At 44.9% G+C, this 71883-nt stretch overlaps 1 protein-coding gene across 2 annotated transcripts; it reads left to right on the plus strand.

Annotated features, from left to right (window-relative positions):
- The first annotated feature begins 18961 nt into the window (after positions 1-18961).
- PDYN (prodynorphin) lies at positions 18962-40078 on the plus strand. Of its 2 annotated transcripts, XM_015474113.3 has the most exons (4): positions 18962-22796; positions 25966-26091; positions 36387-36534; positions 37838-40078. In XM_015474113.3, exons 3-4 carry the CDS (start codon positions 36406-36408, stop codon positions 38483-38485), a joined length of 777 nt encoding a protein of 258 aa, XP_015329599.1. In that variant the 5' UTR covers positions 18962-22796; positions 25966-26091; positions 36387-36405; the 3' UTR covers positions 38486-40078. The 2 variants fall into 2 exon arrangements, with proteins under 2 accessions (XP_015329599.1, NP_776564.2); NM_174139.3 differs by lacking the exon at positions 18962-22796 and having other exon boundaries at positions 25937-26091; positions 37838-40073.
- The last annotated feature ends 31805 nt before the right edge of the window (positions 40079-71883 follow it).

Here is a 71883-nt window from a genome sequence, read left to right on the forward strand (position 1 = left end):
AACACCAGTAACTGCTGTCCCTTGATTTTCTTGTGAGAAGAATAAGCCTCTCTTTTGCATAAGCCACCATTATTTGGATTTTCTGTTACTTAGATCCAAATGGATTCCTAAATAGTTTACCTATTTTTATTATAACAGCCTCTCAACTTGCTTCCTCCAGACTTAGCCCTCTAATTCATCCTCTACACAGCAGCCAAGGTATATTGTGAATGATACAAATTCAGTAACTCCTGTGCTGAAAATTTTTCCAAGTTTTCCCATCACCTACAATTGTCCCTGGGCACTGTGTGGCTAGTAAAGATTAGATTTTCAGAAAACATCTCAGCACCTTGATCAGTTTTTTTCCTAATGAATATTGATATATTAATCCTTCAACTCCTGTGACACTGGTGTTATTACAATAGAGTTCCTTGGTGTTTTAGATGAAAATATAATTTAACTTTACCTGAATTTAAAGAAAAAAGAAACTGAAATGAAATGGAAGTAATTGCTGATTTTCAAGTAATTTTTCTTCACCTGAGGGTTATAATTTCTTAATGATTATGAGAATTATTTGGGAGATATAAGAGCAATTAAATATGAGGTGGGATCCTGGATTGGATTCTGAACTGAAAATTTTCCCACATTAGTGGAAAAATTGGTGATATTTTAATAAAGTCTGTAGTTCCATTAGTAATGTTGTATCAGTGTTGACTTCCTGGTTTTGATCATTGTACTGTGGTCATGTACACTAATGAAGAGCATATCACATTCTCTGTATGATTGTTTTCAACTTTTCTGTAATTCTAAAATTGTTTCAAAATAAAAGACTTTAAAAATCAGTTTAAAGCTAAGAAAAAAATTATAAAATACAAGAGATTAGTTTTTAGTTACTATTTTCCTAGACAGTATGGAATTACTCCCTGTTATGAAACATGATAGCTTTAGCACCCTTAAAATTCTTTTCATTTTCTTTTCTCAAACTTGCAAATTTTTGTTATTTTTATATTGTTAAGATTTAGAATGTTGATATCTTGGCAATCATAATTATTACTAGAGCTGTTTAATTTTAATTACATATTTAAATAATTCTGTGCTCACCACTAGTCCTTTTGTTTCCTGAATTTTTTATTTTGATTTATCTCTTTGTTGGCCGGATTTAATAAATGAGTCTTTTTTCAACAACGTCTTATTCTCCTGCATTTCTTGGATTCACACTTGAAACTGTCTGTGTGTTGCCATTTCATTCACACAAGTTAAAACAGCTGGGTATAAAAGTATAGGGTTATAGTTCAGAACTTCGTGATATTGCTCTACAGTTTTCTGTCTTTGAAACTTTAGCAAATGTTTTGGATACAATGGTTTTCACTTTTTTGATATACTGTTTTTATAACATGTAATGTAATATATGTAATTTTTATATAACCATAACTAAAATCAGGCTGGATGCCAGGCTGGATGAATCAAAGCTGGAATCAAGATTGCTAGAAACATCAACAACCTCAGATATGCAGATGATACCACTCTAATGGCAGAAAGTGAAGAGGAACTAGAGCATCTTGATGATGGTGAAAGAGGAGAATGAAAATGCTGGCCTCAAACTCAACATTTAAAAAACTAAGGTCATGACATCTTGTCCCATCACTTCATGGTAAATAGAAGGGGAGAAGGGGAAGCAGTGACAGATTTTATTTTTTGGGGCTCCAAAGTCACTGCAGATGGTGACTGCAGCCATGAAATTAAAAGACGTTTGCTCCTTGGAAGAAAAGCTATGTCCAACATAGACATCATATTAAAAAGCAGAGACATTACTCTGCCAACAAAGGTCCATCCAGTCAAAGCTATGTTTTTTCCAGTAGTCATGTATGGATGTGAGAGTTGGACTATAAGAAAGCTGAGAGCTGAAGAATTGATGCTTTTGAACTGCAGTGTTGGAGAAGACTCTTGAGAGTCTCTTGGACTAAAAGGAAATCAAACCAGTCAGTCCGAAAGGAAATCAGTCCTGAATATTCATTGGAAGAACTGATGCTGAAGCTGAAACTCCAATACTTTGGCCACCTGATGCGAAGAACTAACTCATTGGTAAAGATCCTGATGCTGAGAAAGATTGAAGGCAGGAGGAGAAGGGGATGACAGAGGATGAGATGGTTGGAAGGGATCACTGACTCAATGGACATGAGTTTGAGTAATCTCCAGGAGCTGGTGATGGGAAGCCTGGCGTGCTGCAGTCCATGGGGTCGCAAAGAGACATGACTGAGTGACTGAACTGAACTGAACTGTTTCTTAGAAAGAAAGCTACGACACACCTAGATAGCACATTAAAAAACAGAGACATCACTTAGCCAACCAGGGTATGTATAGTCAAAGCTTGGTTTTTCCAGTAGTCACGTACAACTGTGAGAGTTGGGCCATAAAGAAGGCTGAAGGCTGAAAAATTGATGCTTTTGAATTGTGGTGCTGGAGAAGACTCTTGAGAATCCCCTGGACTGCAAGTTCAAGTCAGTCAATCCTAAAAGAAATCAACCTTGAAAATTCATTGGAAGGACTGATGCTGAAGCTGAAGTTCCAATACTTTGCCCACCTGATGTGAAGAGCTGACCCATTGGAAAAGACCCTGATGCGGGGACAGATTGTAGCATCACTGACTCAATTCATGTGAATTTGAGTAAACTCTGGGAGATGATGGAGGACAGAGGAGCCTGGTGTGCTGCAGTCCATGGGGTCACAGAAAGTCAGACGTGACTGAGCAACTAAACAACAATAACAAAAAATCAGAATACAGAACCGTTCCATCATCCCCTCAAGTTTCCACAAACCTTCCCTCAACCAGTAACCCCTGAAAACTGTGGATCTATTCTTTGTTTCTATAATTTTGTCAGATAGATGTCATATAAATGAGAGTGTACAGTATGTACCCTTTTGATCCTGACTTTTTTCAGTCAGAATAATTCTTCTGAAATGCATCTGTATTGTGATGTGTATCAGCAGGTCATTCTTCTTTATTGTTTAGTAGTAGTATATTTTGTTGATGATCCACTGTTGCTTATCAGCTGTTGAGGAACAGAATGGCTGTACCATTTTTTCCCACCGTCAGTGTATGAGAGTTCCAGTTCTGAATCCTAATCAGTAGTTGGTATTTTTGGATTTTTCCTTCCTTCATAGTAGTTATTCTAATAGGTATTTAATGGTATCTCAATATAATTTTAATTTGCATTTCCATAAGGGCTAATGATGTTGAGCATCATTTCATATGCTTTATTTACTATTCATAGATCTTTTCTGGTAAAGTAGCTGTGCAATTATTTGGCTTACTTTTTTGTCTTATTGTTGAATTTTGAGGGTTCTTTGTACATTTTGAATACAAGTCCTTTATAAAATATATGTTTTTCCAAATATTTTCTCACCATATGTATCTTGCTTCTTCATTCTCTTGGCAGAGCAAACATTTAAAATTGCATGAAGTCCAACTTATCAGTAATTTTTAATAGATCACGATTTGGGAATCATATGCTTTACTTAACTAAAGATCATGAAAATTCCTCGTATGGTTTCTTTTAAATGTTTTATATGTGTTGCATTCTTCTGTGGTTATTTTGAGTTAATTTTTGTGTAAGATGTGAGGTACAAGTTGAGGTTTATTATTTTTTTTCTTTGCAGGTGAATGTCTGATTGTTCCAATTCTCTTTGTTGAAAAGACTATCTTTTCTCCATTGAATTGCTTTTATGACTTCCTTGAAAAGTGGTTGACCATGTTTATTTGGCTCCCTCTTCTGTACCCCCTGTTCTGTTCTATTGATATTGTCTTGGCTTTTGTTGGTACAATGGCTTTGTTACTATAGCTTTATAATAAATGTTAAAACTGGGTAGTGTGAGCCCTCCAACATTTTCTCTGTCAAGACTGTTTGGGCTATTCTAGTTCTTTTGCATACTTATATAAATTTTAGAATCATCTTGTGTCCATCTGCAGAAAAATTCCTGCTGCAATTAATTTAGGGATAATTGATATCTTAACCATGTTGTTTTTAAATCAGTAAACATGATATATCTTTTCATTTATTCAAGTCTGCAGTGTTTTGGAATTTACATCCTATACATATTTTGCTAGGTTTATACCTAAATAGTTTACCTTTTGAGGACTTGTATATGGTGCTATTTTTAAAACTTCAGTTTCTGATTGTTTATTGACAGTATCCAGAAGTAGGATTAATAATAATCTACATATTGACCTTACACATTGTGACTCTGCAAAGCTCACCCATTAGTTCTAGAGACTTTTCTTTTTGTAGATGCTTCGGAATTGCCTATATAGACAATTCTATTGTCTGTGAACAGTGATAGTTTTATTCCTTCCTTTCCAATTTACATGCCTTTTATTTCTTTCACTTGCCTTTTGGCAGTGGCTAGGACTTAACAGTACAATGTTGAATAGGAATAGTGAAAATGAACCTTCTTGTTTTGTTCCCAGTCTTAGGGAAAGCATTTAGTCTTTCACCATTAAATATGATGTTAGCTGTAGTGTTTTGTAGATGCCTTTTATTGGGTTAAGAAAGCTCCCTTCTAATCTTAATTTGCTGAGAGCCTTAAAAAAAGTCAAATGGGTGTTGGGTGTGTCTTAATGGTTTTTTCTGCATTAGTTAGTATGATCATGTGGTTTTCTTCTTTACTATGTTAATATAGTAGATTATGTTGATTTTTGAATGTTGAAGGAGCATCGCACTTCCAAATTAAATCCCACCTGATGAAAATCAGTTATGTGGTTGTGTGCCTCTGTGTGTACATATATATTATATGTAGATGCATATATGTGATTTGCTAATATTTTTTGAAACCATATGAGCCTGGAGTCATATTGTTCAGGATGTTTTTAACTATGTATTTGATTTCTTAGACATAAGGATATTAAGGTCATCTATCTCTTCTTGGGTGAGTTTTGATATTTTAGGGCTTTTAAGAAATTGGCCTATTTCAACTAAGTTGTAGAATGTAAGTTATAGAGTTGTTACAGTATTTTCTTATTATTCATTTATGCCTGTGGGGTCTATAGTGATATTCTCTGCTTCACTTTGAATTTTGTTAATTTATGTCTCTTCCCTTTTATTCCTTGTTAGTCTGGCTAGAGATTTGTCAATTTTATTGACATTTTTATAGATGCGGCTTTTGGTTTGATCAATTTTCTCTGTTATTCTTACTTTCAATTTCATTGATTTCTGGCCTTCTTTATTATCTCCATCTGTATTTTTGATTATTCTTTATTTTTATATCTGTCTTTACTATTTCCTTCCCTCTTGTTGCTTTGTGTTTATTTTTTGCTCCTTCCCCCCTAGCTCTTAGATTGTTGGTTTGACACCTTTCTTCTTTTCACATATATGCATTTAATCGTTCATATATGTATTGAATTTAGTTCAATTTCCCCCAAACACTGCTTTAGCTGTATCCCACAAATTTTGAGATATTTTCATTTTCCTTCATTTCAAAATTTTCTCATTTTCATTGAGACTTCCTCTTTGACCCATGGATATTTACAATTTGAAGCTGTGTTTGTTTGTTTGTTTGTGTTTTTGGCCATGCCACATGTCTTGTGATTGAACCTGGACCCTCAGCAGTGAGAAAGCAGAGTCCTAACCATTGGACCACCAGGGAATTCCTTATTTACAAATTAAAATAAAAATTTTTTCTAAGTATTTGGAGGATTTTCCAGATAACTTTTTGTTACTAATTTTTAATTTAGGTCCATTATGCTCAGAGATATTGTTTGGATGATTTCAGTTCCTTAAGTTTGTTAAGGTTTATTTCATGATGCAAAATATGGTCTATTTTGGTGAATGTTTCTTGAATATTTGCAATGAATGTATATCCTACTGTTCTCGGATGGAGTGTACTGCAAATGTCAACTCAATCCAGTTCCTTGGTGGTGGTGTTCATCTCTTTTCTATCCGTGTTGATTCTTTTACTTGTTCTAGACATCACCTAGAGAATAGTGTTCACGTCTCCAAATATAATATGGATTTGTTCATTTCTCCCTCCAGGTCTAGCCATTTTTACCTTGTGTAGTTTGAAGCTATGTTGTTAGATGCATACACATTTAGAATTTTTTCTTTTGGTGAATAGCCCCTTTTATCATTATTTAGTTCCTCTCTAAAATTATCTCTGGTAATTTTCTTTTCTCTAAGGTGTACTTTGTCTGATACTAATAGAACCACTTCAGCTTTCTTTTTATTAGTATTGGTATGCTGTATCATTTTTCATCCTTTTGATTTTAACCTTCCTATGTTATTAATTTAAAATGGGATTCTTGTAGACAGCTTATACTTGAGTCTTTTTAATCCAAGTCTTATAACTTCTGTCTTTTTAACTGATATGTGTAGATTATTTTTATTTAATGTAATTATTGATAAGCTTGAATTTAGTTCTCTTATTTAAAATTTTTTCTATTTTTTACTTCTGTTTTTCTTTGCTCAGTTTTCCTTTTCCTGACTTCTTTTGAAGGGCTTCCCTGATAGCTCAGTTGGTAAAGAATCCGCCTGCAGTTCAGGAGACCCTGGTTTGATTCCTAGGTCAGGAAGATCCTCTGGAGAAGGGATAGGCTACCCACTCCAGTATTCTTGGGCTTCCCTTGTGACTCAGCTGGTAAAGAATCCATCTACAATGAGGGAGACCTGGGTTTGATTCCTGAGTTGGGAAGACCTCCTGGAGAAGGAAAAGGCTACCCACTTCAGTATTTTGGCCTAGAGAATTCCATGGACTGTATAGTCCACAAGGCCTCAAAGAGTTGGGCAGGACTAAGTGACTTTCACTTCACTTTCACTTTGAAGGCTTAAATACTTTTTAGTGTTCCATTTTCCTTTTAACTTTACTATATCTCTTTGTATAGAGATTTTAGTGATTGTTCTAAAGATTACAATATTTATACATAATTTTTACAACATAATTGTAAACAATAACCCTGTGTACGAGACAGCAAAAGAGACACTGATGTATAGAACAGTCTTATGGACTCTGTGGGAGAGGGAGAGGGTGGGAAGATTTGGGAGAATGGCATTGAAACATGTATAATATCATGTATGAAACGAGTCGCCAGTCCAGGTTCGATGCACGATACTGGATGCTTGGGGCTGGTGCACCAGGACGACCCAGAGGGATGGTATGGAGAGGGAGGAGGGAGGAGGGTTCAGGATGGGGAACACATGTATACCTGTGGGGGATTCATTTCGATATTTGGCAAAACTAATACAATATTGTAAAGTTTAAAAGTAAAATAAAATTAAAAAAATAAAACAGAATTGTATTGATTTTTATTTATTTGTTCATTTATTTGCTGTGCTGGGTCTTCATTATTGTTCGTGGGATTTTCTCAAGTGTGGCAAGTGGGGGCTGCTCTCTAGTTGGGGTACCCAAGATTCTCACTGCAGTGGCTTCTCTTGTTGCAGAGCACAGGCTCTAGGGCACTCGGGCTTCAGTAGTTTCAGCACGTGGGCTCAGTAATTTCGGCTTCTGGGCGCTAGAGCACAGGCTCAATAGCTGTGGCATATGGGCTTAGTTGCTCTGAGGCATGTGGTATCTTCCTGGACCAGGGATCAAACCCGTGTCTCCTCCATTGGCAGGCAGGTTCTCTACCACTGAGCCACCAGGGAAGCCCTTGTACATACTTTTAACAGTTTGCTAGAATCAAGATGATGTAGGAGTGGGGAAATAAAGGAGCTAAGAATAACACTGAAGTTTCTGGATCAGGAAGATGGGTATAAGGTGATGTTATTCATTACCAAGGTGAATTTAAATGGAGGATATCTAGGAGAAGAGAGTTTTGGAACACATAACTTGGGATATTTGTGAAACATTCAAGTGGTGATGTCAGATGGCAATTTATCACATGGGTCGTAAGTTAACAGAGGTGTTTTGGGCTTAAGGATAGATTTGGATGTTTTCAGTTGTAGTTGGCATCTGTTGGTTTTGCCACCCAATGTTTTGTTTACTTCTGGTAACCTATCCCTGACTCTTGACCACAGGAGAGGCACTAAACCCACTTTTAAGTGGGTTTAACCCACTCTACAAGTGGATCTTAGGTAAACTCAGCTAATTACTATCTCATTCCTCCTGGCCACAGGGATTGGTTCAGGGTTAGATTTCTAATCGAATTTAGCCAATGATATTAAGATCCAATACTCCTGTCCCCTTATCTTGGAAAGACACGCTTTCTTTCTAACTGGAGTTAATCCAATAAGAAGTAAGATCTGAAGATGCTTGTGGAAGGAAAATGTTTGCTTCCCTGAAGGAAGAGCCACCTGAAAACACACCAGCAAGGGAGGTAGCAGAACTGAGGGATGGTGGGAATGAGTAGGTCCAGGGGAAATTGAGCCTCTGGTCAATCTGTGCTCAGCCTCTGGACTTTGCAATCATGTGAGCTAATTATGTTCCATATTTCCTAGATTATGTTCAATCAAATGAGAGTTCTAATTGATATATAAGCATCTAATGGGTATGGAAGCGATAGTGGTAAATGAGAGCATGTCAAGAGACAGAAGAAAAGAAGGAGCCCATTTAAGGAAAAGGAGCCCATGAAGGAGCATGAGAGGAGTGCTCAGAGAGACAGAGGAGAGTTCTTTGTCTTGGGAGCTCCAGAAAGTGAGTCAAGAGATAGTAATTAGCGGTGTAAAATACTTAAAAGGTATCAGTAAAGGTAAGGACTGAAAAGGGCCCTTTGGAACTATCAACAAGGAGGCTGTTGACAAAACATTTGGAATTACCAAGCTAGAAGGATCCTCTGAAATCATTACATTATACCCTCTTCTGAGGATGAGGAAATTGAGGCAATGCGATACTTAGATTTTTTTTTTTTTTTTTGGTAGCAGATACAAGATTACAAGTAGAAAGTAGGGCTTTAAAGGTCCTTAAAGATCACATGATCCAATTACTTATCCAATACTAAATCTCTTGTATAACATCTCTCTGAAGCCTGTACTGAAATACAACTACTGAGAAAGAACTCATTACTTCTCAAGTCTAATGAGAACCCTTGATTTCTGAGTTCTTATATCATGATCTCTTTACACCACAGAGTAGGTAGACACATGAAAGGAGAGTATATGCATCCCAAGTTGATCCTTGGAAAAGCTGGTTGTGTTTGAGGAATTCAACAGGTTAAGCCAGATTTTTTAGTTTTTAGGAGGTTTTAGGAGGTTAGAATATTCCAGTTTCAGATGAGCCTAGTCTTTGAGCCACGGTAGCCCAGAACTATGTGAGTGAATGATAACTTCCAGGTTATTCCAGCTGCCAGTCTTTTAGATTTCCCCCTTTGAGGATACAGATTTCATGCAGCAGGAACAAGCCATACCTGTTATGTCCTATCTGAATTCTTGACCTAAGAATCTTTGAGCATAATAAAATGGTTGTTTTGTTATGCCACAACGTGTTAACATGTTATTTTCTTTAGACAGGAATAGATAACTGGAAGGGTAAGTATTATTTTCCCATTTTACAGATGAGGCTAACTGAGTTTCATAAAGATTAAACAACCCAGGTTGTATAGGTAACCAACGGCAGGGCCAATATCTGAACCCAGGTGTGGCTAATTGCATAGTTTGCTTTCTTCCAGTTATCCTAGAAACCTCCTGCTGAGTTAGACCCCTTAACAAAATCTCCCCAGCCTACCATCACTGTTCTTCAATCTGGAGACCATCCTTGACCAACCTAGAGTTCAACGACTAAGATGTGGTTAGAAAAACAGCCTTTATTAAACAGCTGATTCATATTCTTTTCAAATAATTGAAAGATATTCACTGTGCAATCAGTTCTTTCCTGATTTTATTTTCTCCTCCACACCCCCAGGCAGGAGCCAGATACTTCTGCCAAGCCTGGCAAATCTGCTCCTCCTTTCCCCGCAACACCCAGTGTACAAATACCCATTGGCCCCCATTAAATCCCAATCAGGCTTGGAGAGAGCTGATTCAGCCCCCTCTCCTGCCTCCCGGGAAGAGTTAGGGATGAGCAAATCACTTATTGGAGTAATTCTGGGAGCTGAAGCAGAGCCGTGGCTGGAAGCCACCCACTAACTAGAAACCCAGGACATCAATCAACCAAACTGATTTTTCCGCTGCTGCAGCCATTTAAACAGTTATCTTTGCTTGGGGCTTTGTCCAAAGTTACTCAACCAGTGGGTTCCTGGGTGATAAGTCACCGCAGCCTCATTCCACTGTCTCTGTATCCTGGGGCTGCCTCTTTACTCACTTCTCAAGAGGGGTTGAAGTTCATTTGTTGCACTCTAAAAAGAATAGATCCTGCACGGCTGGCGCACAAGTTCTGGTTATAGCAGGAAGATGAAAAAGGAGCCCGAAGTCTGTGGGGATGTCAATACAGTACTTCTCATTTGACGCCCTGCTGAGGCAGGGGGAGGACGTTTCAAATTCATTTTATAACGCCCCCTGCTGGTATGCTTCCCCAACTGCTACAGATATCTGATCGAGTTTGGGAGAGGACAGCTGGGCAGAGTCGGGGGTTGGTGAGAGCAGCTTACAAGCCAGGTGCGGGGAGAGGGGAGCCCTTCGCCTGTACCAACCTGCTTTCCTCGTTTTACATATGGGGAAACTGATGCCAGGAAGAAAAACGGTTTTTACTCAAGGTTGTGATTTACTCAAAGTCTATATTAAGGCCAGGACTAGTCTCTCTGTCAGAGAAGGCAATGGCACCCCACTCCAGTACTTTTGCCTGGAAAATCCCATAGACGGAGGAGCCTGGTAGGCAGCAGTCCAGGGGGTCGCTAGAGTCGACACGACTGAGCAACTTCACTTTCACTTTTCACTTTCATGCATTGGAGAAGGAAATGGCAACCTACTCCAGTGTTCTTGCCTGGAGAATCCCAGGGACGGGGAAGCCTGGTGGGCTGCTGTCTATGGGGTCGCACAGAGTTGGGCACGACTGAAGCGACTTAGCGGCAGCAGAAGTCTCTCTGTGGGTAGAATTTTTTTCTAGAATCCAGTAGTAATTGTCTCTGATTGGCAGCCTTGTGTGAAATCTGGGGACCCTGGTTTCAAATCCAAGCTCTACCACTGAATAGTTGTCATGAGAAGGTAGTTCTCTGAGCCTCAGATTTCTCATCTGCAAAATAAGGGTTAAAAGACAAACCATGAAATAGGATTTCGTAAGAATTTCTTCATACATTCATTCAAGAACTGTTGAGTATCTGCCACGTGCCAAGCACCGTGCTGGGCACTTGGAATATAACAGTGCGTAGGACATTGTTGTACCTGTTCTCTTTAAGCATGGTAATCTATTGATAAAATCAGATGACATACGTGGATGCACAGCAGAAATTCAACAATTGTTGGGAAATAAAGAATTTCCCCTTTGATTCTCCCCACTTTTCAAGTATCAGAAGGCTTGGGGCCTTGCCCCAGCTGTGTCAGTCTAGGAATGCTGATGACTTGAAGAGATTAAGTTATTTAAAGGTCAGGACCACATAAATCTTCGTATTCTCCAGTATGCCTGGCCCCAGGATGTGCTCCAGTCAATATTTGTTTGGCTTCATGGATGCCCGAAGTTCCGGCTCCCTCTGCTTTCTGGCTGCCTGCAGATTGCTGTCCGTGGTGCTGAAAAGCAATTCCTGCTTCTCAGTATGAGGCAGCGCAGGTGCTGAGGCAGAAAATGGAGCCCAGGGGAAGTGAGTAGAGAGGGGAAGAATGAGCCAACTTTTCACTGGCTAATAGTGACATCTTCATTTTATCATATCTTGGAATTCAAAGCTGATGCCTCTTTTTCCATCTGTCTTCATTTGGCATTTCTTGCTAACTGGAAACCCTGCAGAGATAGGTGTTCTTAATAACTACACAGGGTAATAATCTCTACAATGGGAGAGGTATTGGAAGCCCATAGCCTTATAAGCCCTATTTGCAAGTGTTGTTGGAAATTGGTAGCTCCTTCTTCTAGCTTATTATTAGGCTAGGAAAAAGTATCAGTCACAGATGCCTCTCCTAGCTGATTTCACCTATGTCTACCACCCAAGACTGTGGGCAGCTCTGAGTCAGAACTGACTATAGGGAAACCAGAGAGTTAGGGCCTGAGATTCATGGCCTGGAGTTGGGTGCATATTCAAAGAATTCATTTTGACCAGTATTTAATGTAATAATATGTTTGTTCATTCATTCACTCTATAAATATTTATTGAGTGCCTACCATGGTCTGGAAGAAGCACAAGCTGGAATCAAGATTGCCAGGAGAAATATCAATAGCCTCAGATATGCAGATGACACCACCCTTATGGCAGAAAAGTGAAGAGAAACTAAAAAGCCTCTTGATGAGAGTGAAAGAGGAGAGTGAAAAAGTTGGCTTAAAGCTCAACATTCAGAAAATGAAGATCATGGCATCTGGCCCCATCACTCCATGGGAAATAGATGGGGAAACAGTGGAAACAGTGTCAGACTTTATTTTTCTGGGCTCCAAAATCACTACAGATGGTGACTGCAGCCATGAAATTAAAAGACGCTTACTCCTTGGAAGGAAAGTTATGACCAACCTAGATAGCATATTGAAAAGCAGAGACATTACTTTGCCAACAAAGGTTCGTCTAGTCAAGGCTATGGGTTTTCCAGTGGTCATGTATGGATGTGAGAGTTGGACTGTGAAGAAGGCTGAGCGCTGAAGAATTGATGCTTTTGAACTGTGGTGTTGGAGAAGACTCTTGAGAGTCCCTTGGACTGCAAGGAGATCCTACCAGTCCATTCTGAAGGAGATCAGCCCTGGGATTTCTTTTTTTTTTTTTTTTTCAGCCCTGGGATTTCTTTGGAAGGAATGATGCTAAAGCTGAAACTCCAGTACTTTGGCCACCTCATGCAAAGAGTTGACTCATTGGAAAAGACTCTGATGCTGGGAGGGATTGGGGGCAGGAAGAGAAGGGGATGACAGAGGATTAGATGGCTGGATGGCATCACCGATTCGATGGACGTGAGTTTGAGTGAACTCCGGGAGATGGTGATGGACAGGGAGGCCTGGCGTGCTGCAATTCATGGGGTCTCAAAGAGTCGGACACGACTGAGCGACTTGAACTGAACTGAACCATGATCTGGCACTGTTAGAGGAGCTCCACATACAGTCAGATACAAGAAAGACAAGGTCTCTGACTCCATAGAACTTACATTCCAGTAGGGGAGACATAAAATAAGCAAATATACAAATGAGTGTGTAGCATAATTCCAGGGAAGAAAATAGATAATAGTAGGAAATTCTCTCTTAGATAAGATTATCACAGGAGACCTCTTTGAGGAGTGACATTTGAGCATAAATGTAAACTAATTGAAATAATAAGACATATAAATATTGAGGAAAGGAAGTGCTCCAGGCAGAAGGCACAAGAGGACCAAAAAAAAAAGAGGGAATAAGATAGCATTTCCAAGGAACAAAGTGGCCAGTGCAGATGGAGCAGATTTATCAAAGAGGACATTAAAAAAGACTGGATAAATACACAAGACCAGCTCTGTATCTTGAGGAGAACAAAAAAAGATGCTCAGAATGGAAGAAACACTTATAAATTGACATTTACTGCTGCACCTGCTGTGGATAAACCACAACAGTCTGGATGCCACCAGGGACACAAGGATAATTAGAGCTCCTGTCTATAGATCTCATTATGTTTAAAGATGTAATTAATGAAGGCTAGTGGGAGTTAGTGATGTACTATTTATTCAGCCAACATCTTCTGAGTACCTACTATGTACCCAAAGATCATAGTCTAGGAGCTGAGGAGAAGAGAGAATGAGTCACTTGATGAAACCAGAACGTTTAAAGGCAAGTAGGAAGCTCCAAATGGCAGAAACTCAGGCAAAGCCACTTCCCTCTGATTTCTCTTTCTCTCCAATAGGACCTCTTGAGAGACAGAAACAACACTGGACTAGAGTAGGCTGCACCTTATAAACAAGTGCTTTGGAAGCATGCCCACCACTGAGGCTCAGTAACCAGAGTAAAGCAGTATGGACTACTTTCTGCCAGATAGCATAGGTAAAGAAATGTGCATTCTAGGCATCTTTGCTGAGAATTTCATGCAGTCTTCAAATCAGCTCTATAAGGTGATTGGAACTTCCTTATCATCCCCATAAGGAGACTCCTAAGACCCAATAGAATCCTGTCAAACAAGAAGAGTTCCCCCCACACTGGTCCTGCAAGGAACTTTATACCTTTGGCCTTGTTGCTGCAGGATCATCAACATCTTTGAGATTTGGGCAGAATGTTTATTTATCTGACAAATGAGAAACTAAAGCTTGGAAAGTTTAACCAACTTACCCAGGGTCACAGAATGCTTAAGAGATAAAATAGGACTCAATACAAAATCTGTCTGACCCCAAGCCATTTGCAGTAATTTTTTCTTGGATCTCAAATGTGGAGTTCATGTTTGGCTTTTTTTTTTTTTTAATGGCCAACCCCCCACAGAGCTATCTTTGATCATGGTAGCACCTGACACCTCTGCTTCTTCCATGTGCAGTCTTGTTCTTAATCTCTCTTAATCCTCCCAACAATGTTGGAAGTAATAAGAAAAAGAATATTCTCAATATTCTTATTAAGTAATAAGAATATTAGCTAGCACTTATTGAACACTGAGTATTTGCATTAATTTATACTTGCAACAACCCTGTAAGGTAAGTATCATTGTTATTCCTATTTCAAAGGTAAGAAAATTAAAGTCCAGAGAGATTAAATAGTTTTCCAGAGATCACACAGCTAGTCAGGAGCAGAGCCAGGCAGTCTGATTCTGGAGCTCTTACCTTTAATCACTGTACTCTGTTGACAAAGCAGCTGTTACTTAGAGAGGTAAGTTACATAGTCCAGAAATGATCAGACTTGAGCCCAAGATCAAACTCCAGAATATTTCCACTGCTCCACACTGCTTTTCTCACTGGTAAGCAGAAGAAAGGAGAGAAGCTGTTTAGAGACACCTCCATAGAGGCATAGAGTGATTTAAAGCTGCCAAGGAGCCCCCAGGGGATTTAATTTAAATGATGATCTGCACTGCACAGTTGTGTGATATTCCCTCCCACTTACTTTTCTCAAATGTGGAAACTACGTTGCTCCATGCACCCTCCCTAGCACATAAATGCTTCACTAAGGAAGCTGAACTTTTCTGTACTGATCTGTGGTGTTCAGAAAGCTTCTTCCTTAAATGCCGTTATTCCAGGGACTTGTAAGGATGACTCAGAGAGGGAGAGGCTATAATAGAAAATTAATTATTTTATCTGAGATGGATCCTAGACCGAAGATCCAGAATTAGACTGATAAAGGCCCTTCTACAAGGGCTCTGGGGACCCTTGAGCTGTTGCCAACCAGTTATTTAAAGGGAAGTCAGGAACTGGGCTTCCCAGCTGCCCTTCCTGTGACTTTCAATATTCCTGGATGTGCCATAGCACTGGGGGTGTGAGGTGTGCATCGGAGGGCTTATTTGCATGTATGCTTATATGTATGCTGTGGTTACTCTGTATGTTCATGTGGGGGTGGGGAGGTGTGTGTGTGTGTGTGAGTGTGTGTGTGTGTGTGTGTGTGTGTGTGTGTGTGTGTGAAAGAGAGAGAGAAAGAAAGCGGGAGTCTGGGGGATGTGATTATGTTAGTTTATGTGTCACTCTGTCGTTCCTATCCAAATGTGTGTATATTTGGTGTGACTGTGTGTGTAGGGGCCTGAGGATCTCTGGGTGTGATTTCTGAGTACCTTTAATGGGGGGAGGAATCTAGATGTTTGGTTAGAAAATGATAAATGTCAGTTAGTTAGGATGATGGAAGCTGTTCCACGGCAGGTGTTTTGATCCTGCTGTGATGTAGGAGAAGAAAGAGAAATGCAGGTTAAATCACTATCAAACCTTTAAATTTTTTCATCTTGAAATGGGGAAGATTATCTACTAGTAATAATAATGATGATCAGATCAGATCAGATCGGTCGCTCAGTCGTGTCCGACTCTTTGAGACCCCATGAATCACAGCACGCCAGGCCTCCCTGTCCATCACCAGCTCCCGGAATTCACCCAGACTCATGTCCATCGAGTCAGTGATGCCATCCAGCCATCTCATCCTCTGTCGTCCCCTTCTCCTCCTGCCCCCAATCCCTCCCAGCATCAGAGTCTTTTCCAATGAGTCAACTCTTTGCATGAGGTGGCCAAAGTACTGGAGTTTCAGCTTTAGCGTCATTCCTTCCAAAGAAATCCCAGGGCTGATCTCCTTCAGAATGGACTGGTTGGATCTCCTTGCAGTCCAAGGGACTCTCAAGAGTCTTCTCCAACACCACAGTTCAAAAGCATCAATTCTTCAGTGCTCATCCTGCTTCACAGTCCAACTCTCACATCCATACGTGACACAGGAAAACCCATAGCCTTGACTAGATGAACCTTTGTTGGCAAAGTAATGTCTCTGCTTTTCAATATGCTATCTAGGTTGGTCATAACTTTCCTTCCAAGGAGTAAGCGTCTTTTAATTTCATGGCTGCAGTCACCATCTGTAGTGATTTTGGAGCCCAGAAAAATAAAGTCTGACACTGTTTCCACTGTTTCCCCATCTATTTCCCATGAAGTGATGGGACCGGATGCCATGATCTTAAGCCAACTTTTTCACTCTCCACTTTCACTTTCATCAAGAGGCTTTTGAGTTCCTCTTCACTTTCTGCCATAAGGGTGGTGTCATCTGCATACCTGAGGTTATTGATATTTCTCCCGGCAATCTTGATTCCAGTTTGTGTTTCTTCCAGTCCAGCATTTCTCATGATGTACTCTGCATATAAGTTAAATAAACAGGGTGACAATATACAGCCTTGATGAACTCCTTTTCCTATTTGGAACCAGTCTGTTGTTCCATGTCCAGTTCTAACTGTTGCTTCCTGACCTGCATACAGGTTTCTCAAGAGGCAGATCAGGTGGTCTGGTATTCCCATCTCTTTCAGAATTTTCTACAGTTTATTGTGATCCACACAGTCAAAGGCTTTGGCATAGTCAATAAAGCAGAAATAGATGTTTTTCTGGAACTCTCTTGCTTTTTCCGTGATCCAGCGGATGTTGGCAATTTGATCTCTGGTCCCTCTGCCTTTTCTAAAACCAGCTTGAACATCTGGAAGTTCACGGTTCACATATTGCTGAAGCCTGGCTTGGAGAATTTTGAGCATTACTTTACTAGCGTGTGAGATGATAGCAGTTAAAAAATGAACAGTATTGTAGAACTAGTCATACTAGGTCCGTTTAGAGAGTGCTTAACTCTATGCCCTCTTATATGTTTTAGCTGTGTTCTCAACACATCTCTGTACTGCCCTCACACCCACTTCATAGAAGAGGGAGCTGGGCTCAAGTAACTTGCCCAGGGCCATGCTGTTGGAGGAGCAGAGCCAGGAAGAGAACTCTGGTCTGTCTGACTCCAGAGACTGAACTTTTCCCATCTGCACCAACCGCCACCACCCCCCAGCTCCAGCCAAGCCTCAGACCTGGCAGAGTGAGCCCCAGAATGTGAAGTGGAGGTAGGGTGAGCTGGCAGGCAGAACAGAGTGATACAGTGGGAGCAACTGAGTTCTAGGCTCAGCTGGCTGTGCAACTTTAAGACAGTAGCTCCTCCTCCCTCGACCTCAGAATTCCCATCACTAAAATGACAGTTCAGATTCATTGGTCTGATAGGTTCCTCTACTGTGTGGGCCACAAGGCAGGGCTTGGGGGCGGCCCCCACCCCACCTGGGGAGTGCTGACCTGGATGAAGGCTCGAGGCAGGGGATGTGGGGCAGGGAAAGTGGGGGCGGGAGGCAGAAGAAGAAAGAAGACGTGTGTCTGCCTGGCCTATGACACTCTCTTCTTTCTTTCCCATATGCAGTGTGTGTGCCTGCTTGGCCTCAGCTCCCAATCCCCCTCCTTCTGCTTCTTTATTATGTACCTTCCTGGACTGCAGAGCTGAAAACTGTTCCCCTCAGATGCCTGTGAAGCTACTATATTCTGCCAATAGCTAGACTTGTGTGAAGCCAACATGACGGAATGAAATGGAGGCCGTCTTCCCACTGCTTTGGTCGCTTCCTCCAGCCAGAGCAGACATGGAGTGGGGGGTCTGCAGCAGCATCTCAGAGCCCAGTGTCCACCCCAGGGGTGCTGAGAGGCTGTAGTGGTGGCTCCCTGGTCCCAGCTTCGGGACCCCTGGATTATAAGGTCGTTGTGGTTCTTCAGCTCATGCCATGCCGGGATAGCATCCTGTTGGCTTGCTTTCTGTCGTGTGGCTGGAGGCCTTGCAGTGCTCTGGGAGACCCAGTCTACTCTTCCAGCAGTCCCGCTCTACCTATCCCCCACCCCCAGTCCCTGTCAACACCTTTTAAAATTCCCCAATTCCCTATGTTGAATTTGTTTGTGCTTATAAAAGCCTGGACGTTTCCTTCTTTACGGAACCTGACCAATCACCATGGTGCACCCCTACACAGTCTCCAAAACCCGGCTCCTGGTCTCCAGCTCTAGCATGATTGACCTCCGCTGCCGGGTTGATGTGGGTACCTCTCCTCTTGGCCAGAGGGACCCAGCTCCTCCACAGTCACCCCTATCTTAGACTTCCCCACATGACAGTGAAATTTCCTGTTTACTTTCTGTCATCCCCACTGGACTGTGACTCCCAGAGGTGGGGACTGGGTCTTCTCAGCCATGCATCTGAGTGTTTAGCAGAGAACCTGGCCTCTGGCAGGCACCCTGGGAGCATTTTATGGAATGAATGCAGAGAAGGTAGCAACTTGTCAGTTCAAAAGGATTTAGGAGAAACTGTGATTCATAGATTGAGGGGGAAAAAAGCAATTTAACCTTCCCCTTTGGCAAAAAGAAATTCACTTCTTATTAAGAGCTGTTATTAAAAGCAGTGTACCTGGTGGAGCTCATGGCTGATGAGGGGCAGCTCTCAGATCAAGGGTCGCATTTCAGGTCTAATATCTAGGATCCCTTCATGGACCTGTCCTCCTGCTGGTGCCCAGGCTGCTCTGGAGGAATTTTGGAACTGACGGCCAGATTGATGAGGGAAAACAGCTCTGGCTTTTGAGGCAGAAAGAAAGTCCTGGCTCTGCCACTCACTAGTACTGTGACCTTGGGCAAGTGACTGCACTGCCCGAGTTCAGTCCCCATCTGCAGAGTGGTGCTGATGACATCTACATGATAGGGTTGTTGTGAGGGGCAAACGTGGTTTAGAAGAAGCACCTATGACTGAGACATCATCTGATATATGGTGGCTGGGAGAAGATTTCAGTGACTTGAGATTTCGGGCTTTTCCCTTTCTCATTTGGGCAAAAACGGTTCCCACCACTGACCTCTTGTTGGACTGAGGCTGAGGTCAAGGGGTCCCCGCATGTGGTTATGAGTATGAGGCCTACAGTTCTGGATTCAGAACACAGGAAAAGGGTGGTCTGTTCGTCCTAAGCGCTGACTGGACTCTGGCTCAGGACCTGTTCCCAGGTGGTTTGGAGTGACAGAGGAGCATCATGGGAAATAGCACAGCAGAGAGGGTCACGCTTTGGAGAGGTGTCAACTTCAGGGTGAGTCCTGGCTCCACACCTGACCCGCTGTGCTCCCTGAAGTAGTACCTGTGCTACTTCACCTCTCTGGACCTCATTTTCTTTATATGCAAAGTGGGACTTACAGTGCTTCCCTCATAGGGCTGCTGGGAACTTATTAAAGATAATTTATACCTGATCCTGGCATCTTGCCTGGCACAGTGAATAATGGCATCTATGCACCTGCTGCTTATGGGCATCAGTGAAGAAGGAGTTCACAGCATGGGCTTTGGAGTCAGATTAACTTGAGCTTGGTTCTCATCCATCTGAGAGCTGTGTGCCCTTAGCTGAGTCACTGCCTCTCTGAGTGCCGCTTCCTTTGACGGAAGAAGATAGTAATGGCACCCACCCTGGGGGTTTGCTATGAGGATAAGATGATGTCACACGTGGAGACGACTCACTGGGGTGTGGGGCATCAGCAGATGCATGACAACTATTAGCTGGAATGATAAACTTCCACACCCAGCTGAGGCGAAGCAGGAGAGAACGGGAGGTTTGGCCCATTGGGAAAGGGACATTCTCTCCAGTTCCAGTTCATCTCGGCTGCTGGCATCTGTCTGCACTCTTGGCTGAGGGAAGACAACACAGCTTTCCCTCTGCCTTCTCATTGCTACTGCAGAGCTTTCCTCCCCAGAAAAGCAGGCACCTGCTTCCCCAGCCCTTTCCTGCTCCCTCCATTCTAAGTGTTTTTAAGTGTACAACTTATAAATACATTCCTAATGCTGGGTAGCCATCATCACTATCCATTTCCAGAACTTTTTTCATCCAAACAAAAAGTCTGTGATGTTTAAGCACTATTTACACCTCCTCCCAGCCCTTAGTCGGAGAAGGCAATGGCACCCCACTCCAGTACTCTTGCCTGGAAAATCCCATGGACAGAGGAACCTGGTAGGCTGCAGTCCATGGGGTCGCTAAGAGTCAGACATGACTGAGCGACTTCAATTTGACTTTTCACTTTCATGCACTGGAGAAGGAAATGGCAACCCACTCCACTATTCTTGCTTGGAGAATCCCAGGGACGGCGGAGCCTGGTGGGCTGCCGTCTATGGGGTCACACAGAGTCGGACACGACTGAAGTGACTTAGCAAGCAACCAGCCCTTAGTAACTTCTATTCTATTTTCTGTCATTATGAGTTTGCCTATTCTAAATACCTCTAAATATAGACATAGAATTATACAGTATTTGTCTTTTTTGTTACAGGCTTATTTTACTTATCATAATGTTTCAGTGTTCATCCATGTTGCGGCAGGTATCAGAACTTCAGTCCTTTTTATGGCTGAATAATAGTCTATGACACTTAGAGACTACTCCATTCATCTGTTGATTGACGCTGGTTTGGCTCTTGTGAACAATGCTGGTGTGAACTGGTGTACCAGTATTTGTTTGTGTCCCTGTTTTCAGTTCTTTCTGGCATACACCTAGGTGCAGAATTGTGAGGCCATATGGTGATTCTATATTTAATATTTTGAGGAACCACCAACACTTTTTCCACAGCAGCTGTACTGTTTTACACCCCACCACCACAATATGCCTGCCTTCATAGTCTCCACTCCACCAGCATGTACACAGGTAACAAGCAGACAAACTGACATCTCTCATCAGCCAGAGACAAACACCACGAAGAGAAATAGAGCTGGGCAAAGGATCAGGGTTGATGGGGCAAAGGGTGGGCAAGGGGCCTGTTTGAGGAAGTGAAGTTTAAGCCAAAACCTACATGAAGTGATGGAGTGAACAGGAAGCCAAGAAGTGTTCCAGATGGAAGGCACCACACAAAGTCTCCGAAGCAGAAACGTGTTCGGTGTGTCTGAGGAGCAGCCAGGAGCCGAGGTGGCTGCTGAGCAGTGAGTGGGCATGAAGCGGGAGGTCGGCAGAGAGAAGGCCCTGCAGGGGAGGTGTGTGGAGTGTATTCCAAGTGAGATGAAAACTACTGGAGTATTTTAAACAAAAGTATAGTATAATCCCAGGGATGGGGGAGCCTGGTGGGCTTCTGTCTATGGGGTCGTACAGAGTCGGACACAACTGAAGCGACTTAGCAGCAGCAGCAGCATAGTATAATCTGAGTTACATTTGTGAAAGTATCTCTCAGGTTGCTGAAGACCCAAGTAATAGGTAGGGGCTAAAGCTGGAAGGAGGGGCCAGTGGGGCTGGGGCTGTCATCCATGACAGAAGTGATGGGGACCAGACCAGAGCGACGGAGCCACAAACAGTGAAGACATCCAGTGACTTGGATGTGGGGCCAGAGAAAGAGGGCAGTCAAGGATGGCTTCTCAACTCTCCCTGCTTCCAGGCCTCTGCCCACAATGCCCTTCCCTCCCTTTGCTGGACAATTCCTACTCCCACACCAGCTCACCTGGCTCTCACCTCCCAGACTCGGCTCCCCCACCCCCACCCCCCACCAGGCTGGGTTGGGAGCCCCTCTTCTGTCTTCCCACAGTGATCCTGGTCTTCCAGACGGGTACTCATCACACCTCTAAGAATGGCCTCTTCCTACAACCGGCCCCCAGTCGATCACGAGCATAGAGAGGGCAGAATTGCATGCTGTGCATTGCACTTCTAGGGCCAAACGCACTGTTACATTTCAGTATGAGAGTAAGAGAGAGAGAGACTGAGCATTGCTCCACCTCAAGCACAGGCCTGGACTTTGTCTGTCCCGTGGCAGCCATGCAGACATGGCTCCCACAGCCAGCAGCTGGTGTGGGTCCTCTGAGAGCCGTGCCAGGCACACTGTGAAGACTGGAAGCCAAGCAGAGGGCGGGGACTCAATTCCCTGGAATCCTCCCGAATAACTCATGGTCAGCGGCTCCCACCTTCCAGGGCAACAGGTGGATAAAGGAAAGACACAGATCTTCGTGAGTGAGACGGAACCAGGGTGGGGAAAGGCTGGGAAGTAGTTCAGCTTGGGTCAGGGCACAGGCCTGAAGTTCACGGCTTGGCTTGAGGCCATGCAGGCGGTGCTCTGCTATGTTCTATCTGCACGACTTTGAACCTTCACACAGCCTCTGTCCCCTAAAGCAGGGTAGGGATAACATTCTAATTGCAGGGCTGTTGGGAAAAATCAAGGGTGTTAATAACTGTGAACAGTTGACAACAAGGCCTGGCATGTAGGGTGGCCTTAAGATGCTGCCTTTATGTTTTCACTTTTCTGTCTCCTGCCAAGTTCTTTCTTATTCCTCCCTAACAGAATGGTTTGAGGGCTGGTGGTTACAAATGCCTCTTTCTCTTCTGCCTTTGATTTTGGTTCCTGTCAAGATCTGAATCAGAGACGTGTGCCCTGAAGACACGGCAGAGATCGGGGTACTCCTGACCCTGCACAAGGTGGGTGCTGTCCCCGGTCTCCAGAAGACTTGGGGGCTCAAGGAGGCCAGGTATCCACCAGTCATCACCAGAGTAAGCGGGGGCGTCGGGATTTGAGCCCAAGTTAGCTTGTTCCAGTTCTATGGTTTCCCATCCCACGTGCTGCTGCCGTGGGGTCTGTGATGTGATGGAGCATCTCTGAGCCCAGAGCGGGGGAGTTTTGTGACAAGCTCTTCTAGGATAGGGGAGAAGGCTGTTCCTGGCCTTGTCCTGTATGTGCGTAAAAGAAGGAAAAGAAAAGCAAGTGAATGAACTATTTGCTCTCAAGGCTGACAATAGACCCTGGGGGTGAAGGATAGGAAACATTAATGACTTAAAGCAGGACTATTCATAGCATCTCCATGCCTGCTGTTCTTACTTCTCTTTATGATGAACAAAAATCAAGAGAAGCCCTATGCCTCTATTCTTCCAGTGCCTGCTGGCTTTCAGGAATGGGTATCCCATGTCTTAGGGCCTTTGTCTATTCAAGGTTATTACCAAGAGCTTCTAGAGGTAGAGCCAAGGGGGAGGAGGTGATGGTGAGCAGGAAGAGGACAGAGCCACTGGGGTGAGGACTTGGCCTTGGGGGTAAAGAAGCTACTGCAGGTCCCAGATACTCAGGTGGCAGTGAGCAGCCTCTTAGCCAACCCCTCTGGGTTGCCAGGTGGGGAAGCAGCCTGAGGTGCAGCCACTCACTCACTCAACTGGAGTACCCCGGGTCTTTGCATCTGCTGTCAGCTCCAACACGCTGTTTGGGAAAAGGGACAAATACAGAAAGGAGGACAAGATCAGATCCCAAAGAGTCCTCTCTGGAAGGGAGGAGGGAAACCTCCTCTCAAGGCTGGAGGGGGATGTGAGGGAGCTGAGCTTGGGGGCCGAGGGACTGGGTTCAATTCCTCCCCTTTCCTTGTGTGTCCGGGGCCTCCCTGAACTTCAGCTGCCCAAGGGGTTCAAGGATGCACTGTGGTATCCACACCCCCTGTTTGCTTGTTGTGAGGATACAATGAACAGTGCAGAAGTGTCTGAAACATTGCCGGTGCCCAGAGAACAGCCCTTTGCATCTTCCAGCTTGTAATGAACCAGGTGCCGAGAGAAGATGATGCCCTGGAGAACCGTGGGGGTGTCAGAGCAGGAATGATGTTATTGATCATCAGGACCCATGGTCACGGAACTCTCGTCATGCGCGCTGTGGCACATCTCTTGTTTCAGCCTCACAATATCTAGATGCTGCTATCCCCATTTTATAGATGAGCAAACTGAAGCTGAGCCTGGAAACTTGTCTAGGGCCTCTCCCCTCGTAAGCGAGAGCTGGGAGTCCAATCCACAACCTAAATAGTATTAGGTGCAGCCTCTGCTACACTGTGCAGACGGAGGGACAGTCCCAGGGAAGGCAGCTCCTGCCCCCAGCCCTCCAGGGTAGGCAGAGTCAAGGCTTCACGTCCAAGGAAGGGGTCAGATGAACCTGAGTTTGGATCCTTGCTTGGTGACTTACTTGCTGTATGTCTCTGAGCAAGTTTCTCAGCCCTCAAGCTTCCTTTCCCTCACCTGCAAAATGGACATAATATTCACTACCTGGCCAGGTCATGGAGATTAAACCGAGCAACACTGGCTAACTGCCCAATACAGCATAGGTTCCTGTGAAATGGGCAGCCCCCTCCTGACCTCTGAAACAACTGTGCTGCCCACCATAAACTGCTGATCTGCTGCTGACTGAGGGGAGAAGCGCGTTCTCTTCCAAACTCGGAGATCCCCTATATGCTAGAAGGTATCTGGAGCCACAAAAGGCACAGTCTTCAAACTGCTCCCTGCACAGGCTGAGGGTGCCCACGAGGTGGGTTTGCTCCCCGCCCATAGTGCATGCAAAGGCACACTGTAGCCCAGATTTTGAGGAGGATTTCATGATATTCATTCTGTGTTGCCGCCAGAGAAAAATAAACCGTGGCTCCTGGCTGCTGGGGAAGGGCTGTGCTTCTGCCAGGGCTGGTTGTGCCTGGCACCAGCTCAGGCATGTACTGTCGACTGTCAGTTGCAGGCAAATGTACACAAAAAAACATTCCAGCACACACATGCGCCAGCCGTGCACAGAGCCGCCACAGCACGCAGCCCAGGGCCGCTCACGCCCCTGCTGGCTTCCTCTGCCTCTTCCCTTTCTTCTCACAGGACTCATAGCCTCTGTCTCTGCATCTGTTTGTCGTGTGGCTCTTGAGTTTGTCTTCTGCCCTGGCTTCTTTAGCTCGCTTCCTCTGACTGTCTCTCTGTTTCGACCTGTCTCTCCGGGTTTCCTCTCTCCGATAGTCGACCCTCTCCTTGTGTCTCTGTGTTTGACTCTTTCTTCCCTGCTTTGTCTGTATCGCTCCCTGTCTTCTGACACAGTCTCTCTCTGTTACTGATTCTCTCTGAATCTTTGTTTTGCTCTCTGTTTCTTTGACTCTCTCTCTCCCTCTGCCTCCTTCTGTCTCTATGTCTGTCTGAATCTCTCTGTCTCTTATCTGTTTGTCTGTCTGACTCTGTGTCCATCTGTCTCTGTATCCCTCTGACTGTTTCTGTCTCTTGTCTCTTTCTGTCTTTATATCTGTTTTTCTGTTCCTCCCTCTCAGTCTCCCTCTGTCTCTCTATCTCTGTCTGACTCTCTGTGTGTCCATCTGTCTATTTATCTCTCTGTCTCTCTCTGACTCTGTCTCTTGTCTCTTTCTGTCTCCATATCCATTTGTCTGTTTCTCTTTCTCGGTCTCCATATCTCTCTCTCTCTCTCTCTGAGTCTCTCTCTGTCTCTCTAACTCTTCCTGGCTCTGTCCTTCCCCACCTCTCTCTCTTTTTTTCTGTGACACTCTCCTGGAAATGCATCAAAGACTGAAGTGGCCGGATTTCAAGTGACAAACAGCACTACACACAGGATCCTCCCCCCTCCCAACGCGGCTGCCTTCCTCCCCCACATCCCCTGTCACGAAGAGAAGCCTATTGTGTGGGGCCCAGGGAGTTCGAGTTGAAGGGCCCGGGGGTCTGCGCCTCTGACTGCTCTGAGCTACTTCCCCATTGGCTCTGAGCAGCCTGTGCTGAGCAAGGGCTGAGCGACAGGGGGAGGCTCTAGTCCATAAAAAGGGGGCCGAGGCACCAGAACTGCCATTCTGAGGGGCTTTGGCTGTGCTCACAGCTGCCTCTTTGACACCTCCTTCTGAGCTGGAGTCAGGACAGTCCCTGAGTCTTGGACCAGTCACCCGCTGCCACCACCCTCCGACCTGCTGGGCCTGAAGCTGCTCAGGGACAAAGAGGAATACAGGTAATATCCAGAGGGTGCTGCAACCCTCTCTTGGTTTTATTTATTTTTTCCTGATTCTCTGAACCTGGAGAAGGTGGGAGCTTGGGCTGGGGAATTTCAGGTTTGGGTCTGACTGTCTGGCAGAGTTAGTAAGAGTTATGCGGTTAGTTTACAAAAGCCAGATCAGTGCGAGACAGACTGCTCTTCAGAATTTCCTTCTCTGTACAGCCCTGTCTTGAACAGGTGGGTTGCTCCCTCCCAAGAGGACCACCCCTAGGTTTTGTCTGCGGGGTGCTTCTTCCTCTGGCAGGCTGCCTCCCCACAGCGGTGTCCATGTGAGAGCAGGATGCCCTGGATGAAAGAAATGAAAGGTTTAGCTCATCAGGGTAATTTTAAAGGTCAGTGATTCTCACTGGACTTACAGAACAAGAGCTTGGGGACATTAATGAGATGTCAGAGCTCTGGCATTTACCATGTATCATGTACATCAATGTATAACCAAGTTCAGCCTTTTCATTCTTTTTGGATCGTGTTTAATTGCTGACAGGGTGCTGGCTTGAGGGCTTCCTATGATGTGATTTTACACAGAAGTGAAGTTTGGGGTTGTTTTGTTGGGAGGGAACAGGCAGAGAGAATGACAGCATGCCAGGAGACATGGGCATAGCAGGATATTTCTTGTCGGTCTTACTTTGAGAGGACTTGTTGCTTTCTTGTAAATTATAGGCAGGGAGTCAAGGCTAGGTGGGGAGGAAACTCAGACGGGAAAGACATTTGCTCTGGTAAAAAGATATCTGCATTCAAAGAAAGTATTATTGAATCTCAAAGTTTGACTTGCAAAAAAGGCTGGTGAGCTTTGGGGGTTGGTGGGGGGGAACTTGCTGATGACTCCCAGATTGAATAGTAAGTTCTGTGACCTCAGACTTTTTCCTGGTTATCTTTTATATAGAATCTCTCCAAGCTTTACAAACATTCCTTAATTAAACCTCCAAGCTTCCCAAGAGAAACAACCTCTTCAGGTTATTGGATCTGATTTCAGTTCCCTTCCCACAGACCAAAAGTCTTCATTACCATTTTTTTCCCCAAGGGTTGGGAAAATATACAAGTCTTGTCTTTCTAATTTGACAGGCTTTCCAGTGAAGATCTGTTGCCAAACGTTACAGCATGTCAATCCTCTTCTCTGCATTTTCTCCCCCTGCACCCCTGAGCCACCACTGCACCTTCCATCTCTTTCCCTCACCTTCTCCCCCCCAGTGCCCCCCCACCTTGTCTTTTGTTCTATTTTTACAGGTCATTTATCTCCAGGCTTTGAGATCTGCGTGGGGGAGCTGTTGCAGCAGCCCTAGCCGGGGGAGCTGTGCTGCCTGGGGGAGGTTGCTGAAGGGATCTCAAGCCCACTGCTTTGCCCCAGAGGAGCTAGAGGTGTGATGGGTGGCAGGTGAATCCCGTGTTTCCACTACAGCTGGGAGGGGATAACCACAGAGACTTCTTAGCAGAATCTAGCACGTTTTTTAGTAGAGTGGGCAAAGGGACCAGCTCTGAGGCTTGTCCCCTTAAGCATATGGAGAGGAATTAGGGTCTTGAAGAGCCAGGAGATTTTCATTTGACATCTAAATGAGCATCTCACAACACCCAAGACAGTGTTGGGTTCAAGTCCCAGATCCACCACTCATTTGCTGTGTGACTGGGCCTACAGTAGTGCTTCCTACTGAGCAATTGCTCCTCTGGGCAATAAGGACAGTAATTTTACCTCCTGAGGTTATTGTGAGATTCTCATGGGATAGATACAGTAAGATGCCTGGCATTTAGTAGGTGCTCAGCAAATGCTCCTGTGACTCCTCAAGTTTTCACTGTTCAAAGTGTCAGAAATGGAGCCATCCCCGCCCCCCAGCCTATCATCCCACTGCATCACGCTGTGTGCTACAGCCAGGAAATGTGATGTAGTGTCTAATACTTCTGTTTGTGGGGCTGGCACTCCCCTCCCTGCCCCCTCCCTTCTCTCCACACCAACAGAAGACTTTTACGTCTTCAGCTCCTGCCTCAGGCTTGAAGTGTCTTCTTGATTGATCCTCTCTCCCACTCCGCCCACTGCCCACTTCTCGGGCCATTCTTGCACAATTATTGTATTTATTAGATGTCTTCCATCTTCTAAGCGGGATCAATAGTTGGTGATTTGATTCCATCGCATGTCTGAGAAAGTGCAGTCAGCTAGCTGATATCTTTCACCGTTTTCCCTCATCCCAGCCCATAAATGTTGGCTAATCTCACTGGATCTGACAAAGGGCTAAAACGATTTCACTGCGACAGAGTTGGCCTTTGTGACAGACAGTAAACATCGGAGACACTCAGGTAAGCCCAGGATCAGGCCCTGGAGATGGAGAAGTGTCCCTGGCTACTACGAAGTTAGATGTCATTAATCCCTCCAGCCTGGGTCCAGATGGAAGCTCCTGGGGGCAGGGCAATGGCCCAGGGCCATGAAGCACATCTCTTGGCTCAGTAGGCCTCTTCCTGGATCTTTCCAGCCATCCCCCTGGCCGGAGTGGTTACGGCAGGTCACAGGCTTGCTCACCAGGGCCAACGTGTTCATCAGCATTGGGTCCCTTGGCCTATTACTGGACAGTTTGATTTAACCTGACAAGAGCTTACAGAGCAATCATTGTGTGATTGGACCTCTGGTCCACTGGCCACTGGAAATGCAGGGCAGAACAGAGGATTGAGGGAGAAGGGAATTAGTGTTTGTGATTCACATAGGAGGTCAACCTCCTGATCAAGGTCCACTTGCTCTCTGCTTTCTCTCCATCCCACCTCTTGTCCCCTCTCCTCCGCCTTCCTCTTCTTTGTACCTTCTTCCTCTCATTCCCGTTCACCCTCTCCCCATCTGCGTCTCCTCTGTATTTTCTTCTCCCTCATGGCCTGTCATCTTACTCTCTGCTTTTCTAGGCACTTCATCTCTTTCTCTCCATATGCAACCCTCAGCCACTCTCCTTACTTCTCATCCTCTCTTCCCTCTGTCTGTCTTTTCACCTCCATCTCTCTGTCCACCCTCCACTGCTTTTCTCTCCATCTCTTAATTGCATCTGATAACAAAGGGTCGGAATTCCATAGGAATCCTGCTCTCAAAAGGCATTCTTTCAAAACTATACTTAATGATCCAGTCATGACCATGGTTTGCAGGGTGGTCCCTCTGTCCAACCTCTAGGTTGATGGTCCATTCTTTGTTAATGACTCTAAGGGCCTAACAGAAGTGCCGTTTTCCAGTCTGGGGTGGGGGGATTCTGCTAGCCAGCCCACTGGAGACCCACAAAGGTGAACTTTATGTATTTTTGAGTGGGGTCAAAGTCCTGGAACAGTCTGGTCTTCAGGACCGTGATCATGCCTAGAGTTCAGGTGGTTTGTGGAGCAGAGTCTCAGGCTGGCGCTAAGCAGCCTGCGCCCTGTGCCCTGGCCTCTTGGCCCAGTCATTTTGTTTCTCCAAGCCTCTGTTTTCCCACCGAGTAGATGGGCTAATAGTGCCCAGGCTACCAGAGCCTGCTAAAGGATGTTGATGAGATACAGGCCTTTGCTGGGCCCTCAGAAGGCCATGAGGAGGACTGAGTTCTGTCTCAGCTACACACCTGCTTAGGCGTTGGGGTGGGGGGTGGGGGGCTCTGTCACATGGTCCTCCCTCTTCCACCAGGAGCCTGAGCCTATAATACTAGCACCACCCTGGAGGGTCCATGGGAGACTGGGGTCTGGCCCAAACTGGCAGCGCAGCGCTTGCTGGAGTCGTGGCCTGGGTGTGGGAGGCTCCAATTCTGTCTCCATTTCCCTCCTGACTCATGTTGTGACCTTAAACAAGTGACTTCATTTCTACCTTTTCCCATTTCCTCTTCTATCAAATAGGGATAATCATATGCGATAAAGTGCTCAGAGAGATAATTGTGATGTTAAATCAAGCCATTATTATTCCTTGCTGGCTTTTTAAATGAAAATGCTCGCTGCTCCTCAGAGCCCTCTAACTATAAGGTAGAAATATTGAGAGGGGAGAAGAGGGCAAGCAGTCCCTTACCTTTGAAGGAACTCTGGGCCCTTGGTGAAGAAAGATCTATGGTGCGCTGGCCTTTACTGGGTCCGTCCAGGGGTCCGAATGGAGCCACGATGGCAGGCGACACACAGCCCATTGACAGATGAGAAGACAGGGGCTGGGAGGAGGGGGTGATTAGTCTCTGATTTCCCCAAGAAAATCAGCTTCAAAACTGTTAGAATAATTAGAATTATAAAAGGGCTATAAAATAATGAAAGCAGGGATCAGCAAGCTTTTTCTGTAAAGGACTAGACGGGAACACTTTTGGGCAGTCTTGTACCTGCTTCAGTGCTCAGCTGTGCTTTTGTCACAAGACAGTAAACAAACAGGATGGTGTATGAATCAGGGTTCTCCAGAAACAGAGAATGCAATGGCAATCCACTCCAGTACTCTTGCCTGGAAAATCCCATGGCCGGAGGAGCCTGGTGGGCTGCAGTCCATGGGGTTGCTAAGAGTCGGACACGACTGAGCGACTTCACTTTCACTTTTCACTTTCATGCACTGGAGAAGGAAATGGCAACCCACTCCAGTGTTCTTGCCTGGAGAATCCCAGGGACAGAGGAGCCTGGTGGGCTGCCATCTATGGGGTCACACAGAGTCGGACACGACTGAAGCGACTTAGCAGCAGCAGCAACAGCAGCAGAGAAACAGAAATGGTGGGATGTGTACATACAGAGAAAGATTTATTAGAGGGAGTGGATCATGTGATTATGGAGGCTGACGAGTCCAAAATGTCCTTTTCCCTTAGGAGAGAGTCACCCTTCTCCCCAGCCAGCCCCTGCTTTCCTGGCTGGGCTGTCACAATGTGCCTCGAGGTGGTGGCTGAGGAAATGCTTCCTAAACTAGCAAGTGCAGAGGTTTTCCTTTGGGAGGCCCTTCGGAGGCTCCTTCAGCATAGATATCTCTGCAAGCCCCATACCTCGGCCCCGTCCCCGGGGTCTGTGCGCTGACTCACTGCCCCTCGAGCTCATTCAGCAGACTCACTTCCACATCTCACACAGAGTTGAACAGCAAAGTTCCTTTTCTCCTGACTCCTCCCAAGTCGGGGATGAGCCGGCAGGGCTATCTCTGATGTATGACTTCCAAGCTAATCCTCACAGCAAAGGCGAAAAGGCTCCCGGGGGACTCAACTGACGTTACTCAATAATTTGTTTATCCTACACAAGGAAGGAAGCAGGGCTGTTTAGGAAAACCTCAGGGCTGATATGTTGCTGTTAGACACCAGAGAGATCCATTCGAAGGTCTAACTCTCCCCCTTACAAGCCAAGGAAACCTGGGCGAGGAACTCCTCTCCCAGCCTCAGTCTTGCCCCACATGCAGTGGGTACGCCAGCCTGAGTGTTGTGGGGGTGAGAATAACACGTGTAAAGTGGTAACACACAGCCTGGCACTGAGTAGGCTCTGTTATTGGATTGATGAACACAGAGCTCTCAACCCATCAGTACATAGTAAGGTCTCTGAAGTGAAGTGAAGTCACTCAGTTGTGTCCGACTCTTTGCGACCCCATGGACTGTAGCCTACCAGGCTCCACTATCCATGGGGTTTTCCAGGCAAGGATACTGGCGTGGGTTGCCATTTCCTTCTCCAGGAGATCTTCCTGACCGAGGGATTGAACCCAGGTCTCCCACATGGTAGGCATTGTAGGCAGACGCTTTACCGTCTGAGCCACCTGAAAAGATCAGTAAGGTCTCTACTCATGGCATTTAATTCGTTCAACACCTTTTTTTTGTTTGTTTCTCCGATGTTCTAGGTCCTATGTTATTACCCCTTTTTGCCTTTTTCGTTTCCATCTCCTGTAGCCCAAGTGAAGTTGGAATGGATCCTTCATACTCCCCATTTCCTCCTCTGCCCCCATCCGCTCTTTCTGCGTCTTCCCCTCGACAGCCTTGCCTCTCTCTCCTCTGCTTCTCTGTGTCTCTGCTTTAGCTACTTCCCCCTCTCTCTCCCTGTTCTCTGTCTTTGACTGGTTTTCACTTCCTCCCTGTCCCCTCCTTCCCTTACTTCACTCCCTTGGTCTGATTCCCCTTCTTCCTCTCTCCCCTTTCCACTCTGCCTCTTCTCTACCCTGGGCCTGCCCCCACCTCTCCCCATGGTTTCATTAACACCTGCTGAATTTCTTTAGCAGGTATTGGTTTTAGAAGTCCTATGGATCAGTGGGGTTTCTCTGGGGGCACGGAAGTGTGAGTCAGAAAAATTCAAACTGGGTTTCTGAGAGATCCAGGGTTGTCTGTTATTCATTCTACACATGTGTAGAATGTTCTTGTTCCTATTCTAGCTCTGCGTTCGGTGCAGGGGACATCATCGTTCATTCATTCATTTAACAATCTAACTTCCTTAGTTTTCCCATCACATTAGAATGAAATGCAAGCTGCACGTTGGCCTGCAAGGTCTGACACCACGTGGCCTCTGCCCACATATCCTCTCTCCTCCCTATGCTGTTCCTTGTCATCCTCACACACAGCCTCTCTCACCTCAGGGACTCTGCACTTACAGAGTCTGCCCCGGCAGGGAACTTAGAAGGAGGCAGTTGTGTGATACACAGAGAACTTTGAGCAGTCAGAGAAGCCTAATCTAGACAGACTTCCTGAAGGAGGTAACTAAGATTGAGTTTCAAAGAACAATGAGAGGCAGGCAGGTCAGAGGGAGACGGGAGTGCGGAGGTGGTGATAAATGTGCAAAAGTTTGGGGGACAGGGCACAGAGGGCATTTCTTGTAGAACTGCAGGTGATATGGTCAGGCCCAGGTCAGACGGAGCTCACACCCAGCCTGCCTGCGTGTCCTTGCTGGGGTTCCTTGCTTAAATAGTGTGATCTCTCTGTGCCTCTACTTCCTCACTGTAGAATGGGGAGAATATCAGTCCCAGCCTTAGGGGGTTGTTACAAGCACCCCTTATACTGAGACACATACAGGACTCAGCAGAGGGCCCAGTACATGGTAAGCTGGTCAACGGCGGCTCTCCTCGGCAGGAAAGCCCTGGACAGCCTGGCTAAGGGGCAGGTCCTCTCAAAGGTGATGGAGAAGCTGAATGCAGGGCAGGGTGCAGTCAGACTAGATTCAGAATTGTCCTCTGGGTGCTTGTGCAGGGTTCTCGGGGGGCAAGATTAGAGGCAGTTCTGGAAGCAGGAGGAAGGAGCTGGAGGCTGGGGTGCCTTGAAGGAGCTGGGGCCATACCTGTTGGTTAGGAAGGTGGGCTCTGGAGCCAGACTGCCTGGGTGCAAATTCCAGCTCTTCTGCTAACTAGCTCTAGAGTCTTTGCAGGCGTCTTAACTCAGTTTTCTCATCTGTGAAGTGGGCATGACAATAGTACCCACCCCACACAGTTGCTGTGAGTATAAATGAGTTCATTCATGAACATTACTCAGAACATCATGAATGCTCACCAACCATCAGATTGGCTAGAATGATCATTGCTAAATATAAAGGAAATGGATGAAAGGAAGGGATATTGTCACTGTATTTGTGTGGGACGGTGAGATCTCAAATCCAGCTTCCTACTGTAGCCACTGACAGGAAGCTTCCGGCCAGGAGAGAGAGGGTGGTGCTGCTGCCCGTCCCCAGTGGATGAGCAAGACCTTGCTAATCTTGTACCAGGCCAGCCCAGCCATCGCTGATAGGAGGAAAACATGAGCTGCTGCTTTATATCTGCACATAAATAGCACAGCTCACTGACCTGGAACCCAAATCCGCTCAGCAGTTGATAGAGCATGAGAAAAACTCGAGGAAGGAGAGAGGCATGGGATGGACCCAGGCCCACCTACGTGAGGTTTATTCTCTGAGCTTCTGTACCTAGGAGAACAGAACTAGCCCAGCCTCAGATGAGCCTGAGTTCTCACCTTTGATCGCTGTGTGGCCTCAGGAGATTTGCCAAGCCTCTCTGAGCACCAACTTTCTCAAATACAAAGTGGGGATAAGAAGGCCCACCTCTTACACTTGGCAGGTGGGTTGGGAATAATATGCAAGTAAAAGCCTTGTGCATGAGGCCCTCTGGAGGGAGGTTCAGCTGTTAATAAGTCAAAATGGTTCTAGAAACTGTAGTCATTACAAGCACACATGTGGTGAGTCAAAGAGAATGGGCCTACACCCCACTTTCACCACTCACTGGAGGGCACGGGGAACTCACAGAACTGGAAGTGTCCTTCTCCCTGGGCATGGATGGATGAGACAACAGACGTAGGGGCTCAGTCAAGGCCCGAAGCACAGGAGCAGCTCCATCGATGGTGGCCCGGCTCCTTGTCAGGCATGCTTTAGAGGGAAACCTCCTATGTGCTCTGAGACCAGCTCTGGGCTATGGCATGGAGCCCTGGAGCCACAGGTGGAATCTTATAACTCCCCCTCATCACCTGAGCAAACAGGGCAATGTGCAGGAGGATCTGGGGGATGGAGCGGGGAGGGAGGAGACAGCTGTCTCTGAGAGCAGTGATGGAGGCAGCAGATTACAGAGACCAAGCTGGAGAGAGTGTTACAGCCCTGCCCATTTCCAGCTCTGTGCTCCTACTTGGCAGCTTTGCATCTTGATATTTGGTTTATAAGGAGTTAACTGTGAAAGGAACAGCCTTTAATAGACTCTTTGCGAAGCATTAATTCATCTGCTTAGGATTTATTGAGGGCCTGCTATCTGCTGGTCAGATTTGTGCGTGCTGGGTTATAGTGGGGAACATGCCAGTTAAGCTCTGTGCCTGCAGGGAGCTAATATTCTAGGGGAGAGATGTAATAAACAATGACAAGCATCGAACAGTAGGATAGTCTGAGATGGTGAATGTTCCGATGAAAACAAAAGCACGGGAATGCAAGAAAACCAGGAAGCCATGCTAAACCCTGGGGTCAGCCAACACCTCCCAGGGGATGTGACACTGAATTCCTTTAGTTACAAGGAGTGAGCCAGGTAAAAATCTGAGGCCACAGTACCACAGATGGAGAAACAGGGAGTTCAAAGGCCCTGAGGTAGGGGCAAGCCTGGCATGTTTGGGGAACACAGAGAAAGTGTTTCAGAGATGAAAACAAGTCACAGCTCCTGCCTTCGTGGAACCAAAGTTTAAAGACTCACATAGGTAGTTACTGAGAAGTGGAATAGTTTAAAGGAGGAGGCACAAATCTCGGGAAAAATACAAGAAGAAACACCCCTTCCACGTAAGAGATCAGAGAAAGCTGCCTGGAGGAGACGACATCTACTCTAGGGCCAAAATGACACATAACAGGGGAGGACAGGAGGGTTTTCTAGGAAGAGGATTTTCTAGGAGGATTCTCTGGCACTAGCATGTGCAAAGGGCCAGAGGTGGGACAGGTGCCACTCCATTCATTAGGGGATTTACAAGTAGCTAAATGTGGTCAGAATACAGAGTTGAAGAGCTGGCTATAGGGTCAGAATTGAGGGTGTCTCTGACATTTAGTACTTCCCTGGTGGCTCAGATGGTAAAGCATCTGCCTACAATGCGGGACACCCGGGTTCAATCCCTGGGTTGGGAAGATCTCCTGGAGAAGGAAATGGCAATCCACTCCAGTATTCTTGCCTGGAAAATCCCATGGATGGAGGAGACTGGTAGGTTACAGTCCTTGGGGTCACAAAGAGTTGGACACAACTGAGCATCTTCACTTTTCTGACATTTAGCAGAAGGCCCAGCCTGACCCAATCCAATGGTTCTGATCCCAGAATTGATACACCAAGAAGGGCATGTCAAGGTGGGCAGGAGGGACCAGCAAAGGAGTGGAGGCAGGGGGGCCAGCATGGAGAGCGGTGAAGGTGGAGCCATGGCAAGGAGGAGTGCTGGCATGGGGAATGCCCACAGCAGAAAGGACTGGGCTGGGGCCAGCCTGGGGAAAAGGGGAAACGGGCAACGGGTAGAAGCTTCAGAGGATGCAGAGAAACAGATAACCACGTCTGGCTTGGTGAATGGTCAGAGTGGGTTTTGATTCTTGTCCACTTCCTGGCTGTGTAAGCAATCACTTCCCCTCTCTGAGCCTCCACTTTCCTATCTGTCTAACAGTACAACCCACATTAAGAGCTGTTGGGCAGATTGAATGTGAGCATGTAGGAAAGCTCTTAGTACACTGCTGGCACTCAGCATGTTAGTTCCCTTCCTTGACCACTGGCCTTGGGCACCCACTGCTCCTCCATAGGCCTGTATTCTTGGCTGTAGAATGGGAACACGAACGGTTGCCTTGCAGTGCAGTGCTGCCAGCGAAAGTTGGCTTTGCAGGCTAAGGACACACTGCACAGAGTAGGCGATCACAGATTTCCTTTCCTCTTTCTCCCTCTCCAGCAGGAAAAGCCAAGACAGAATGGTGTGGCAAGGTCTGGTACTGGCTGCTTGCCTGCTTGCACTCCCCTCTGTCACAGCGGACTGCCTGGCCCAGTGCTCCCTGTGTGCTGTGAAGACCCAGGATGGGCCCCAACCCATCAACCCCCTGGTGAGTTTCAGGCAAGGCTCCTCAATGCCAAAGTGCATGGAAGGGGCAGTCTGTTTGTGGAACCCAGAGAGGGAAGGTAGCAGGCCTGGGCAGCTGCGAGCCTGTTCTGTAGACTCATCCCAGAATGTGAAGACTACGTGCTGCCCTGTGGTCAGTCTGGGCAGCTAGGGACAACTGTTTTCCAGACTCATGTTCCCTCTCCAGACCTTACCACCATAGGCTCACTCAGGTCTGGGAGCAAAGCTCAGGTTTCCAGGAGCCTGTTGCCTGATAACAAGGAGTGTCATTTATGAGGTGATGTTGACTTTGGGTATTGGCAACCCAAGATGAACTTTTCAGGGCTTCTCACAACCAGGCTGATGGGCACTCCCAAATATAGTCAATCTCATGGAAGGAGCTCTTTACACCACCACTTGGCTGGCCTTGCTGGCTATACTTTGCATCAAGCTCCTCCCTGTGCCTCTCCCACAACAGCAGACAGCTGTAATAAAGGTTCAAGGGTATGGTGGACAGAACATGGGCTTTGGTTCTGCCAATTTCTAGTTCCATGACCCTGGAACCCCCTCTCTGAGCCTCAGTGTCCTTGCATGCAAAATGGGAGTGATTCCATGAGCTGATGATGCAAAGTATTAACTCTAGCCACTCTTCACTGAGATGCGCACAGCACACCATGTGCTGCCCATGTATTGGTCTGATCTCAGAAGTGCCCAGTGCTTAAGTATGGTGATTCGTGGCATTAGAACGTGGGTTCAAGTTCCAGTACTGTCTAGTATTGTCATTGTGGTCACTGTCATTATCAACACCATCGTCATCATGTTTGACTCCTCCCTACTTTTATGAAGTATATAGTCATCCCAGGTTTGGTGAGCCTTTAAACAACTCCTTACATGTGTTCTTTCCACCATTCTGCATTGCTTCTATTCCTCTGTGTAAAGTGTGTGCAGCATCCTTTATACCCAGGAAAGGTTGGGGGAACTAACTAGTCCCTCTGGAGTCAGAAGCAGAAGATTATGGGTGAGCCTAGCAGAGCACTATGGGAAGATTTTCCTTCCAATTTTGACAGTGTCATCTGTAGCCATGGGCCCTTGGAAAAGCTGGTTCATCTTTCCTCATCCTCCACATGGGCATAAAGTCACTTACCTTTAGGCACCATTGGGAGCATGAAAGTGGGTGCCCTGTTGCTTAGTAATGGTTTTTTAATTTTCTCAGACACTGGACAGGGGACTCTCTGGAGCAGGAGCTTGTGGCTTGATAGTTTGATGGAGGTGGCATTACCACTGTGGTCTTTTGGGGTTTCTTGCAGGTTTGCTCCCTGGAATGCCAGGCTGCTCTGCAGCCTGCTCAGGAGTGGGAGAGGTGCCAGGGCCTTCTGTCTTTCCTCACTCCCTTCACCGTTAGGCTCAATGGCAAGGAAGACTTGAAGAGCAAGACAGTTTTGGAAGAGTCCAGCAGTGAGCCAGCCAAGCACATCAGGCCCTACTTGAAGGAACTAGAGAAAAACAGATTCCTTCTCAACACCCCAGCAGAGAAGAATGCTCTGAGCAGCAGCCTGGCGGAGAAGCTCAGGGGTCTCTCTGGCAGGTTGGGGGAGGATGCAGAGTCTGAGTTGATGGGGGATGCTCAGCTGAATGATGGCGCCCTGGAGGCTGAAGCGCGGGATTCCAATGAGGAGGAACCCAAGGAGCAGGTCAAACGCTATGGGGGATTTTTGCGCAAATACCCCAAGAGGAGCTCAGAGGTGACCGGGAAGGAGGCTGGGGAAGGGGAGGGGGGTGAGGTGGGCCATGAGGACCTGTACAAGCGCTACGGGGGATTCTTACGGCGCATCCGTCCCAAGCTCAAGTGGGACAACCAGAAGCGCTATGGTGGCTTCCTCCGGCGTCAGTTCAAGGTGGTCACTCGGTCTCAGGAAGACCCCAGTGCCTATTATGAAGAGCTTTTTGATGTGTAAACACCTCCCCATCATGGAGTTGAGTCAGGAGCTTTCCATAATGCCCTGGAGCTTGGAGTGAACTCATTCATCTGCCCCTATGGTCCCCATTCCTCGTGCTCAGTTCAGCATTGTCTACAAGACTTCCAAACCTTGTCTGCCTCTCTTCTGCCCAGATGCAGTGTTTGTCTGGGTCAGTGAGGAGGGAAGAGAGACGTTTCCCTCTCCAATAGGCTTAGTGCTTGGCTTCAACCCTACATCTCTAAAACTACCACCAGCAGCAGCTTTGCTATCAATTCCCTTGATATGACTCTCCAGTCCCAGGAATCCAGACTGACCTCTTGATCCCTCTGGATCTATGATCAAGTATTCTGATCAATGCCCCTCAGAAGAAAAATGAACATTCCCCTCCCATGCAGATATATATATATATCTTTCTATATAGATAGATAGCATAAAACATATAAAAGGTAGAAATTTAAAACAAAATAGATATATAAAAAATCCTAACAGTTTATTCTCAAACCTCAAAAGCTCTCCCTACTATGGAGACCACGCTTTAGGCAAAAAGCTCAAACACTGCTTTTTATTGGAGCAGGAATTCCTACGCTACAGAGTTCCGTCTCCCAGTGGATTAAATGTTCAGTCAGTGTACTCTGAGTTTGCGTTGTTTAGAAACACACCTTTTGAAGAACCTGGTTCCTGGACTCCAGTCCGTGTTGATACCCTGGACAGCACCCAACTTCTCACAGGAGAGGATGGGAGTGAAAAATCTTTTTCCAAAATGGTTAATGAGAGCCGCTCGCCTTCTGAATGCTGAAACAATCAAGCAGGAGTGAGACAAACCAATTTGTTCTGTGCAACAGATTCAAAATGTGGACCAGTTCCCTCAGCCCTCATTAAACTAATTAAACTGATCGGTATCACACTCCAACCCCAGGATGAACTGACGCTGAGTCAAGTTGATGAGGTTAAGCACAACCATGTTCTTGAGCAGCTGAATCCGCCGCCAAGAGTCCAAGCCATCTGGCCAAACATATGCATTGGGCCTTGGGTAAGGGAATCCAGAAGCAACAGCTAGAAAGAGGAAAAGGCCCTCTTTAGCTCCCATGGCGATTCTTTCCTCTTAATGCCTCAAAATAAAACTAGAAAGAGGAATGAAATGATTAAGTGCTTGAGGCCAAATGAGTTGATTCAAATAACACAGAAGCAGAGGAAGCAATCTTAACCTAAGTCCTCTCCTGTCCTCTCTCTCTCCCTGTCTCTCTGCCTTCCTCTGTCCCTGTCTGTCTCTCAAACCTCTCTCTCTCTCTCTTCACTGTCCCCAGGAATTATGGTTCGGTTTGTGGATCCAGGAGTCTGATCTAGATGGGGAGGAAATGAACTTGACTTTGGTTATTTTGTATAAGATGCTACTGAGCACACTTCTTCATGCATAACCCTCAGGCCTCTCATGATGTTCTGAAATGTATAGATTGTTTTAGAATTATTTTGTGTGTTTTTCAACATCCCATTTTTTCAACTTACTTGGAATTTCCTTAGTTCTTAAAACAGGCTTGTGTTATTTCCAACTCCTCCAGTACAATAAATAAAAAAAAGATGCTGATAACTTGGGCTCTGTGTGTGTGTGTACCTTAGTCCCCAAGAGTAATAAGATCCTTTTCAGAAAAGAGTGCTGGGGAAAGGGGGAAAAAAAAAAAAAAAAATATATATATATATATATATACACACACACACATACACACACACATATTCAAGTTGAAGAACTAAATGTAGGCTAACAGAAAGAGCACAAACTTCAGACTACCCTAGTCCTAATTTTGAAATCTGTTTGAACTTAGGTAAGTCACATGACCTCTCTGAGCCTTTGTCCCCTCCTCCGTAGAATAAAGATGAACAATGCCAGTTTTGTAAAGTGGCTGTGAGGGTCAGGTGTGATCACATATGTAAAGCTACTAGAACATGGTAGGCACTCAGTAAATGAGGGTTTTCTTTCTTACACTGCCTTAAGGAATGGTGACAAAGCTCAAACATCTGGCAACACAGTGGGGAGAGAGAAGAGGGATGCTGTCTCCCGTGCTGCATGACCAGGCTGGAGGGCAAATGTCTCCAGACAAGGGGGAGTGTCCTAGGGATGAAGACTACTCTAGGAAATGTGGGCACAGTGTCCTTTACTAAAATGATATCTTTCATTAAGCAACATAGATGAGATGTCTTTAATTAAGACTGGAAGATTCAGTGGCTACCGACCTATGGGTTCTGCTTGGACACTGGTTTTCTGAGTAAATTCATAGAAAATGCAGAGTCAGGGAGATCTCATTCATTTCCTCAATTATTCAACAAAGTAGTAACTGAAGGCATTTTGCCAGGTGCTAGAGGTACAAGAAAACAAGATGGATAAGGTCTCAGCTGTTATGGAATTTATAGCCTGGTGGGGGAGACAGAAATAAACAAGTAGGCAATTATTAGTATAAAGCTAAAATTTAAAATAAATTTAAATATAAATAAAATTTAAAACATTCGTAATTGCTGTGAAGGAGACAACTGGGGCTTGGTGATAATGGAAAACTGTGGTAGGAAAAGAATCTCCCTAAGGTATACAGGAAATCCTTCTCAAGAAATATTCCATTCTTGATATTCATAGGATTAGCAAGTTGGAAAGAACATAAGGTTGAGATTATCTCCTCCAACCACCTACTCTCTGCCCAAACTGACAGACTAAGAAATTTTGATCTGCCTGAACACTTGCATTGACTTAGATTTCACAACATATTGCTGCTGCTTAATAATTCCATACTGGAAGTTTCCATCTTTATGTTGGGTTAAAATTTAGATTTCTGTTATTTTTACCCCTTGGGTCCTGATCCTGCTGTCTGCTAGCCTAGGAAGTTCTCTAAGGGAGACTTTTCTGTTACATGCAAACAAATGATGCCTGAAAAGTGAAAGTGTTAGTTGCTCATCGGTGTCCAACTCTTTGGGATCCCATGGACTGTAGCCCATCAGGCTTCTCTGTCCATGAAATTCTCCAGGCAAGAATACTGGAGTGGATTGCCATTTCCTTCTTCAGGGGATCTTCCCAACCCAGGGATTGAACCTGAGTCTCCCACATTGCAGGCAGATTCTTTACCATCTAAACAACCAGAGAAGCCATTCAGACTTTTCTGCTACTTGCCTAACCATCTCAAATAGATTATAAAAACAAAGAAAAAAAGGGTAATTTGTTGACTCACACAAAAGACAGAGCCAGGATATTTAGCTTCAGGTGGAACTTGACCCAAGTGTTCAATAAAGACACTAGCACCTCTCTGTCACTAGGCTCTTTTCTCCTCTGTCTTGGACTCAGTTCTGAGACTGAACATGCTCCTAAGATGGGTGACAGCAGCTCCAGGCTATCCAGGCAAGGTTCAGATATAGCATGCTGTTTTCACAGAAAATCACAACCTAAGTTTCATTGCCCCCATAGGCTGTAAGTAGGTCAAATGTCCAATTTTCAGCTAATGCCAATCATTATGGACATGATGCCTTGATTGGTCAGAACTGAATCACATGATCACCACCAAAGACAGAGTTGGATTCAACCCAATTCAAAGCAGCTGGACAAGGAGGAAGAAAGGGGTGGTTCTTAAGAGGAAAACTGGAGCCTGATTCCCAGTAGGACAGTGAGTGAATGCCAGCCCACCAAATAGGATGGCCATCACCCGACTGAGTGAGGGTGGCTGGGTGGGGACAAGACAGACTGGAGAGTGCATGCCAGGGGAACATGGGCCTGGAGTAGTCAGACTTTATTTTTAAGACTAGAAATATTGGTTGTGGGTTTTTTCAATGTAGTCAAGTAACATTTTTTAAAGGTACTGAGCAGAGCAAGCAATAATATGTTCATTATTCTCACCACTATTTTGTAATTCTTTTTTTTTTAATGAGAACATTCCTTTTTTTGGTTTTAAGATTTTCTCCATATGCTATGGATTCTAGAACACTATTGTTCTGAATTCCCTTTTTTGGATGGATTTCTTTTGGTCAAGGAGGGTTGCCCAAATAAGGTGGAAGGAGTATGGCAAGGAAGGGGTCAGAGACCTGGGCTCAGATCCCTTTGCACTCTGGGAAAGCCACTGTGCTTCACCAAGCCTCAGTTTCCAATCTGTCAAATGGGGAGAAAAATCCCGACTTCTCTGGACAGAGGTGAAGGGTTAGTAACAGCTGACTTACGCTACGCCCCAGGGTATGTGACACTGGTTGCTGCCTCCTCTTGAGGAGCAGTGCCTCTGATTATGGTATTTCAGATGTCACCTGAGCAAGGCGCACACCTGTTGAAAGGACAAAATTCTCCTGGTAGTAAGAAAAGAATATTAAAAAAAAAAATTTTTTTAAATCAAGCTATAGCCTACTTGCTGTAAAGTGTCCTTAATCTTAAATGCATGGCTCAGTGGATTCTTACATATGTACACTCCCGTGTGACCACCACTCAGATCGCAATGTAGAACATTTCTAACATCCCAGGGGGGTGATCTTTTTTTATGAGCTATTTGCGGCAATGGAGAGTAAGCCAGAGGAACAATTGGAATAAAGACATCACAGGCCTGGTGGAGTTCTGGTTCTTTTTCCACGTCACCAAGGCCACACTGGGCAGTGATCACAGAGCAGGCATTGGTTAAGGGATGCCAACATCCCAGTGGCCTTAAAAGAGTGTGTTCCTAATAAGCTTGGGGTTTCCACGACAACGCCATACACCAACGCCAGGGAGGAAAGTCTTGTCATAATGATCATGACAATCCTAACGATCCTTTGTGTTTGGATCACCCCTCCCCCACTCAACTCCAGGCCCTTCACAATAAGAGCCCAGCAATGGGGCTTGTCTATTAATTAAAGGCCCCAAAGCTGAAGACAACAAAATCCCCATGACAGTGGCAGGAACAATGGTGCCCTAATAGATGTCATTTCGGCATTTCTGATTCATGTGCTGAGTCCCTGTCGCCTCCCGTTATAGAAGTAAGAGATTTATAACAAAGACTTATAATTACTCTTCTAATATGTAAATTTACATGAGTTGCACTCCCACCCTATTTGTCTTACCTCTGTCTAACTTAAGCCAAACCCCATTATTCTTTGTCTCCAGGGCTTCCCTCATCCTTAATCACCTTTGAGTTTTGCCATCTGAAAATGCCCTCCTGTCTCACTCTTAACCCCATTGCACCAGCATAGCTCCTGAGCAACCTGCCATGGTGCCGACGAGGCAGGAGCAGTTTCCTGTTCTCTGTGAGATCCATGTAGCAATTGGACTTGCAGAAGAAGCACTGGGCTGAGAGTCTGAGGACCTGGGGTCTGAGAGTGGTCCCGGCTGTGCTAACTTGCTGTGGGAGGTGGGTTTTGAATCCTGTAGGACACAGGTTTCTCATCTGTGAAACCACGTGTATGATTTCATAAGGACTTTTGCCTTTTTGAGAACTGACATGCAATACCTGCTCTGCTTCAGGCACTAAGTGAGCAATTGATGAACAAAGCAAAGGACCCTCAACTTCCTTGTCTGAAAATGGGGGTAATGAGTCCTACCGTGGCAGGTAGTGCAGAGGTTGCATGAGAAGACTCAGGGCCTGTGGCCCAAAGTTGTTGTGTAATTAGTACTAATGTCCTTCCCATTCAAATTCATCCCAGAACCTGATGAATGTTTATTGAGCACCTGTGGTATATCCTGCCCTGGGGTAGTGGCAGGGGATTCCATAGGGATTAAGCAGAGTCCCTACTTCATGGGGCCAACTTTCTACTGGGGAAACCAATTGCCTATAAATGAAGGAATGGGTCAATATCTCTAGTGGGCACGAGGGCTGTGCGGGAAAATAAAAGGGTAGGAAGATGCCGGTGATGACTCAGAGGGGTCACAGAGGCCTGTCTGACCAGGGGAGAAGTTGATCAGAGATGAGTAGGAGGTTGGGGAGACTTGTGGGTGTCAGTGGGTGGGTAGCATTCCAGGCAGGGGAAGAGCAAGGGCAAAGACCCAGAGGCGGGTCTGTGGTTGTATAAAGAAGTTAGGAAGCAAAGGGGACTGGTGAAGGTAGAGGGGAGGAAACAGGCTGTAGAGCAGACAGGCACCAATCTCCTAGGGCTTCCCAGATCCCGGCACAGCATCCTGGTTTACACTGTTACCTCATGGGATTAACAGAGCCCTGTCTGTTCTCAGTGTGCCCTGGTCTGGGCAATCTATTATATTCTTGCCCAACTCATGGGCCATGGAAAGAACCCTGAGTTTTTGCTTTGGATGAGAGGGAACACTGAAAAGTTTGAAAATGACTGAGAGACATTACCTGATGTGGATTTAGGGGGATCAGGCTGACTTCTGGGTGGACAGCAGGTTGCAGGGAGCATGAAGGAATGTCCTGTTGGCAAATGCCCTCTAAAGTGAACTCCAAGGCCGCAGGATGCCAGGAATGACTTAGGAGCTTTCCTGTCATGGGAACAAGGCTCTAGGCACAGCATTCTCTCCTTAACAGACCGTGATGGGCATCAGGCCCATCATGAGTGGAAGTGGTGGTGGGTTGCACGTAGGAAATCAGTCTGCAGAAGCCAGATTCCGTGATCACTTCCCACCCCCTGACCATCTCAACCATGAAAAATGTAGGCTCAGTGTTTTGAGCTTTGAACTTTACGGGGAGAAAAGTCCTTGAATTGAGACTTGCTTTATAAAAAAGATGGCTCTTGGAAAGTATATAAATTAAATTTTTGCAATCAAATTTTAATACACTAGGGAATATTGCCATTTAACTTTCTTATTCACTTTATATATTACAACAGGGTTCCTTGCCCACTTAGGGACATTTGTAAAACTCAGAAAAGCATCAGGGTTCAGATATCAAGTGCTTACTCAGCCATGGGGTCAAGGCCCAGTGGGGACTGAAATGTGAATAATCTTTGCCCTCAAGAAGTTTGTGTGTGTGTGGCATAAGTCCTCTTGGAGAAGGTCGTCATTAGCCCCACCACAGAGCCAATGGGTGTGTGATCCACAAATTGGAGAACCATTATACAAAGGAAGTTCTCTCACTGTTGTGAAAGTTTTAGGGCCCGCAACAGACTTTCCAACCTGGGGAATCTAGCAAAGGGACTGGGAATCCCCAGGGAATCTGACTTTGAAGCTCAGCAGGATTTGATTACAGAATTTCCACAGGACTGGGGAAACAGAGACTTTTGGACAGCACAAACAAAGTCTTGTTCACAGAAGGACCCAGGAGAAAGGAGCAGTGACCTACAAGAGACTAAGCCAGACTGTCCGTGAGTGTTTGGGAGTCTCTGGCAGAGGCGTGGTTGAGAGGGGCCTACTGCAGGGTCAGGGGCACTGGCAACAGCAGTCCTGGGAGGTCCAGCATGCTAACATAAGTCCTCTTGGAGGAGGTCACCATTACCTCTACCCTAGAGCCTACAGCCCTGCCATAGAGACTGCAGACTCTAGATCTGGGCCACCTCAGGCCAAATTCTAGGAAGGGAGCACAGCCTCACCCATCAACAGAAAATTGGATTAAAGATGTACTGAGCAAGGCCCTGCCCACCAGAGCAAGACCCAGTTTTTCCCACAGCCAGTCCTTCCCATCAGGAAGCTTGCACAAGCTGCTTATACTCCTCCATCAGAGGGCAGACAGAATGAAAACCATAATCACAGAAAACTAACCAAAATGAGCACATGGATCACATCCTGATGTAACTCAATGAAACTATGAGCCATGCCTTGTAGGGCCACCCAAGATGGACAGGTCATGGAGGAGAGTTCTGACAAAACGTGGTCCACTGGAGAAGGGAATGGCAAACCACTTCAGCATTCTTGCCTTGAGAACCCCACAAACAGTATGAAAAGGCAAAAAGATAGGACACTGAAAGATGAACCACCCTCCCCCCCAGGTTGATAGGTGTCCAATATGCTACTGGAGAAGAATGGAGAAATAGCTCCAGAAAGAATTAAGAGGCTGAACCAGAGAGGAAACGACGCCCAGTTGTGGATGTAGCTGGTGATGAAAGTAAAGTCTAATGCAGTAAAGAACTATACTGCATTGGAAACTGGAGTGTTAGATCCATGAATCAAGATACATTTGAACTGGTCAAACAGGAGATGGCAAGAGTGAACACTGACATCTTAGGAATGAGTGGAACTAAAATGGACTGGAATGAGTGAATTTAATTCAGATGACCATTATATCTACTACTATGGGCAAGTATCCCTTAGAAGAAATGGAGTAGCCTTTATAGTCAACAAAATAGTCTGAAATGTAGTACTTGGGTGCAGTCTCAAAAATGACAGAATGGTCTAGGTTCATTTCCAAGGCAATCCATTGAGATTACATGAGAGTAATCCAAGTCTATGCCCAAATCACTAATGCCGAAGAAGCTGAAGTCAAATGGTTCCATGAAGACCTACAAGACCTTCTAGAACTAACACCAAAAAAAGACGTCCTTTTCATCATAGGGTACTGGAATGCAAAAGTAGGAAATCAAGAGATACCTGAAGTAACAGGCAAGTTTGGTCTTGGAGTACAATATGAAGCAAGGCAAAGGCTAACAGAGTTTTGCCAAGAGAATGCACTGGTCATAGCAAATATCCTTTTCCAACAACACAAGAGATGACTCTACACATGGACATCACCAGATGATCAATACCAAAATCAGACTGATTATATTCTTTGCAGCTGAAGATGGAGAAGCTCTATACAGTCAGCAAAAACAAGACCTGGAGCTGACTTGGCTCAGATTATGACCTCCTTATTGCAAAATTCAGACTTAAATTGAAGAAAGTAGGGAAAACCACTAGACCATTCAGGTATGACCTAAATAAAATCCCCTATGATTATACAGTGGAAGTGACAGATAGATTCAAGGAATTAGATCTGATAGACAGAGTGCCTGAAGAACTATGGGCAGAGGTTTGTAACATGGTACAGCAAGTGGTGACCAAAACCATCCCCAAGAAAAAGAAATGCAAAAAGGCAAAATGGTTGTCTAAGAAGGCCTTACAAATAGCTGAGAAAAGAAGAGAAGTGAAAGGCAAAGGAGAAAGGGAAAGATATACCCAACCGAATGCAGAGTTCCGGAGAACAGCAAGGAGAGATAAGAAAGCCTTCCTAAGTGAACAATGCATAGAAATAGAGGAAAGCAATAGAATGGGAAAGACTACTGATATCTTCAAAAAAATTAGAGATACCAAGGAACATTTCATGCAAAGATGGGCACAATAAATGGCAGAACTGGTATGCACCTAACAGAAGCAGAAGCTATCAAGAAGAGGTGGCAAGAATATACAGAAGAACTGTATAAAAAGATCTTAATGACTCTGATAACCGTGATGGTATGATTACTCACCCAGAGCCAGACATCCTGGAATGCAAAGTCAAGTAGGCCTTAGGAAGTATTACTACAAGCAAAGCTAGTGGAGGTGATGGAATTCCAGCTGAGCTATTTCAAATCCCAAAAGATGATGCTGTGAAAGTGCTGCATTCAGTATGCCAGAAATTTGGAAAACTCAGCAGTGGCCACAGGACTGGAAAATGTCAGTGTTCATTCCAATCCCAAAGAAGGGCAATGCGAAACAATATTCAAACTATTACATAATTGCATTCATTTCACATGCTAGCAAGGTACTGCTCAAAATCCTTCAAGCTAGGCTTTAACAGTACATGAACTGAGAACTTCCAGATTTACAAGCTGGTTTTAGAAAAGGCAAAGGATGAGAACAAATTGCCAACATTTGGTGGATCATAGGAAAAGGATGAGAATTCCAGAAAAACATCTACTTCTGCTTCACAACAATTTGGAAATGTTTAGAGATGGGAATACTAGGCCACCGTACCTGTCTCCTGCAAAACCTGTATGCTGGTCAAGAAGTAACAGTTAGAACTAGACATGGAGCAACAGTTGGGTTCAAAATTGGGAAAAGAGTATGTCAAGGCTGTATATTATCACCCTGTTTATTTAACTTACCTGCAGAGTACATCATGTGAAATGTCTGGCTAGATGAATCACAAGCTGGAATCAAGATTGCTTGGAGAAATATCAACAACCTCAGATATGTAGCTGATACTACCCTAATGGCAGAAAGTGAAGAGGAACTAAAGAGCCTCTTGATGAAGGTGAAAGGGGAGAGTGAATAAGCTGGGTTAAAACGCAAGATAAAAAAACTAATGTTGGCATCTGGTCCCATCATTTCACAGCAAACAGATGGGGAAAAAGTGGAAACAGTGGCAGATTTTCTTTTCTTGGGCTCCAGAATCACTGCAGATGGCAACTGCAGACATGAAATGAAAAGACACTTGCTCCTTGGAAGAAAAGCTATGACAAATCTAGACAGCATATTAAAAAGCAGAGACATAACTTTGCTGATAAAGGTCTGTCTAGTGAAAGCTATGGTTTTCCAGTGGTCATGTATGGATGTGAGAGTTGGACCTTAAAGAAGGCTGAGTGCCAAAGAATTGATGCTTTTGAATTGTGGTGTTGGAGAAGACTCTTGAGAGTCCCTTGGACTGCAAGGAGATCCAACCAGTCAATTCTAAAGGAAAACAGTCCTGAATATTCATTGGAAGGACTGATGCTGAAGCTTCAATCTTTTGGCCACATAATGTGAAGAGCCGACTCATTGGAAAAGGCCTTGATGCTGGGAAAGATAGAAGGCAGGAGGAGAAGGGGACAACAGGGGATGAGATGGTTGGATGGCATCACTGACTCAATGGACACGAGTTTGAGCAAGCTTTGGGGGATAGTGAAGGACAGGGAAGCCTGGTGTGCTGCAGTCCATGGGATCGCAAAGAGTCGGGTATGACTGAGTGACTGAACAACAACAAGGAGTGTACATTTCAGCAGGGAAGAACTTGTAAAGCAAGCAAGTATGAAAAATAAATGAAGAGTTACTCCAGAGATGAGTGTAAAATAAAGGAAGCAGCAGGGGTGGAGGACAGGGGCCTGAAGATACCACTTTGAAGCTGAGATCTGACAGAGGAGGAGGGGTTGGCCAGGTGGGTATGTGTGTGGGGACTGGGAGGGTTTTCAGCGGAAAGAGTAGCATGCGCAGAGGTGAAAGGAGCACTGTGCACAGGAGAGTCTAGAGGAAAGCCAGGGTGCTGAGCAAGGACATGGAGAGGAAGCTTGATCCTGCAAGATCCATAGGCCATGCTGTGATGGGTGGGCTTTATTTTAAGAACAAGGGAGTAAGTAGGGGATTTTAAGCAAAGAAGTGACATGGTCAAATGTGCTGAATCAGAGTTTTCTGGAACAAGATGATCAGGCATACGTATTTCTACGTAAACCTCCAACAAAGAAAAAAATACCACCTTTGATCCCATCTCTTAGTGATAGTTGCAATTGCTTGTAGCATGTCTCCTCCCAGGCTGGGTTCTCTGCTTGTCTCTGAACACTGAATGATATGCTTTTCTCAATTAGCATTATATGTCTTAAGCATTTTTTACATATTCTTCATAAGTGTCATTTATAAATCTATATAATCATAATAGTTCACAAATTGGATCCACTGTAATTTACTCAACTATTTCCTGATAATAAAGGGATTGAACATCACGTCTGATTTTCCTGTGATACCTTTGCTCTGTTGTCATTAATAGTACTTCTTTCATTTTTAAGAGAGCCTTGGATAAACAATTATATGGCCACCCTTCCTATGGGATGAACATTTGAGTTGCTTACATTATTATTAATAGTAATGTTATTGCTGTTGTGAATAACCCAGTGATGGATATATTTCAGCCAATCAGCTTCAACAAACCATATAATCACAAACAATCCTTGTTAAAAGGATGCTCAGAATTTCTCTGGTTGTGTTTCTCAAACTTCAAACATTCACATGCCATCTGCTCAGCCACCTACTGCCAACACTGGCCTGTACTTAATGTTTTCCTTAAATTCAACTTAGTTTTTAAAAACTTCTGTGAATGAATTGATTAAAGAAGGAAATGTTATGTTACTAGCATGAGTGGAAAACCAGTAATGTATTCTATTAATAGAAATAAAATGGTATAAAAATCATTCAAAGAACAATATTGTGAAGGACCAGCTCTGGGCCAAGCCTGCAGTGAGAAGGCAGCTTTGCAAACATGGAGGCATGTTAACGATTCTAACATCTGACAGAACCTTTCACTTTAACAGAATCAGAAGGTTTCAAAGAAACCTTTACCTTCCGGTTTCTGGTGGCAAAGCTGGGCCCATCGTAACCTGAAGGAGTGGTTTTCATTGAGGTCTGGGGTGGCCTGAGATGATGGCTTCGTGCACTTGGCAATGAGTTTGGAATTTCCTCCAAGGGTTTTAAGTGTAAAGCGGCATGGTTAGGCCCTCTCCAAGGGATGGACGCTGCCCTGAGCTGTCAGTCAGTTCACTTGGTCATTGATCATCCCTCCTGTGGCTCAAGGCCAGCTCTTTGTTCTTCTGGGGTTCACGCTCTAGAAGATGAGACAGTGACAATAGAACCCCATTTTAACTGCACACATTTATGTGTGGTTAAAATATATTTAAAAGTGCAGTTTAAAAATATATTTAAAATTAATATAGACTTTTTTTAGTTTTAAGTTTACAGAGAAAAATGAACAAAGGTATAGAGTTCCCATCACCTCTCCAAATACACACAGTTTCCCATTATTAATGTCTTACATTAGTGTGATGAATTTGTTACAATTAATGAGCTAATACTGATACATTATTATTTGGGCTCACTGTGCTGTATTTGGGTTTTTACAAATGTGTAATAATGTGTGTCCACCACTGCAGTATTGTCTGGAATGATAGTTTCACTCCCCCAAATCTCCTGTTCATCTTTCCATCTCTGTCTCTTCTAGCTTGTACAACCATTGATCTTTCATTGTCTCCATAGTTTTCCCTGTTCCAGAATGTTATGTTGTTGGACTTACACCGTGGGTAGTCTTTTCAGACTGGTTTTTTTCACTTAGTCATAGGCATTTAAGAGCCCTTCATGTCTTTTCATGGCTTAATAGTTCATTTCCTTTTAGTGCTGGGTAATATTCCATTGTTAGATGTACCACAGTTTATTATTCATTCACCTACCAAAGTACATCTTAGCTTTATCAATTATGAATAAAGCTATAAATATCTGTGTGCAGGTTTTTGTGTGGACATGTTTTCAACTAAGAGCTTTACTTTTTATTAAAGTTATAATTTAATTGTTAAGGTTATTTTCTTAGGTTGGGGTAAGATAGGACAGACTGGACCTTTTGACAATATGATCAGGAAAATGACTCTCAAAATAAGGCCTGAAGGGTGGGGAAGGAGCCAGGTACAGAAGAGCCAAGGGGAGAGCATTCCTGGCAGGAGGAACAGCAAGGGCCAAGGCCCAGAGGTGGGAACACACATGGGCTTGAGGAAGTGCGTGAGGCCAGTGCAGGGGTGGGGTGAGGGGGTGGGGGGTGGGGGTGAGAGCGGGGGAGAGGGTGGGAGGGGCTTGCAGCGGCAGAGGTGGAGAGCCACCCAGGCCTCCAGGCCTTGGCGAGCCCTGAGATGTGCCAGTGCCCTGGGGCGTCATTCAGGGACACCGAGAAAGGGACTGAGGGCTGCAAGCTGTTTGTAGATGTTTTCTCAAGGATCTCCCAGCAACTGCTTTAGGTCTGATCCAGTCTCTGCCTACAGATCAGGACACTAAGGCTCAGTGCAGGAGAAGGTGCGCCATCCCTGTCTAACTCATCTTCAGGGATGATGTAGCAGAGAGCACAGGAAGAGATACAGAATCCAAGAGGCAGCCTCTGAGTATCTATCAGAGTTAAGCCTGGGCAGACAGCAAGGGTAAGAATTCAATTAGGTTGTAAGGAGATTAGCAGAGGAAGTCGGCTTTGACCTCCCGGGCAAGGCTCAGAGTGTGAGGGGGGTTTGTAGTTTCAGATCAGTCAAAAGAATTAGGTAATGGGTATGGCCAGAATCGAATTGTCTATGAGACCAACCTTTTTAGAGGAAATGGAGTCCCTTGTCGTCATGGCAACCAATTCAAAAAGGGCTCAGCCTGTCATTCAGTGGCCACAGAGCATCACCCTGGCCTCTGCGGTGTCACATCCGAGCGTACACCTCTGGTCCACCGGTGCATCGGGACCTGGCCCACCTGAGACCTGCGACAAGAATGGCTTCAACAAGAACAAGGTTTCTTTCTCATGAAAAGGTCAGAGGTGGGCAGCCTAGGGGCTCTTTTATCCAGCCTTTTCTGCATAAACAAATTGTCTTAAAATTTAGTGCCTGAAAACAATGACAGTTTATCTCCTCCATTCTGGGTGGTGTTGGAACTCCTCCCCCATGGGCTTCTCCTGAGCTCAGCTGGAGGGCAGCCTCACTCTCGTCCCTGCAGCTGTAGCTCCCGGCTGAGACCCTCATATCCTCTCTTGGGGTCTCGAGTCAGCCCTTCAAGATGGCAAATGTGGAAGCTGTGCAGCCCCTGTGGTCACTCAATGCCAATTCTGAAACATGTTACTGATCAAATCACAGGACCAGTCCAGATTCAGGGCAGGGAATAGACTTTGTTTCTTGACAGAAAGAGGGCAAAGTCACGTGGCCCAGAGGTATTGGGACAGCAGGGGTCTTCCTAACAATCTACCACAGGCTGAAATGGACCTTCTGCTCCATGAAGTCCTCCAATCCCAGGAGATCCTTCCCGCTAACCCCTCCACCATTCCCAGGGGGCCCCTGGTCCTCTGGGTCCAAAAGTAGCTAGATTCCTACCATCACACCCACAGTCCAGGTGGCAAGATGGAGGAATGGACAAAAGAGAGAAAGGACACACACACCAACTGTCTTTTCAGAAAGGCTTCTTAAAGTCGCCACTTAATATTTCTGCTTCTCTCTCACCAGCCAGATCTTTGTTACATGGTCACACTGAGCTGCAAGGGAGGCTGGGAAATACTTTCTTTATTTCAGGTGGCCAAATGCCAGTTCAGAAACTGAAGTTCTGTTTCTAAAGAGGAAGGAGAGTATGGATATGGGGGTCCAGCAATTTCTGCCATAACATGAAACCTTTTCCCCTGAGATGGCCTAGCAAACTGAAGGAAGTCACCTGCAATTCATTGAGGAAGGAGGCTGTCCCTTCACTATGCAAATACCTGCAACCCAGCAAAGGTTAGAAATCAAACCCATATCATTATGTATTTGGTATTTAAAGTATTCATAACATCGAAGAGACTTTTTTTTTTGCATATTAGAGTATGAACAAATTAGCCTTGTGACTCCAATTTAAAAATGTGTAATTGATTTTAGACTCGTGATTCTTCTGCAGAAAAGCATACAAATCTTCTTATACTAAATTTATAAATGATACCAGAATGTATACACGATCTTGAGATTAACTGTATGTATAAGTTTTTAAATTAGATTCTCCAAAGTAGTTTAAGTACTTTGGAAAGTTATGCTTGTCAGGTCAGGCAATGAAAGTGTTTAAAAAAGGAAATTGAATGTGTTAAATTAGTAAGTCCTATGAAAAATGTTGAAGATAATTTAATTAACCAAGTTTGCAAATGGGATGGATCATTTAACTGACTATGAGTGGATTGGTCATTAATCAAAAGCCCCTTAAAAGTGACTGCATAAAAATAGAATAATGGTTTGTAAATTGAACTTCAAACTTAAGAATGACTAGTTTTTTATTTAAGCTACTGTAATACAATGAATATTAATTAAATAACAAGCACTCATAGGCAAACTTTTCTACATACAAAAAAAATCTTTCTGACACTGAAATTCCCAGGCTTACTCAGGAGCTAAGCTGAGGTTTTTGTGGGTGATCTCAAAGTCCCTGTTGGCTACCTAGTGATGCCAGCTGCGTGGGGAGCATGAAAAGGATGGAATGGGCAGGACATGGCAACTGACTGCATGAGGGGAGGCAAGAGAAAAGGCATCAAGAATGAATTGCTTCAGGTCAGCACAGGTGTGTGAGCTCAGGGAGCCCACGCAGGTCCCCACCGCCCCACCTCACTCAGTTCAACTTCCCGAGGTCACACACTGACCTTCCTGGAAGCTTTCCCTTTGGAGCAAGGAAAAAGGTCATGGGAGACGCTTGTGCAAGTGTTGGGGTGCCAGCGAGGTCCTCAGAGGAGCTCTGAAAGAGGGGCTTCTCTGAGAGCCATCTCCGCACTCTGTGGCTGGGAAGGGATGAATCCAGGACGTGATAATAACCTGAGAGCGATCACGCTGACTTCCGTAGTCAGTGCTGTGCGCGCCACACCCAAACCCCCACTTGAGGCTGCCGCACCTCTCTTTCACTGCTTCGAGTCCATTGCTCACCATTGTGCCCTCTTCTCCATAAAACTGCCCTCTCCCCGGCAAGTCTACCCTTCCTTTCCCTGGCCTGGGGTGCAAAAGCCCCTCACCTTGTGTGGTGCACTTCGCGCTCCAGAGCTCACCTGGAATTAGGCTGAGGCTAGTCCGCAGCCGAGACTGCTTTCTTGCTTATTAACTTACGTGGTGAGTGTTACTGGCTGCCAATGAAACTCATCCGAGGGTCAAGTTTCCGCCTCGACCCTCAGCTTCCTCCCATAGGCCCTCAGTGTTTGTAGAGTGAACAACTTGAGGTATGTAAAGCCTTGGCACATAGTAGGGCCTCAGTTTAGTTCCCATCGCTTCCTCTTGAGGCCCGGTATGTTTCACAGTGATCCAGAGAAGCCTCAAGGAACATCTGGTTCCTCTGTAGTGACTTCCAGTCTTCAAAGCTGCATGTGGTCTTCATGGTCATCTTCAGAAGGCAGGAGTTCTCTGGTCCACCTCTTTTGGATAGGTCTGCAAAGATGCTACATCCACAGAAGGTGGCAGCAGAGAGGCAGGTGGCCAGCACCCACCTGTGTCTGATCTGGGAGCGCCCCCTGGTGGTGAGACTCAGCAATACATGTTGAGGGATTTGGGTTTTTTCCCCACCATCCTGGTGGTCTTGTGGTTCAAACTCCAGGAGACAAGAAGAAAATGAGGATTTAAGATCAGAGCTCAGAGGCCTATTTAATATAAATGGGAAGTCATTAGCATTAAGATGAGAGGTCTCTGTGCTTCCTATTAAAATAGGCTGTTCTTCGGTGCCGTCTTTTCTCTTTGGCTGCAAATGATTAAGCAATTTCCTTACTGCAAAGTAAAGAATATAAGGCTTGCCAGAGCTCCCATCTGCATGAGTAAAGAGTGAGCTTGGGCAATTGGCTTCAGAAATTTAAGCCTCACTCGAGAACAAAGCATTTTTCTTTCTCCACCTGTTCCATTTTTTCCTCCACTCAAAGTTTAAAATAAGATAAAAACAGACCCAATTAATTTTGTCCATCTATCCTTATCTAAAGCTCTGGGGGAATTTTTTAGATAATAATGATGATGATAAAAGCAACAATAATAAACCGTAAATGCTGAGGACTCTCAACTGAGATTTAAATGCTTGAGTGGATGAGCATTCATGAGTACGGATCGGTATCCTGGAAGGTGCTACAGGTTAAATTCAGCTGCTCAGATGTATAAATTAGAAAGTGTGTTTCTGTGAGAGAGGAGACATGTTGGGGGCTTTAATATTAAAAAATATCCAGTAGATATTTAAAGTGGTACAAAAAGAGTGGGGGTACTGGAGTAGCTTTTGTTAAACCCCTATCATTGCCAGATGGCTTTTATTATTACATCTTTATAACAACCTTGACAAATAAAATGATCACCCCATTTTACAGATGGGGAAACAGAAGCTTAGAGAAGGAATACGATAAATTCAAAATAACATAATTGAAGAATAAAAAATTGGAATTAGAATCCAAATCTTTTAAACTGACTTCAGTGTTTGCCACGGTACTTAGTCAACTGGTCTACCAACATTCTTCTGTTCATTCAACAGATGCTTAATTAAGTAAATGGCAACTCACTCTGGTACTCTTGCCTGGAAAATCCCATGGGTGGAGAAGCCTGGTAGTCTACAGTCCGTGGGGTCACAAAGAGTCGGACATGACTGAGCGACTTCACTTTATGCACCCGACACAGTCCTAAGGTACATTGCTTGGGCGGCCCAGATACCCATGGCATTTCCTCATGCACCACTTTCATTCATCAACTCATTCATCCACTTACTTGTTTTTTTATTTTATTCAGGCAGAGAGTTTATTCATTCATTCATTCATTCTTTTACTTATTTCCCCATTTACTTATTCATTCACCCACTCATCAATTTATTCACTCATTTATTTTTATGATTATTCACTTATTTGCATACTCATTATTTGCTCTTTCTCTTACTCTATTGTTCGCTCACTCCTTTACTAATCTTTTAGCTAATTCATACATTCACTTAATTATATAGCTCTCCATCTATCCATTCATTGCTTTGCCTTTCCCATATGTATCCATTCATCCCTTCCTCCAACTGTTATCTCCATTTATCCATCCACTCATCCATCCAGCTACTTTTTTATCTACTGATTCCTCCAACCATTCTTCCATCACTTCCTCCTTCTGTTCATCCATGCCTCCATCAACCTCCGTCCTTTCAGGCCTCAAGTTGACTCTGAAAATTGAGAAGTAGACAAAATCCAGTTTCATCCAGTGAATAAAAGAAAGGCCACCACTTCACTGTCATTAGAACTATGACAAGGGGATGGTAGAGCACAGAAGGAATCCTGTCATCTGGAGTGGGGTTTAAGAAATCCGAGAGGCAGTAGAAATTTCAGGCAGAGGGAATAGCATGTACACAGGCTTGGAGGCAGAGCAGGCATTGTGAAAGGGGACCTGTAGGTGTGGCTGGGAATTAGAAATAAACCTAGAGAAAGATAGAGAGGCAGTGAAGAGTGGGTCCCACTGCCTGGAATCACTCCTGTCTCTCCCAGGTGACTTTTGGCCTTTAAGATTGTGAGGATGGCCATGTTTGGAGCTCTGTCTGCCCCCAGCAGCTTCTGGTCTCCATCAGCTCTTATCAACCCTGCAGGACTGTGAGAAACTCAGGCTCCTGCAGTGTCCTCAGTGACAGAGCCCACCTCTCCCGATCGGTGTCAGAGCCAGTGGTTAAGAGTCATGTTTAGCTGTTCCATCTGCCTGTGGTCACACTCTGGGCAGTGTTGCCTCTGCAGAAATATCTTTTAGATCAATCACAGAACAAACCTCCACCCCTGCCAGCTTCCGCTTCTCTCCCTGAGTCTGATAAGCCTCTAGGGCCTGCCCGTTCCACCCCTTCACTCCATTCACACCCTCCTTAGCCAGACTGACATTTACTGGATTCAGACCCATGTTATCTCTTGCCAACATCTCCTTACCAGCCTCCTTTCTCCTCTCCTGCCTTTAGTGCCTTCCCTCAGTCCCTGCGTGGCCATTCCTCTGCCTCCAGAGTGGCCTCTCTGAACCGCCAATAGCCTCATGTCACTCATTTGCTGAAACCCTTCAAGGTGTCTTGTTCCAGACCAGGAGGGCAAGTCCAGACTCCCTGGCCAGGCTTTCAGAGCCCTTTCTCACCTGGCGCCTTCCATTTCTCTGGCTTGCCTGGCTGCACCTCCTCACTCACACCTTCCATGCCTACAGAAGCCTCGGAAGCTCCCCACCATGTCCCACTCCTATGCCTCTGCTTCTGCGCCTGCCAGCCCTCTGCCTGTGACAGCTTTCCCTACCTTGAATCCCCAAAAGACTCCTGCTCACCCTTCAAACTGTGACTGGGTGTGTTCATTGTACCTTCTCATGATGGCTGTTTCATCAGTCATCATGCTTTATTGCCAATATTTATTTTCCATCTGTCTTTCTCCCTCCACTAGACTGTGAGGCCCTGGCAGGCAAGGCCTTTTCACAGTTCTCACTGTGTTTTTGAGCCAAGAATAGTGCCTGGCACATAGAAGGTCCTCAATAAATTTTTTACCAAACAAAGAATGAACAAGATAACTTTATATTATTCCTGGGTCCTCTGAGGACTGTCTCTCCTGCCACTGGAGCGGTTCTGCAGACCTTTGATAAAGACCCACTCTGAATTCCCTGGGGTTGCTAGGATAATCTGGTTGCTTGTGGCATTTGGAAATGGTTTCCAAGGACTTGTCTTCCCAGAGAGATCCTGTCTCTAGTACTGGCTGGCAGAATAACCATCTGAGGGTGGGACAGGCCACCGAGAGATTACCCAAGTATTGGGTGGTCCGTCAGGTGAACTCTGGAATCAGAACCAAGGCCTTGCGGGAAGAAGATGGAGGCAGATGAAGATTCATTCGGGTGTGCCCGCAGCTGCTTCTCAAGGCTAACTCATTGCTATTCTATACTGACATTCCTGTAGCACATGCTGGGAAGTCTTCTCCCTTCTCAGCCTGGCACAGATGGTCCTGCCTTCTGCTTTGGCCCCACAGGGAAGGGCCCATACATCCAACAGGTGGCAGAGTGTAGTGTTAGAGCAGCTGCTGGGGCTGCCTGGGTCCACCTCGGATTAGGAGGTGACCTTGACACATTCCTTCACTTCTTTAAGCCTCAGTTTATAACCTCAGCCATACTGCAGGGATGACATTAGTACCTGCCTCGTGGGGCTCTTGTGAGGATTAGATGAGATAATACATCTCAAGCCCTTAAAAGCTACAAGGCACACACTGGAGATGTTCAGTAAGAGTTAGCTTTCATCATTTTCTGAGTCTCTGCTGCTGCTGCTGCTGCTAAGTCACATCAGTCGTGTCTGACTCTGTGCGACCCCATAGACGGCAGCCCACCAGGCTTCCCTGTCCCCAGGATTCTCCAGGCAAGGAGAGAAAAACTCAGTGCCCTAAGGGGCCAAGCATATTATGCGGTCTTGATTTTTAATCTAACGGTTTCTTTCCCTTAACTGGGGCATTTAGACCATTTACATTTAATGTGATAAGTAATATGATTGGATTTAAATACATCATCTTGCTATTTGTTTTCTATTTGCCCCATTTGCTGCTTGTTTCCTTTCTCCTTTTCCCCCTCTGTTTTCTTTTGGATGGGATGTTTCTTATTATTCCATTTTCATCTATTTTGTTGTCTTTTTAGCTATAACTTTATTTTTTCATATTTAAAATCTTAATTTTTTAGAACCGTTTTAGGTTCACAACAAAACTGAGAGGAAAGTACAGAGATTTCCCACAGACCTCTGCTCTCACACATACGTAGCCTCCCCCGTTACTAATGTGTCCCACCAGAGCGTTACATCCGTTTCAGCTGATGAACCTACATTGACATATTATTATCGCTCCCAATCCATAGCATGTAGTAACTTGGAATCTGTTTAATCTTTGTTTTCAAGCTTTGGAAAATAGGACCAGAGCGATGTTTAGTTTAGAGCTAATTTTATCCCACTACTGAGACATAGGTCTTCTCTGGTGGCTCAGTTGGTAAAGAGTCAGCCTGCAATGCGGGAGACTGGGGTTCAATCACTGGGTGGAGAAGATCCCCTGGAGGAGGAAATGGCAACCCGCTCTAGTATTCTTGCCTGGAGAATCCCATGGACAGAGGAGCCTGGCGGGCTACAGTCCATGGGGTCACAAAGAGTTGGACACAATTGAGTGGCAAACACTTTCACTGAGACATAAACCTTGTAAGCACTCTGCTTATTGCCCTGTGAATTATGAGATTTTTCACCCAGTCTCCTGGGAACAGAAATCAGTCCCAGTCCTGTGTGGGCCCTTGAGATCGTTCTCTTTAACCTTTTAAAGCAGGTTTTCGGTGGCTTCATGTAGTCTCCATACATGTGTGTTGTGCTGGTTAATTTTATGTGTCAATTTGACTGGCTAAGGGATGCCCAGAAAACTGGTAAAACATTATTTCTGCGTGTGTCTGTGAAGGTGGTTTTGGAAGAAATTAGCATTTGATCAGTAGGTAGATTGAGTAAAGAGCACTTTCTCCAAGGTGGGTGCACATCACCCAACTCCTCAAGGGGCAGAATAGAACAAAAAGCAGAGGAAGGACGAATTTGCTCTTTGCTTGAGCTGAGAGCATCTTCTCCGGCTCTCAGAAATCAGTGTTCCTGGTTCTCAGATCTTTGAACTCAGACTGAATTAGATTACCAGCTTTCCTAGTCCTCTGGCTTGACAAGAGTGGAACTTCTTGGCCTCTATAATTGCATGAGCCAATTCTTACACTGTTGAGTTGGCCAAAAAGTTTGTTCGGGAAAATTCAAACTTTTTGTCCAACCCAATAAATCTTTATATATATATATATATATATATATATATATATATATATACACACATACATACACACGCACACACACACGTGTGTGTATTCTATTGATTCTATTTCTCTGGAGAACCCTGACTAATACAGATTTTGATACCAAGAGTGGTTCTATAGGAACAGAGTTTTAAGTTTTGTGAATTGGTTCTGAGGTTTCTGGAACTGATTCTCTAATATGATTAGGTTTATATATACTAATGACTGTATCTCATATTTATATATACTAATGACTGTAAATGGCAACCCACTCCAGTATTCTTGCCTGAAAAATCTCAGGGACATAGGAGCCGGGTGGGCTATAGTCCACAGGGTTGCAAAGAGTCAGACACAACTGAAGTGATTACATGAGTACGGCGATACTCATGTATTGCTCATGTACTGCTCTTTACAGCAGTAGTAGTTTTGATGTGAATAGCTTATAGAGATATACAAAATATCTGTATTGGATACTTCTAAACTTAGCAGCAGCAGCAGCAAACAACCATTTCTAAGGATCAAAAAGCTAGGTGACTCTGATTATGATATTTTCAAACATTTTTTGTAAAACTAAGAATATAATAATGCTGGTTGGTTGCTTCTAATGCTGTTGGTCAAGGTGGTGAAGGAAAAGGATGAGCTCAGGGATTCAAATTCCCAGCTCAAGCATTGCATAAATGGCCTAAGAGCATCTATGTGTGACTTGAAGGAGAGCCTTATCTCTTGTAGCCAGTGGTCTGAAATTGCTGAAAATCAAATGCAGAACATCATCCTATGGTTGGATGAATTGCAATGCAAGTTGAACTCAGCCTCACCCAGTAAGTGCTATTAATGTGAGGGCATTGATTGGGAAAGAACAAGATCCTGTAAATTGGTTTGGGGATGTGTGGGAAGACCCTGATAAAGGGAAGGGGGAACATTAAACCCCTAAATTTTAATGAGTCTTCTTTGCCAGCAGATGAGATCTCCCCACCCCTAGTGGAGGAAGTGGCCTCTCCACCCCCTTGGTATAGGCTTTTTCACCTCCAATAGAGGGGATTAACCCTGTGAAAGTGAAAGTGTTAGTCCCTCAGTCATGTCCAACTCTTTGCGACCCCATGAACTGTAGCCTGCCAACTTCCTCTGTCCATGGGATTCTCCAGGCAAGAATACTGGAGTGGGTTGCCATTTCTTTCTCCAGGGGATCTCAATCCAGGGATCCAACCCAGGTCTCCCACATTGCAGGCAGATTCTTTACCATCTGAGCCACCAGCTGCGGGGATTAAACTCCATACTGCCTGAGAAAACTATAACGGCCTTCCTGGAGGCAGTCTTCATGCAAGTCGATTCTGATTCTCTTCAGGACCCACCCCCAGGACCCCTCTTTGCTTCTAGACCTATAACCAGACTAAAGTTCCACCAGGCCCCCAAAAGTGAGGTACAAAGTGTGGATCCACTGAGGAGGTGAGCCACACTTCAAAAGAACTAGTTAAATTCTCTGATTTGTACAGAAAAAATTCCTGGGAACATGTGTAGAAATGGTTGCTTAAGGAGTGGGATAATGGTGGAAGGAATGGAAAGCTGGACCAGGTGGAATTTACTGACATGGGCTCACTAAGTGGAGATTCTGCATTTAATGTTGCAGTTTCTCCAAAGTGCTGGAGAAGACTCTTGAGAGTCCCTGGGACAATAAGATCAGTCAATCCTAAAGGAAATCAACCTTGAATAGTCATTGGAAGGACTGATGCTGAAGCTGAAGCTCCAATACTTTGGCCACTTGATGCGAAGAACCAACTCATTAGAAAAGACCCTGATGCTGGGAAGGACTGAAGGCAGGAGGAGAAGGGGACGACAGGATGAGATGGTTGAAAGGCATCACCGACTCAACAGACATGAGTTTGAGCAAGCTCCAGGAAATGGTGAAGGACAGGGAAGACTGGTGTGCTGCAGTCCATGGGGTCGCAAAGAGTCAGACATGACTGAGCAACTGAACAACAACAAGCGGAGATTCTGCATTTAATGTTGCAGTCTGGGGAGGTAGAAAGACCTCGAACAACTGGTTTGGTTGATCAGCTGAAACATGGACCAAAAAGTGGTGGGTGAACTGATTTAATGTAGAGGAAGGGGTTCCGAGGCATGGGCTTCCCTGCTGGCTCAGATGGTAAAGAATCCTCCTGCAATGCGGGAGACCTGAGTTCGATTCCTGGGTTTGGAAGATCCTCTGAAACAGGACAAGGCAACCCACTCCAGTATTCTTGCCTGGAGAATCCCCATGGACAGAGGAGCCTGTGGGCTGCAGTCTATGGGGTTCCAAAGAGTTGACACAACTGACCAACTAAGCACAGCACAGCACAGAGGAAGGGGTTCAGAGGCCTAGGGATATTGGAATGTTAGAGTGGATTTGTCAGTTAATAGCCACTCACTCTGGAGAAGGCAATGGCACCCTACTCCAGAACTCTTGATGGAGTACTGGATGTACTGGAGTACTGGATGGAGGAGCCTGGTAGACTGCAGACCATGGGGTCACGAAGAGTCGGACATGACTGAGCGACTTCCCTTTCACTTTTCCCTTTCATGCATTGGAGAAGGAAATGGCAACCCACTCCACTGTTCTTGCCTGGAGAATCCCAGGGACAGGGGAGCCTGGTGGGCCGACGTCTATGGGGTCGCATAGAGTCGGACATGACTGAAGCGACTTAGCAGCAGCAGCAGCAACAGCCACTCAATCACACTGGGAGGGTCCAGAAGACATATCTTTCATCAATGCTTTGAGAAAGAAATTTGTAAGAGAAGTCCCAGCATCCTTGAAGAGCTCCGTGATCACTCTTCTCTGTAGCCTGGACCGTATGGTGGGAACTGAAGCCAACCAATTGGAAAACCTGGATACAATAAGAACAACTGAATCCTGGAGTGGCTAGGGCCAAATGTGACACTCAACCACCAAAGTCAAGGTGGGCATGGTTACCCACCTTACCCTAAGCAGAATCAAAGCATCAAAATAGTGTGACTTGTTGATTAGTCTCTAAATTGTGCCCAACTCCTTTGTGATCCCATGGACTGTAACCTGCCAGGCTCCTCTGTTCATGGGATTTCCCAGGCAAGAATACTGGAGTGGGTTGCCATTTCCTTCTCCAGGGGGTCTTCCTGACCCAGGGATTGAACCCATGTCTTTTGCATTGCAGGCAGATTCTTTATCCCTGAGCCACCCCGGAAGCCCAGTGACTCAAGTACACCTAGCCCATATCAGGCTAGTTAATAGTGGTGTTCCTAGAAGTGAAATAGATAGGGAACCTACTAAATTCTTGTTGTATCCATGTAAGCAAAAGAGTTCTAAGTCAAGTGAAACAAATTCAAACTTGAATCAAAGAAACGGAGTCATGACCTCTCAGTTAATCTCCAGATGAGTCAATGAACAGCCTCAGAACTCCTTGAATGAAAAGAAGGCCAGGTCCCCTTGAGGAAGGATCCCAGTACACTACTGAAATTTTATACTGTTAATCTTTCTCCCTGCCTTCCCCAAAGAGACCTACAGCCTTTTACCAGGCTAACTGTTCATTAGGGAAAAGGAAATAATCAGACCTTTTGGGGACAACTGGACGCTGGTTCTAAACTGATGGTAATTCCAAGAGACCCAAAATATCACAGTGGTTCACCAGTCAGGGTAGGGATTTATGGAGGTCAGGCAATCAATGGAGTTTCAGATTAGCTCCATCTCTCACTGGGTCCCCGAAGCCATCCTGTGGTTATCTCCCTAGTGCTAGAATGCAAAACTGGGATAGATATACTTAGCAGCTTGTAGAATCCCCACACTGGTTCCCTGGCCTGTGGAGTGAGGGCTATTATGGTGGAAAAGGCCAAGTGGAAGCCATTAGAACTGCCTCTACTTAGGAAACCAGTCAATCAAAAGCAGTACCACATTCCTGGAGGGATTGCAGAGATTAGCGCCACCATCACAGAACTGAAAGATGCAGGGGTGGTGATTCCCACTGTGTCCTCCTTCAACTCTCCTATTTGGCTTGTGCAGAAGACAGATGGTTCTTGGAGAATGACAGTAGATTATCATCAGTTTAACCAAGGGGTGACTCCAGTTGCAGCTGCCGTACCACATGTAGTTTCATTCCTTGAGCAAATTAACACATCCCCTGGTACCTGGCATGCAGCTATTGGTTTTGCAAAGGCCTTTTTGTTCATACATACCTAAAAGTGTCCCCAGAAGAGTTTGTTTTCAGCTGGCAAGGCTAGCAATGCACCTTTACTGTCCTAACTCAGGGGTACATTACCTCTCCAGCTCTGTGTCATAGTTTCACCTGCAGGGATCTTGATTGCCCTTCTCCTCCACAAGATATCACATTGGTCCATTACATTGATCACATTATACTAATAGGACCTAGTGAGTAGGAAGTAGCAGCTACTCTAGATTTACTGGTAAGACATTTGTGTATCAGAGGGTGGGAAGTAACTCTGACAAAAATTTAGGGTCTTTGACCTCAGTGAAATTTCTAGAGGTCTAGTAGTATGTCTAGTAGTATGTCAGGAGAAGGCAATGGCACCCCACTCCAGTACTCTTGCCTGAAAAATCCCATGGACGGAGGAGCCTGGTAGGCTGCAGTCCATGGGGTCGCTAGGAGTTGGACACGACTGAGAGACTTCAGTTTCACTTTTCACTTTCATGCATTGGAGAAGGAAATGGCAACCCACTCCAGTGTTCTTGCCTGGAGAATCTCAGGGACAGGGGAGCCTGGTGGGCTGCTGTCTCTGGGGTCACACAGAGTCGGACACAACTGAAGCCCCTTAGCAGCAGCAGTAGTATGTCAAGATATCCTTTCTAAGGAAAAGGATAGTTCAGTTCAGTTCAGTTGCTCAATTGTGTCCGACTCTTTGCAACCCCATGAATCACAGCACACCAGGCCTCCCTGTCCATCACCAACTCCCGGAGCTCACTCAGACTCACGTCCATCGAGTTGGTGACACCATTCAGACATCTCATCCTCCGTCGTCCCCTTCTCCTGTCCCCAATCCTCCCCAGCATCAGAGTCTTTTCCAATAAGTTAACTCTTCACATGAGGTAGCCAAAGTACTGGAGTTTCAGCTTTAGCATCATTCCTTCCAAAGAAATCCCAGGGCTGATCTCCTTCAGAATGGACTGGTTGAATCTCCTCGCAGTCCAAGGGACTCTCATGAGTCTTCTCCAACACCAAAGTTCAAAAGCATCAGTTCTTCGGTGCTCAGTCTTCTTCACAGTCCAACTCTCACATCCATACATGACCACTGGAAAAACCATAGCCTTGACTAGACGGACCTTTGTTGGCAAAGTAATGTCTCTGCTTTTCAATATGCTGTCTAGGTTGGTCATAACCTTTCTTCCAAGGAGTAAGCGTCTTCTAATTTCATGGCTGCAGTCACCATCTGCAGTGATTTTGGAGCCCAAAAAAATAAAGTCTGACACTGTTTCCACTGTTTCCCCATCTATTTCCCGTGAAGTGATGGGACCAGATGCCGAGATCTTCATTTTCTGAATGTTGAGCTTTAAGCCAACTTTTTCACTCTCCTCTTTCACTTTCATCAAGAGGCTTTTTAGTTTCTCCTAACTTTCTGCCATAAAGGTGGTGTCATCTGCATATCTGAGGTTATTGATATTTCTCCTGGTAATCTTGATTCCAGCTTGTGCTTCTTCCAGCCCAGCGTTTCTCATGATGTGCTCTGCATATAAGTTAAATAAGCAGGGTGACAATATACAGCCTTGACATACTCCTTTTCCTATTTGGAACAAGTCTGTTGTTCCATGTCCAGTTCTAAGTGTTGCTTCCTGATCTGCATATAGGTTTCTCAAGAGGCAGGTCAGGTGGTCTGGAATTCCCATCTCTTTCAGAATTTTCCACAGTTATTTGTGATCCACACAGTCAAAGGCTTTGGCATAGTCAATAAAGCAGAAATAGATGTTTTTCTGGAACTCTCTTGCTTTTTCCATGATCCAGCAGATGTTGGCAATTTGATCTCTGGTTCCTCTGCCTTTTCTAAAACCAGCTTGAACATCAGGAAGTTCACAGTTCACGTATTGCTGAAGCCTGGCTTGGAGAATTTTGAGCATTATTTTACTAGTGTGTGAGATGAGTGCAATTGTGTGGTAGTTTGAGCATTCTTTGGCATTGTCTTTCTTTGGGATTGGAATGAAAACTGACCTTTTCCAGTCCTGTGGCCACTGCTGAGTTTTCCACATTTGCTGGCATATTGAGTGCAGTACTTTCACAGCATCATCTTTCAGGATTTGAAATAGCTCAACTGGAATTCCATCACCTCTGCTAGCTTTGTTCATAGTGATGCTTTCTAAGGCCCGCTTGACTTCACATTCCAGGATGTCTGGCTCTAGGTGAGTGATCACACCATCGTGATTATCTTGGTCATGAAGATCTTTTTTGTATAGTTCTTCTGTGTATTCCTGCCACCTCTTCTTAATATCTTCTGCTTCTGTTAGGTCCATACCATTTCTGTCCTTTATTGAGCCCATCTTCCCATGAAATGTTCCCTTGGTATCTCTAACTTTATTGAAGAGATCTCTAGTCTTTCCCATTCTGTTGTTTTCTTCTATTTCTTTGCACTGATTGCTGAGGAAGGCTTTCTTACTTCTTCTTGCTATTCTTTGGAACTCTGCATTCAGATGCTTACTTATATCTTTCCTTTTCTCCTTTGCTTTTCGCTTCTCTTCTTTTCACAGCTATTTGTAAGGCCTCCTCAGACAGCCATTTTGCTTTTTTGCATTTCTTATCCATGGGGATGGTCTTGACCCCTGTCTCCTGTACAATGTCACGAACCTCTGACCATAGTTCATCAGGCACTCTATCTATCAGATCTAGTACCTTAAATCTATTTCTCACTTCCACTGTATAATCATAAGGGATTTGATTTAGGTCATACCTGAATGGTCTAGTGGTTTTCCCTACTTTCTTCAATTTAAGTCTGAATTTGGCAATAAGGAATTCATGATCTGAGCCACTGTCAGCTCCCAGACTTGTTTTTGCTGATTGTATAGAGCTTCTCCATCTTTGGCTGCAAAGAATATAATCAATCTGATTTCGGTGTTGACCATCTGGTGATGTCCATGTGTAGAGTCTTCTCTTGTGTTGTTGGAAGAGGGTGTTTGCTATGACCAGTGCATTTTCTTGGCAAAACTCTATTAGTCTTTGCCCTGCTTCATTCCGTATTCCAAGGCCAAATTTGCCGTTGCTCCAGGTGTTTCTTGACTTCCTACTTTTGCATTCCAGTCCCCTATAATGACAAGGACATCTTTTTTGGGTGTTAGTTCTAAAAGGATAAGTTGTTGCATTTTGCCCCTCCTACAGCCAAGAAAGGGGCACATGCCTACCTCATCTCTTTAAATTTTGGAGGCAACGTATTTCTCTTTTGGGGCTGTTGCTCCAGCTCATTTAGTAGGTGACCTGAAAGGCTGTTAGTTTTGAGTGAGGCCCTGAACAGGAGAACACTCTGCTGTGGGTCCAGGCTGCTGTGCAAGCTGCCGGGATACTCAGGCCATGTGGTCCAGCAGATCCAGTTATAGAAATGAGGACTTCAATTGTTGTATTTCCTCCTTCTTTTATTATGAATGTGTTTGTGAGTGTATGCACATGTATTAAGTAAATACCTTTGTTTTTTTATTTTATTATTACCTTATCATGTAACATAAGATGTATTGACTTTATACAGTGTTTAAGTATTGCTATTTTATATCAAAGTATTTAAGTTATGGGATACCAGGAGAGGAGTAAAACTCACTCAAGAACATTATTTCCTCTTCTAGAGAAGAGATGAATGCATTTTTGGTTCTATAGGGTAATTTTATGTTACGAAGAATTTTGATCTTTTATTGTCTTTATCTGAGGATTAACTGTATGTGTGCCAGATTGACAAGGGGAAGACTTACAACCTCAGATAATTCCCACACACGCATGCTGTGATGGTTAGTTTTTAGTCAACCTGACTTGCTGAGGAATGCCCAGAGAGCTGGTAAAACATTTCTTGGTGTGGCCATGAGGCTGTTTCTGTTGAATTGTTGAACTAAGTGAAGAAGATGACCTCACGATGCAGGTGCGCCTCATCCAGTCCACAGAGGACTGGACCAGGACAGAAGGGTGAATTGCTCTCTGCTTGAGCTGAGACTTCCATCTTCTTCTGCCCTGGGACATTAGACTTCAGCGCTCCTGGTTTTCTTCTTGGCATTTTTTCCCCCGAGCTTTTGGACTTGGCCTAGGTTTTGCACAGTTGGCTCCCCAGCTTCTCAGGGCATCAGACTCTGACTGAATTGCTCCTTGGCTGTCCTGGTTCCACAGCTCACACATGGCAGATTGTGAGATTCTTGGCCTCCATAACCACATGAGCCAATTACTATACAAATCTCCTCTCATCTTTATGTGTTGTTGTTCAGTCGCTCAGTTGTGTCCAACTCTTTGTGACCCCATGGACTGTAGCACGCCAGGCTTCTCTGTCCTTCACTATCTCCCAGAGCTTGCTCAAACACATGTCCATCAAGTCGGTGATGCAATCCAACCAACTCATCCTCTGTTGTCCCCTTCTCCTCCTGGCTTCAATCTTTTCCAACATTAGGGTCTTTTCTAATGAGTCAGCTCTTCGCATCAGGTGGCCAAAATATTGGAGCTTCAGCTTCAGCATCAGTCCTTCCAATGAATATTCAGGATTGATTTCCTTTAGGATTGACTGGTTTGATCTCCTTGTAGTCCAAGGGACTCTGAAAAGTCTTCTCCAACACCACAGTTCAAAAGCATCAATTCTTCAGTGCTCAGCCCTCTTTATGGTCCAACTCTCACATCCATACGTGACTACTGGAAAAACCATAGCTTTGACTAGATGCTGGCAGAGTAATGTCTCTGCTTTTTAATGTGCTGTCTAGGTTGGTCATAACGTTTCTTCCAAGGAGCAAGTGTCTTTTAATTTCATGGCTGCAGTCACTGTCTGCAGTGATTTTGGAGCCCAAGAAAACAAAGTCTGACACTGTTTCCATTGTTTCCCCATGTATTTGCCATGAAGTGATGGGACCGGATGCCATAATCTTTATTTTTTGAATGTTGAGTTTTAAGCCAGCTTTTTCACTCTCCTCTTTCACCTTCATCAAGAGGCTTTTTAGTTCCTCTTTGCTTTCTGCCATAAGGATGATGTCATTTGCATATCTGAGGTTTTTAATATTTTTCCAGGCAGTCTTGATTTTGGCGTGTGCTTCATCCAGCCTGGCATTTCACATGATGTACTCTACATAGAAGTTAAATCTTATATGCACATCTTTATGTGTATGGTTGACCTTTGGTGCAAACTCCCTGCACAGTCAAAAATCTGTGTGTAAATAGACCCAGGAAGTTCAACCTCTGGTGGAAGGCATGGCAACCCACTGCAGTATTCTTGCCTAGAGAATCCCATGGACAGAGGAGCCCGGCAGGCTATGGTCCATATGGTCGTAAAGAGTCAAAAATGACTGAAACAAGTTAGCAGGCAGGCAGTTCAAACCTGTGTTTTTCAAGGGTCAACTGTATTTCTCTCTACATGTATCCTATTGTTTCTGATTCTCTGGAAAACCCTGGCTAATGCAGATGTGTTCCTTGGTACTCAGAAGACTTGAGGGCTCATCTGCAGATATCCAAGGCCGGCTCTTGCTCTTTCTTTCCTCTCAGTCCTTCTCCCTTTCTGTACTGCTCTCTGCTCAGTGACACTCTGCCCTGTGAACTGCAGCCATCTTGGCCTCCCAGCTGCATCCTCAAGGAGACCATGGGGCTCCACCTAGATTCCCGCTCCTGCGCGGTGATCTGAAAGCCCCTCCAGATATGAGGCTGGGGGCCCCTCTCTTTTGCTTTCTCTTTCTCTAGGATCACTGCCTTCTTTGTCTGATGTCTGAGGTGTGGAAAACTGTTGTTTCATATATTTTGCCCAGTTTTTGGTTTCAAGTGAGAGGACAAACTCCACTTATAACTCCTTTTAAGCCAGAAAGAAAGTCGATGAATGAGCTCAGATCTCTTCTCAAGGAATCGATATAGATTCAGATGTTTCTACTGGGCAACTCGGATGGAGAACCTCTGTAATTTAAAAAAAAAAAAAAACACTGAATGAATGAAACAGGACATTTCACAGGCTATATTTTGCCCTTGGGTAGCCTTGAGACTCATAACCTACATATTTCTAGATTTTTTTTTTACTTGTTATTCTAACTAGTTTAAGCCTCAAAATAGTCTTCACATTTTACAGGTGTGGAAATTAAGACTCAGAGAGGTTAGGCAACCTACCCAAAGTGAGGAGTTGGACAAAACAGCATTTGAACCCAGTTCCTCTCTGACTTCAAAGCCAGTGCCGTTTCTTGCCATTTTGTCCCGATTTGCGCTGTTGGGTTCTGTGCCGTTTTCTGTGTCTTTCCTGTGTGCTTCTTCCCTTCCCTCTCTGACTTTGAAACTCCTGTCTTTTCATCCACATCTCTTCATACTTAGCAGAGAACCTGACCTATGGGCAAAGATGAGGAAATTTTTGTGGAACGAATGACTCTTCTCCTTTTGTTTGCATTCTTAATGTTTGATGCCTTCTCTAGTCCACACCTGTCTATTAAGTGGGAGGTGTGTTACCAGCAGCTCAGGTGGGATTTAAATCAGGCAGCTGTTAACAGTGAGATGAGGCCTCTGCTACCAGAGGTGTGAGGAGCATGGAGTGACACCAAGATGGAGGTGGTTCATTAGAGAGGAAAAGAGGTGGTTGACATCATGTAAACAAGATCTTTGAGGGATTAAAAAATTTTTTTAAGTCCTAGGACATTGCCAAGGGGCTATTCAACTTCAGTAGTCATCAAAAAATTCAAATTAACAAACAAAATATTAGCATAATTAAGAAAACAACACAGGCATTGATGAAAGTACAAGGAGAAGGTGCTCTCATATGCTGCTGATGACATTATAAATCAGTACTATTTTTCTGGAAAGCCATTTAGCAAAGCTTATCAAAAGCCTTAAATATGTTCATCCCATTGACTCAGCAATTTCACAACTAGAACATTCTATCCTAAGGTGATAATCGGACAGGTGCACCATGATTTATCCAGGAGAATGCTCATTGCAGCTCTGTTTATATTAGTTGAAAACTGGGGACTTGATAAATGTATCCATTCAAAAGACAACGCCACAGCCTTTAAAAACAAATATGCAGAAGAAGAATGACTTGAAAAATGTTTACGAACAATTGCCGAGTTAAGAAAACTCAATTATAAAAGTATATGCATATCCATCATAATTAATTCTTCCCACATGCTTTGCTTAATTAATTAACCCATTTGGTTCTTACAATAATCTTCTGAGGCAGGTGCTGTCCTTGTGGCTTGTAGAAGCTGG

This window comes from Bos taurus, chromosome 13, assembly GCF_002263795.3.
Source record: "Bos taurus isolate L1 Dominette 01449 registration number 42190680 breed Hereford chromosome 13, ARS-UCD2.0, whole genome shotgun sequence".
Taxonomy (NCBI): Eukaryota; Metazoa; Chordata; class Mammalia; order Artiodactyla; family Bovidae; genus Bos; species Bos taurus.

Coding starts and splice junctions, on each gene's coding strand:
- PDYN (XM_015474113.3), top strand. CDS start 36,406: ATGGTGTGGCAAGGTCTGGTACTGGCTGCTTGCCTGCTTGCACTCCCC. Junction 36,535..37,837: donor CCCAACCCATCAACCCCCTG/GTGAGTTTCAGG, acceptor GGTTTCTTGCAG/GTTTGCTCCCTGGAATGCCA.